A 72,089-nucleotide genomic window follows, 5' to 3' on the forward strand; every position below is an offset into this window, starting at 1 on the left:
GGTACAATATTTTTCTTTTCTTCCATTTATTGTATTATATTAAAGTTATGTATCTAATAATTTTATTTTTTTCAAAAAAGGTGGAATGAATAGGGTCCTAAAATTAAAAAATCAGCTCATTACATCTTTAGAGGACCTCTTTGGAAAAAAACATTCTTGACAGTGCCCTACTTCTTAAAAGAGCATCCAAACATATAAAGATTGTGAGGGACCAATAAAGAAGGGCTCTAAAGGATAACCCAAAGTACGAGCATCCTCCTATGATTCCACTGATGGAGTGGAATGAAATAATAGAATGTGAAAAAGATAAAAGTCTACAGGGTAAAGGAATTGAACTAGAAGAGGGAAAAAGAAGGTATGTCATGATAGTATTAAGTAGAATGTAATTATGCACTAATTAGTGATCTTTGTAAATGTATAATCTAACATGTTTAAAACTTCTCATAGACTACAAGACACATCAAAATCTATAGAAGCAAGAGGAAAAAAGGTTGTCCAACACAAACTTGGCTCTAGTGGCTATATGAAACTTCACTCTTGATTTATAACTAGAAGCAATGAAATTTTGTATCAATTTTTTAATATATAAGGTTGCAAACTATTTTATTTAATCAAATCATACATGCAAAATTAATGATATTAAGAAAAAATATAGGGCACAAAATTCAATGTAGAGACCACAAATGAAGACAAAAAATTTCCTTCAAGGAAGGATATAAAGTTATGGCTACATGCCTATGCCAAGAATTCAAAAGCCATACCAAATTATCTAATGTGCTAGATGAGACATGGGTAAATTGGTCAAATGAAAAGTTAAAAAAATTGAATACTTGATAAATTTCATGTTTGGTGTTAAGTTCCAAGATAAATTGACTATTTTTATTTTATATATCAAACAATGATAACAATGTGCATGATATATCACTACATCCTTCAAATCCTATCACAGAACCTACACGTGATGAAGGCCATGATGTGCATCACAGTGGTGGAGGTATTAATTTTCTATTGGAAATAAATTATGTAATTGTTAATAGAATTAAAAATATTGAATTACAATTGGTGGTGTAAGTATTTTTTGAATATTTTAGAGCATGTTGAACATCATGGTTGAGGTGGTCACCAATCAAAATGTTATTGTACATGATGTGGCATTGTCAAGTAAAGAAAAATGCATGTTATGTTCTAATGGTTCATGAAATACTTGTTAGCATGAATGCTAATGATACTATATTGGGGGAGTATTCTAAGCATTGGAGAACATTGACATGTTACATTCATGACTGTGTTTGTTATTGATGTCAACATAGCAGTGTTTCTATAAAGACTAGACAAACAACAGTCAGAGATCTTATTGGTACAGATAATAGTTCAATTGTCTGGTGATGCACAGTTGAGAAAATTAATGACATGGTTAAGTGCACAAAGTCTAATTCAAAGATGTACAGAAGTTGTACCTAATTTGTTGAAGGCAATTCAGAAACAGAGCATTGAAGAACAACATTTTGATGTTTGATTTCTATCTTACATTTGAGATGCAATGAAGAGTTTCTCAGTCAACCAGTGATAGAAGATAGTTAGGTGGTGATGTTAGTGAGTGTGCAAGCCCTGAAGTTGCACAGGTGAAATTTTGTAATAGACTATTAGGTGACAGTGCTATTATAATTGTAATTAATTAATTATCTTATTTTAATTAATTGGAAAAACCTCAAGGTCGACCCAAAGAATTATTATGAAGATATGGTAAAAAGGAAACATGTTTTCCTTCTTTGTAGTGTGTATCAAGTATCTATTGAATTACAAAGTGTGAAAAGGAGCAGAGTGTTGATTGAATACATGTAAGCAATCCAAGGGATTATTGGATGTGAGATTAGTGATCTAGTTACAATATTAGGAGCAGAATTCCACTTGAAAATATAGAGATAGAGGAAAGAAATACATGTCACATCTATTATTCTATGAGGAATAATATAGAGATCATTTGAATAGTGGATTCATTGGTCTAAACCTTGAAGTTGTTTGGGCAGTGGGTCCAGTGTTGAGATAATGGGTGTTGCACACATTGCATAATATTTTTATATTATATTATTATGTAATGTTGCACCTAAATGAATATGCAACATGGAGAGATTCCCATCAAATATACTTGATGAGTTGTATTGTAACATTGTGATAATATTTGATATAATTATTTAATATTGGGAAAAAGAAATAAATGCCCAATATTAAATGTGGGGTCAATGGATTAGGTAGCACATGGTTTTAGCATATGGTTTATGTAATAACACTTGGTGGTTTTGTGGGACTTTCTACTATATAAGTAACCACAAGAGTAGTTGTAGATACAAGACAAAAGGCAAGAGTCAAGTGAGAAAAGGCTTGACAAGTCAACCAAGAGAGCATTTGTGAAGGTAGGAAGCATGGCATGGGATCTATGGATTCATGCTTGTTCACATGAGATTACTTGGTCATGGATATGGTTTTGAAGGCTTCCATGGTTGTATTGCAATGGTGTTTTGCTAAATAGTACATGGTGATGGATGCTTTTGGAGGTTGAGTTTTTCCATCAATGAGGGTTTCCTAGGGTATATTTGTGTCATATTTTTGTGGGTATGTTGTCTATTTTCTTGCATGTGGATTTTAATTAGATATTTGTTTCAAATCTATTATGAGTTATGTGGAAATGGTTATATTCTTTGTTGCAAGTTTCCTTACAAGTGGTATCAGAGCTATGGTTTTTTTGTTGTAACCCTAGATTGAATCCATGAGAATGCATGAGAGGATAACAGAAAGGGAAAGATATATGAGTTGTTTATTGCAAATCTAAGGGTTTTGGGTTTTTTTTTATAATGGAATGTTTGAAAATTTTGGGCATGTGAAATTTTTGGTCAAAAGGGTTTTTTGGATGTTTCATTAAATGAGGATTTTAGGAGGGAGCTTGCAGAAATGACCTCCTGGATAAAAACAAACCTCACCATTGGATCCGGATCAATGTTTCCATAAATTTTGATATATAATACGCCCCAGTTTGGCCATGTTGAGAGGAAATGAAAGATTTTTTTAATTTTAGCCTTTGATAGCCATCAAATTTAATCCCATCAGAAATTTTGTCACAAAAATAAAATAAAATATCACAATGAAAATGGCAAAACAACTGTCTTAATAAAAAAGTCATAACTTTCTCTCAGGATATCAGAGTTTGGACTTCTTATAGGCATTGGAAAGTTGATTCAAAGAACTACAACTTGATGTAGGTTTAATTTTGTGATTTTGAAATTTTGTCAGGTCTTAAGAGCCTAAAAAACAAATATTATTTATTTTGAGCACAGATTAGGGCATAACTTGGACATACAGAGTCAGATTTTGGACTTCAAATATTAATGGAAAGCTCTTGGAGAGCTCTATATATTGGTTCAAATTTGGTGCAATTTTGGCATGATTTATTTTGTGATATATTGATCTTAACAGTTCATGATATCTATTGATTGTGGTAATATTATGAGTTTATGACATTGTATATTTTGGAAATTTGGATTTGATGTCATTGTATACTCAGTTTATATTTTATATTAGTCTCATGATGATGTGGTTATCAATGTTTGATTTGGATATGTATGATGAATTGTTGGGTCTACAAGTTGTGTAGTATTGTAAGCAGTTTATACTTACAAGTTGCATTTATGGCTTGGTTATGGGGTTGTCTTTGTCCATTGATCTTTCATTATTGATGCATATTCAAATTGGTGGCTTGGATTTGGATTTTTTATGCCCTAAGTCACGTGATTTTCTTATTTGACTTCATATAGAAGGGATGAGATGTTGTTACCAAGTACAGTCATGGTGGAGGATTGTGGTTGATTTGAGGGATATTTTCATCAAAAATTGAAGTATCTCCAAAACTCCAATAATCAATGCCAGTTTAAAGTTCTCAGAATTCTAGATCCAATGCAATTCAAACAGATGAAAAAGGAGTTTGTACGCAAAAGTTATAGCCAGTCAAAGTTTGGTCAAACCAAGTATAGAGGTCATCAAAAGGTGAAAAATAATCATCTCGAAAGTGGTCAAGATGGGTTTCAAATTGAAGATCTTGTCGAGATCTTTCCAGCGACATTCATTTCATCAAAAATAGAGCTCGTATGCAAAAGATATGCCCGATTGAAGTTCAAGATGATGAGGTGGAAAAATAAATAAATTAATAAATTAAAAATAATAAAAATAAAATAAATAAAAAATTATTAGTAGCGGTGCCGGGTTTTGAACCTGTGACCACCGGCCTATAAAATTCGGCCGGTGGCCATTACACCGTCGACGACTTTGGAAAGTTAGTTATCAAATATTCTATTTATGGTTTGAACGGTGCTCATTTGAGTTAAAGCCAAAGGTCGGTGCAGGGGTTGGAACTACTGACCTCCTTTGTGACAAAAGGCTTCATTGCCATCACGCCACGTGAGTAGCTTTGCATGTAACATGCATGGATTTTATTTAAGTTTAGACTAATGTCGATTCCTCTTGCCCAATTAAGGGGATTTGTTGAAAACTAACCCTCCAAAAGAGGATAATGACAAATTTCTAAAATGACTAAGGCCTTATTTCGAAGGTGGACTATTGTGAAGACCTATTATTAGATTTTTTTGGTTTTTTCCCTATTTTAGGCAAATATTTTGTATAAAAAGAGGGGTTAGGGGCCTTTTGAAGGCATGAAAATTAAGGGAGAAACTATGCAAATGGTGAGAGAGAGTTTGTCTATGTGGAGACTTAGTGATTTTTCCTGCACATAGAGGAATTTTTTTGTGTGTGCTTGAAGGGAATTGTCACAAATCATTTGTATTGATTTATTGGAGTTAATCGGATCAGTCCCCCTATTGGAGCTGGACCCAGAGATGTAGTCCTTCTCGGATGAACTCCGAAATCAAATGTGTTGTGTCTCTATCTCTCTGTATATCATCTCATTTTGTGTTTTCTTATTTACAATTACGTTAATTTTGCTTTATTAAAGCCTTAAAATTAACTTTATGTAATTGGTTAGCATTTTCTGTAATATTCCTAGATCCTAGAAATCAGATCAAATTTGGTATCAGAGCTTTGTTGGACTAGTATTGCAGATTTGAATGTTAACAAGATCCAGGTTGAATCAAGGCAAAGGTGATCTTGAAGAATATAATCCTGAGATCAAAAAATGAAGAGCTAATCCACCATTTCAGATGGAAGATAAAGGTGGTGGACAAGGTTTAGAAGATCAAAATGTCCAGAAGACTCTCTAGAGTTTGCAAACAATGGTAGAAGTTTTGTTGCAAGAAAGAGAAGAGAAGATGTGAAGGCGTGCAGCTTGTGATGACAAAGGGAAAAAGAAAGGCGTTGATCATGATCTTGATCATGAGCCTCCATCTCCTCCTTCTTCTCCCTCTTCTCCATCTCTTCCCTCTTCTCCCTCTTCTACACATTCTGAGTCTTCTAATATTTTTAAAGGCGGACATAAGCCTCGAATTAAGTTGGATGTAAAGTTTGACTTGCCAAAATATTGTGGGGAGTTAAATGTTGAGAAATTAGATGACTAGATTTGTAGAGTCCAAAACCTTGTAGATGATGTTGATAGAATTCAGTTAGCCACTCTTTGGTTAGGCGGTGTATTTCTAACTTGGTGGGAGAGTAGGACCCAGCATGAAACTTCAAAACATGGTAAGTTAAATATGTCTTGGTCAGAATTTGCTAGTGCTTTAAAGAAGCAATTCTACCCCCTAGGCCATATGCAGCAATTAATGATGAGTTGGCAACATTTTAGGCAAGGGAAAGGTCAAACTGTCCAAGAGTACACCCATGAGTTTTGTAAAAGGGTTATTTCATTAAATGTCCCATTATATACCTAGGACACTTTACTCAAGTATATAGGTGGTCTTCATTCTTACCTAAGGCACTCTATTCTTGTCTTGAATCCTTGTAATTTGGATGAAGTATGTGTCTAGGCAACACATTTAGAGTCAAGAGGTAAGGGTACCTTCATTGATAAGTCTAACAAAAAGTCATCTAAGTCTGAGGAAAATTCCAAAGGCAAAGGGAAGGGTAAAAAGACAGCTACGATAAAGAAAGAGAGTGAGAAACCCACATGCTCACTTGCAAGAAAGAAGGGCATGATGATTCTAAGTGCTGGAAGTTGCATCCTGAAAAGAGGCCAAAGCGATTTGGTGGAAATAAAGGAAAACAAAAGACTGCTACTATAGCTCAACAAGATCTTGGATCTAACTCCGGAGATGAAACAAAGATTGTTGCTACCAGGATCCAAGGTAAAGGAAAAGGTATTTCTCTTTTATCAACTACCAGTTCTTCTAGCATAAGTGCAAGTACAAGTGAAGATTCTTCTCCTAAGAATGATAAGGAAAGGAATGAATTGTTTCACATTCAAGTTGTCATCAAGCAAAATAAGGTTGATACATTATTTGATACGGGTTCTCAAGCTAATTTGATATCTGAGGAAATTGTTAAGAAGCTTAATCTGACTACAACACCTCATCCAAAGCCATATCCTCTTGGATGGGTGTGCAATGATGTGCAATTACAAGTAACCAAGTAATGTAAGTTAAGATTTTCTATCACTGCAAACTTTGTAGATGAGGTAGAAGCTAATGTAGTCCCTCTAGATATTTGTGGTCTTGTACTTGGGAGTCCCTATATGATCGACAAGCTATCTTCTATAGGGGGGAAAATAAGTATCATCTGTTTAAAGATTAAATTGAATACATTGTACGGGCACATAAGGTTAAGACTAATCTAGCACTGGTTAATGCTGGTCAAATGAAAAGGTTAGTCAACTCTAGTAATAATTTTGTGTTGATGATTATAAAATCCAAAGAAGATGAAACATCTAAGGCATTTAAGGGATGTGATCCAAAACATAAAGATGAAATGGTCAAATTTGTTTTTGCCTATGATGACTTGTTTCAGGAACCAAAGGAATTGCCTCCCAAAAGAGAGATACAACATGAAATTCAGTTGCAGCTAGAAGCGCCACTTCCTAATATCAACATGTACTACTTATCAGTCTTGTAGAATGAAGAAATCAAGAAGCAAGTTCAAGAGCTGGTTGAGAAAGGATTTATTCATCCTAGTACTTCTCCTTGTGGTTCTCCTATTGTGTTGGTTCCAAAGAAAGATGGGACTTGGAGAATGTGCATCGACTATAGGGCTTTGAACAAGATAACGATAAACAACAAGTACCCTCTTCCCAGAATTGATGATTTACTTGATCTGTTGAAACATGCAATTTATTTCACTAAGCTAGACTTACGTAGCGGATATCATCAAATAAGAATAGCAGAAAATTATATTTGGAAAACTGCTTTTAAGACAAAATAGGGACTTTATGAGTGGTTGGTTATGCCATTTGGGCTTTGTAATGCACGGGCACATAAGGTTAAGACTAATCTAGCACTGGTTAATGCTAGTCAAATGAAAAGGTTAGTCAACTCTAGTAAGAATTTTGTGTTGATGATTATAAAATCCAAAGAAGATGAAACATCTGAGGCATTTAAGAGATGTGATACAAAACATAAAGATGAAATGGTCAAAGTTGTTTCTACCTATGATGACTTGTTTCAGGAACCAAAGGGATTGCCTCCCAAAAGAGAGATACAGCATGAAATTTAGTTACAGCCAGAAGCGCCACTTCCTAATATCGACATGTACTGCTTATCAGTCTTGCAGAATGAAGAAATCAAGAAGCAAGTTCAAGATCTGGTTGAGAAAGGATTTATCCTAGTACTTCTCCTTGTGGTTCTCCTATTGTGTTGGTTCCAAAGAAAGATGGGACTTGGAGAATGTGCATCAACTATAGGGCTTTGAATAAGATAACGATAAACAACAAGTACCCTCTTCCCAGAATTGATGATTTACTTGATCATTTGAAACATGCAATTTATTTCACTAAGCTAGACTTACGTAGTGGATATCATCAGATAAGAATAGCAGAAAATGATATTTGGAAAACTGCTTTTAAGACAAAATAGGGACTTTATGAGTGGTTGGTTATGCCATTTGGGCTTTGTAATGCACCAGCTACATTCATGAGAGTCATGAATGATGACTTTCATCCTTTTATTGATGATTTTGTCATTGTCCATCTAGATGATATTCTTGTATTTAGTAATTCTTGGGAGGATCATGTAATTCATGTAAAGAAAGTACTTGATGTATTGAGAAAAGAAAAACTCTATGTAAAGATGTCAAAATGCAAATTTGCAAGGACATCCTTAGTGTACTTAGGCTATGTCATAGGAAATGGTCAATTGAAAGTAGACCTAGTGAAGGTCGAATGTATTGTAAAATGGCCTAAGCCAAGTACAATTACAGAAGTCAGGAGCTTTTTAGGTGCAATTCAGTACTGGAGAAAGTTCATTGCAAACTTCTCTTATATTGCATCACCATTGCATGCATTGACCAATACCAAGGCAACTTTTCAGTGGGGAGGTCCACAACAGAAGGCTTTTGACACTTTGAAGGAAAGGTTGAGCACTGCACTAGTTTTGGCTTTACCAGATTTACATCAACCATTTGAGATTGAGACAGATGCAAGCAGGTTTGCCATGGGAGTTGTACTCATGCAATGAGGTAAACCAGTCTACTACCACTCTGAAACTTTTTTAGGAGCAGTAAGTAATTATCCTACTTATGATAAGGAACTTTATGCTTTAGTTCAGAGTGTTAAAAAATGGAAGCACTACTTAATCAGAAAGGAAACTATAATCCACACTGATCACCAGCCGCTACAATATTTGCACTCACAATCTAAGTTGCAACAGAGTAGGCATTTTAGGTGGATGGGTTTTCTACAATAGTTTCATTTGATAATTATGTATAAAAAGGGTTCCCATAAAAAAGTAGCAGATATGCTCTCTAGGCCTCCTGTTAAGAATGCTTTGATAATCCTTCAGAATAGTTCTATGGTTCATGAAAGTTTTCAGGAACAATATGCTAATGATGAGTACTTTAAGGATATCTATGCAGCTTTAATCCAAGGTAAACATGTGGAAGAGAAAGATTACTATGTTCAGGATAATTTGTTGTACCACTTGAGCAAACTATGCATTCCTAAAGATGAACAAGCACATGTAATCCGTGAAGCACACACCTCCTTGATTGCAGGGCATTTCGGGGTAAGCAAGACATTAGCTCAATCGCAAAAATATTGTTACTGGCCTCGTATGTAGGAAACTGTCACTAGGTATATTAAAGGATGTGTAATGTGTGCAACCAGCAAACCAAGTACTAGGAAATTGGGTTTGTATACACCATTACCTATACCATCCTGTCCATGGGAAAGTGTGTCTATGGACTTTGTGGGGGTTTTACCTATGTCTAGGAAGGGTCATGATTATTTGTATGTAGTAGTTGATCGGTTCAGTAAAATGTGTATTTTAATGCCTTGTAAAAAGCAGGTCACTGTTGAGCTGACTGCTCATTTATACTTTCAAAATGTATGGGTTCATTTTGGGTTACCCACTTCTATTGTATCAGATTGAAATTCTTGATTCTTAGGGGAATTTTGGTCATCTTTGTGGGGGGACTCATGGATACCAAGTTGAAGAAGAGTATAGCCTTCCATCCACAGATCAACGGACAGACAACGGTAGTGAATAGGACAGTTGTTCATTTGCTTAGAGGTTACTGCAGCAAGCATCCTAAGTTGTGGGATGAAAGTCTTCATTATGTGCAACACGCGTACAACCATTCAGCACACTCTTCTACAAAGAGGTATCCTTTTGAGACTTGCTTTGGTTACTTGCCTAAGACATCAATGGATTTTTATTTTGGGAAGGATGATGTTGTAGGTGGACGCCATGATGCAGAAAGGGCTTTGAAGTTCATCCAAAAGGTCCAAGCAATCCACCAGGCAGTAGAAGCATAGTTGGAGCAGAGGTAAGAAAAATATAAGGCTCGACATGATAAGCATCGCATCAATCATCAGTTCCAAGTTGGTGATAGAGTTTGGTTACATATCAGTAAGGAAAGAATGCAAGGTGAAGGAAGGAAACTCAAGCCTATCACGTATGGTCCTTTTGAAATCTTGGAAAAGATTGGTACTAATGCCTTTCACCTTAATATTCCTCCATACATGCAAATTTACTCAGTTGTCAATGTTGAGAATCTGAAGTTGTATGAGCCTCCAATGATCTTGGATGAAGACATCAGTGTTCAAGTTCCATCAGTTGATGATCTTTCACCAGAGTATATGACAAAATTTCCAGAAGATGCCATCCTTGACAAGAATGTAAGAACTTCACGAAGAGGACCAGTTGAATACCTCTGAGTGGGATTGAAGGGGATGCATCCAAGCAAGGCAAGATGGATGGAGATTGGTAAAGTGAGGGAGAAATACCCTCACCTACTTTCCAAGTAATCCAAACTTTCGGTGGTCCAAAAGCTTCTTAGTGGGGAGGCTTGATCTGGGGGATATTTTCATCAAAAATTGAAGTATCTCCAAAACTCCAATAATCAATGCTAGTTTAAAGTTCTCAAAATTTTGGATCCAACGCAATTCAAACGAATGAAAAAGGAGTTTGTACGCAAAAGTTATAGCCAGTCAAAGTTTGGTCAAACCAAGTACAAAGGTCATCAAAAGGTGAAAAAATAATCATCTCAAAAGTGGTCAACAATGGGTTTCAAATTGAAGATCTTGTCGAGAGCTTTCCAGCAGCATTCGTTTCATCAAAAATGGAGCTCGTATGCAAAAGATATGCCCGATTGAAGTTCGAGATGATGAGGTGGAAAAATAAATTAATTAATTAATTAAAAATAATAAAATTAAAATTAAAAAAATTATTATTACCGGTGCCGGGTTTTGAACTCGTGACCATTGGCCCCTAAAATCCGGCCGATGGCTGTTACACCGCCAGCAGCTTTGGAAAGTTAGTTATCAAATATTCTATTTATGGTTTGAATAGTGTTCATTTGAGTTAAAGCCAAAGGTCGGTGTGGGGGTTGGAACCGTCGACCTCCTTTGTGACAAAAGGCTCTATTGCCATCATGACATGTGAGTAGCTTTGCATGTAATATGCGTGGATTTTATTTAAGTTTAGACTAATGCCAATTCCTCTTGCCCAATTAAGCGGATTTGTTGAAAATTAACCCTCCAAAAGAGGATAATGACAAATTTCTAAAATGACTAAGGCCTGATTTCGAAGGTGGACTATTGTGAAGGCCTATTATTAGATTTTTTTGATTTTTGCCCTATTTTAGGCAAATATTTTGTATAAAAAGAGGGGTTAGGGGCCTTTTGAAGGAATGAAAATTAAGGGAGAAATTATGCAAATGGTGAGAGAGAGTTTTTCTATGTGGAGACTTAGTGATTTTTCCTGCACATAGAGGAATTTTGTTGCATGTGCTTGAAGGGAATTTTCACAAATCATTTGTATTGATTTATTGGAGTTAATCGGATCGATCCCCCTATTGGAGCTGGACCCGGAGACGTAGTCCTTCCCAAATGAACTCCGAAATCAAATGTGTTGTGTCTCTATCTCTCTTTCTATCATCTCATTTTGTTTTTTCTTATTTACAATTATGTTAATTTTGCTTTATTAAAGCCTTAAAATTAACTTTATGTAATTGGTTAGCATTCTCTATAATAGTCCTAAATCCTAGAAATCAGATCAGTGGTTGGCTATTTTATGCCGTCAAGTTGGACACATTAAGAGTTAGTTGTTGGGTAAAAGCACAAACCTATGTCACCCTTTTGTAAAGAAAAAGGCTAACAAAGGTATAACTATTCACCTTCAATGATATAAAACTGGTATTATTATTTAGAATTTGTAAATGAAGTAAACTATTGAAATGTGTAGAAATTGATCAAGTTTAGGATTATAATTTTTAACAATTATTTGGAACAAGAATATATATATTTTCAAATTTTTTATAGATAATTTTTTAGTTGCCAAAAAATGCTAAAAATTAGGGCTCTAGTTCCCACCACAAAACTATATAGAAATAAACTTATTTTGCTTTGATCTTAGACTATGTTATAGATAAAATATATATCTAGAACATTCAGAAATAAAATTTCGTTTTAGACTTGTGTTTTCTCTTTTATAATGATTCAAATTTCAACTCACCTAAAATCAATAGTTTTCATCTCCCACCACAATTTTCAAAACAAATCTATTTTTCCTAGAGTAAAAATTATACTTTCTAGAAGATGACTCTCTCCTCTAAAATGTAGTATAATTTTCAAAAAAAATTGATATGATTTAGTATTTTTTTCTTTCTCAAAATTGAGATCTTTTCAAGTGTTAAATACATGCTTCTAGAATTTTTTAATTACAATATAGTATATCTAATTGAAACACTATAAACTCTATATGAGAATATTATTTACTTTGAGCTCTATAAAATGGTGTTTATAAGTTATTAAAAAATATATCATAAAAAATAGTAAGATTTATTAAAACGTCAATTTTTTGAAATAATTATATTTCTTTAGTAATTGGATACAAACTAGTATAAAACATGCATTTAATAGAGATTACCAATTGGAAAAGTGTGAGACCATATATAACTTAGCTAGAATGAATTTATCTAGATCATATGTTTGAATAAAAATATATTTTTGTATCGAATTACTCAAATTTAGTCATTATGATAAGTCAGTCTGAAAGTTGACACAGCTTTGTATTTTTACCCTTCTTAGTTCATGGATGTGATCTTGGTGTCAAAGATTTTGGCATGACATGATTGGATATATAGGTACATGATTGATGTTCACTGGTTTGGATTCCTAACTTGGTTATGGTGATGTATCTTCTTGATTGAGGATCATGGGTATTTGTTTTTGTTTGAGGAGCTCATGATGTGCACTCTAAGTTCTTTGATGGTTTGATGCCTTGGTTGGTTCTCATGGTTAGAGGATAGTTTTTTATCATGATGTCATGGATAGATTTAATGCACAATTTAGTGGGAGGTTGTGATAGTGATGAGGTGTTACTGCAAGATTAGTTCTTGGTTTGGTTTGTATCTTCTTGGTTTGGAGATCTTGGTTTCACTTGGTACTAACACTTTGGTTGTGTGTGTATACCTAGAGGATATTCATGTAGAAGATGGATTTTATGATGCCATGGGTGATTTGGTACCACAGTTGAGTGGGATTTTTTTGGTATTGATATATTTATTGAGTGTTTATAGATGTTGGAGGTTCATCTTAGATCTTGTTACTGCAGAAGTGCCTTTGACATTTGTATGGGGCACTTGGTAATCTTCATGGTGTGTGGATATTTTTCTTCATGGTATATGGAGATGGTTTTTCTTCATGGTGTGTGGAGATGGTTGTATCTTGAGGACTCATTGAGTTCTTGGTAATGGTGTGGTTTATGCTTTTATTTAGAATGTTATCCTTGGTGTGAGTATGGTTTTGATGTTATGTCATGGTATGCTCTTGATATGTGTTTAGAGTTTTGACATGTTATATTATGTTCATATGGAGCATGTTATCTCTTTGGTTGAGATGGTTAGATCATGTTGTCATGTTTATGTTCCTGAGGCCATGGCTAGAACTTTGACATTGATCTTGGTTTAGTTTCTTAGTATTGAGTAATCTTTATTGGTCATTGTAATTTGTAATTGAGCCAACTTAATAATCTGATCGATACAAATATAAGGTCAAGTTGAGATTCTAAAGTATGGGCAAGTATGTAAGTGTATTGATTGATTGAGAAGGCAAGTGTGAGCGAACTTGAAGGATGGTCAAATGTCCTTGTGGAGTAGCAAAGCAATATTCAATCAGGAAGGATCTAGCGTGAAGCGGAATAGAGATATGTAATCAGCAATTTAGTTGCATCTCATTCAGGTTATTTCATTGTTACTTTCTTACCATTGTAGTAGTGATTTCAAAATCTCTTAATAGAGTTGGTTTAATAGCCACATATAAATCCTCTAACAAGGTGATAGTTCCATTGAATTATTCTAAAGACCTCTTGCAAGGCCACTCCTAACAGGGTGATTAAATCCTCTAACAAGGTCACACATAATAGTGTGTTTTGTAACCTTTAACCAGGTTGGCTCCTAACAGGGCTCACTTCAGAAGAGTGAAAATCAGTAACTAGTTACATTGGTGGTTTTTCTCATATTTGGTTTCCACATTAAATCCTATTGTCTCATGTGTTCATGTTATTTCTTTTATACTTTCAAGTTAATCATTATGAATGTTTAAGATTGGTAATAAATAAATCACACTACTTTTACCAAGTTACAATATTTTCTATGTGTTTACTAAATTACAGTAGAAATTAGTTTTATTGTTAACATCAAAGGGATCTGAAATATTTGTGTGGTAAATGATTCATGCCCCCCCCCCCCCCTCCTCTTAGTCACTCCATCTATATTTCCAACAATTGGTATTAGAGCTTTTGGTGCTTGCAGAAAAGGTTTCAAGGACCTAAGCTAAATATCAGGATGTCTTACAAGAGAGAAATTCCAAGGCTTAACAGAGATAAATTTTCATAGCAGGGACTCATGAGACTTCATCTAGCTTCCATTGGTGATTCAGGATTGAAATACCTTGATGAAGAATACACAATTGTCACTAGTACATTATCTGTTGGTGACATTGCTAAGAAAAAGAATCATAACACCATGATAATAGATATTGCATCTGCTCTAAGCTATGAAGAATTTGATGATATCAAGGACTGCAAAACTGCCTTTGCTATATGGAACAAGCTAAAGGACATCTATGGTGGTGATGACAATGTCAAGAGAGCCAAAGCATAAAGCCTTAGAGGACAATTTGATCAAATGAGAATGCGAGAAGATGAAAACATTGCCAAATATGTTGAAAGGATCAAAGCAAGTGTTAGTGCAATCATAGCTTCTAGAGGAGAGATCAAGGAAGAAATTGTTGTAAGTAAATTTCTCAAAACATTGCTCCCTATTTATAAAATTAGAGTATCTACTATTCAAGAAAGAAGGTGTGAGACAAATTATAAGATAACTTTGGATACCTTAGTAGGAAGATTGATAGCCTTTGAGCTAGATAAATTTGACAATTATGTTCTAGCTTCCAAGAATATTGAATTTACATTTGAGGTTAAGCTTTCACTTAATGAAAAAGGCAAGAAAATAAAGGACACTTAGTCAAAAAATGAAGAAGAATTAGAGGAAATTTTTTACAGTGATCTTGAAGTTGTTGAAGCTTTACTTGCAAGAAAATATTCTAGAGGCAGAGGAAAATACCAAGGTGAAGTTCCCCTAATCTATTTTTCATGTGAAGAAATTGGTCATATTGTTGCCAGGTGCCCAAACAAAGAAAGCAAGGATGAGAAGAAAGGTCACAAGTGCAATGGCAAGAATGATTTCAAATCATTCAAGGACAAAAGTAAGAAGACGTGTTTTATGGCTCAAGATTATGATAATAGTGAAGATGAAATAGTTCATATTACTGTGAAAGATGAATCTGATGATGATGAAGGAGATAAGATGGCACTTATCTCTCATGTGAGCAAAAATGATACATGGATCATAGATAGTAGATGTTCATATCATATGACTGGTGACAAAAAAAAGTTTGAACACTTTGAGGACTATGATGGTGGTAGTGTAAGGTTTGGAAACAATGAACCTTGTTTTATAAAAGGGAGAGCTAGAATCGCATTAACCAAAGAACTTGTATGTGATAATGCCTATTTAGTTAAAGGACTAAAACATAATCTACTAAGTGTGGCATAGCTAATCAACATTGGATTCAAGGTGGAATTCATGCATGGTAAGGCAAGACTACTGGATGACAAAGGAAAATTGATTTGATCAGGCAAACAAACAAAAGGTAACCTGTTTTATCTTGATCTTGGTGAGTGCTCATGTTTTATTGCTCAAGTTGAAGAAAGTTGGTTATGGCACAGAAGGTTATGTCATGTAAATTTTGATAACATGATGAAAATAAGCAAATTTAGGAAAGTAAGAGGCATTCCTAGTTTGAAGAAACCTGATGTTGGTCTATGCAAGAATTATCAAATTGGCAAAATGAGAAAGACTAGTTTTAAAAGAAAAAACTATTAGTCTGAAGATATCTTGGAAATTGTGCATACTAATTTGTGTGGACCTATTGGAATAGAAAGCTATAGTGAGAAAAAATTATTTATTCTTTTTATTCATGACTACTCTAGAATGATGATTGTTATGTATCTAAGAGAGAAGTCAGAAGTATTTGAGAAATTCAAATGGTATTTGGTAAGAGTAGAGAAGAAAATAGGGAAAAGATCGAAATGCTTAAGATAAGATAGAAGTGGTGAATTCATTTCTAATGAATTCAATAACTTTTGCATTGAAAGAGGAATCAAAAGATAGGGAATGGAATAGCTAAAAGGAGGAATGGATCTATCATGGATTATGCAAAGACTCTAATGATTGAAAACAACATTGCTATCAAATGTTGGAAGGAAGCTACCAGCACTGCAGTTCATACCTTAAACTAAGTACAGTTGAAGAAGGACTCATATAAAACACCCTATGAATTATGATATGGCTATAAACCCAATGTAAGTTAACTGAAAGTATTTGAAAGTATATGTTATATCTTGAAAGAATCTAGAAAAGGAAAATTTGATGTGAAAGGTGATGAAGGTATATTTTTAGGATATTCTTGCAAGAGTAAGGCATACAAATGTTTGAATTTTCCTACTCATAAAATCATAGAAAGTGCACATGTGAGAATTGATGAGTTTACAGAAAGAACTGAAGAAGAAAGCAAAAAAGAACTAGAGGATTACGAGAGATTTGTTTACATTGAACCTGATACATTGCTAGATACATCTGTCAATAAGGAGACTTCTACTCTTGAGTCTTCCTTGGTCACCAAGTTGCAAGAAGTTCAAACTGAGTCACAAGGACCCAAGTCACATTTTGAAGCTACCGAGCCAATGCCTATCGAGTCTGAGCAACCAGAACCTGAAGTTGAAGTTCAAGAGGATGACAACGCAATTCATTCAAAAGGTAAGGAACTTGTATTGGCCAAGTATGTCAAGAGGCATCATGCACCAAATCAAATTATTGGAGATAAATCAAAAGGTACTATGACAAGAAGTAAGCTAAAAGATACATATTTACTTGCTAATTTTGAACCTAGAAATGTCAAAGATGCATTGGAAAATGAATGTTGGATTGAGGCTATCAATTAAGAGATAGAGCAAATAAAAAAGAAGAAAACCTAGACTCTTGTACCTAGGCCTAAAGATAAAAATGTGATTGGAACAAAATGGGTATTTAGGAATAAGTTGAATGAAGATGGTAAGGTATCAAGAAATAAAGTTAGGTTGGTGTGTAAAGGATATTCTCAAGAAGAAGAGATTGATTATGGTGAGAATTTTGCTCCTATTGCAAGATTGGAAGGTGTCAAGACCTTACTTGCATGTGCAGCACATAAAGGATTTAAAGTATATTAGATAGATGTCAAATCTGCATTTCTCAATGGTATTCTTGATGAAGAAGTCTACATTAAACAACCAAAAGGTTTTGTTGATCTAGACAAAAGGGACATGGTTTACAAATTACACAAAGCATTGTTTGGTCTAAAGCAAGCCCCTAGAGCATGATATGAAAGGTTGCACAACTACCTTGTATAGATTGGTTTCCAAAGAACTAATGATAATAGTAACTTGTACATTAAGGAAGGATCAGATAACAAGATTGTTTTAGTAGAAATATTTGTGGATGATACTTTATTTATAGGGAATGATGATCAATGCAAAGAATTTTTAGAACAAATGAACAAAGAATTTGAAATGTTTATGTTTGGTGAGATTAAGTTCTTTGTTGTATTACAAATATAGTAGAGCAAGAATGGTATCTGTATATGAGCAATGTTAGTATGCTAATAGAAACCAAATTTAAATAAAGCTTCTACAAACTAAACAAAATTCATAAACTTCAAGATAGACTAAGATGAGCTCTCAATTGAGAATATGAGCCATTAATGGACTCTCTCAATAAGAAGCTCTCTTGTTGAGTAGCTTTATCTAAATGGATAGGATGTATGCTCAATATGCTTCCAAAGGCTTCAATGGATGATTGTGGATTTTTGGTGTGGATAGATCGCTTTAGAATGGATTTGGCTCTCAAAATAGCATTATAAATTTACTTCATGGATTGTGTTATTTTACAAAGGGGAAGGATCCAATTTATAGGCAAGAGGCTTGAGGGTTTGAGGGCTAAGATGCAAGGATGGGAAAAAGCTTATGGAGGGCTCAGATTGCATGAGAGGAGAGCACATGGATTGTGCTTCCTTATAGCCAATCAAGGAGTGACACATGTCACATGGTGAGAGGATGGAGGAAAGGGGAAGGATGAGTCAACAAAGGAGGCTCAAGGGATAAAATCTTCATAAAGACCCTCATAATGACTTGTAAGAGCAATAAAAGGGCTTGTAAGAGTCATTTATGACCTAGTGGACTTCATAAAGTTTTATGGTTGAGATATTTTGAGGGTGATGAGAGCAATTTCGACTTGGACTTGATTAGGAAGGTTTTAAGCTTGTTTAGGCTTGTGCAAATGATTAGAGGATGGATTAGGATGGTTTAGAATTAGCTTAGGGATAGGCAAGTGGATGGCATTTAATGAGGGTGGGTGAAGGAGGAGATATTTGTTAACTTTGGCTTGGGTTAGTAAGTTTTAACCCATGTTTAGGGAATGTGACAAGGTTAGGAGGGGATTAGGATTAGGTTTAAAGACATCTTCTAGAAGAGTCTAGATTTTGGATGAGGATAAAGACTTTCTAGAATAGTCTAGAATTTCCCAGGATGAGGATGAAGACTTTCTAGAAGAGTCTAGAACTTCTTAGGATGAGGATAAATTAGATTTTTAGGAAATAAATAAAGTTTTATTTATTTCAAGGGTTTGGGTTGAGGAGATATTTATTAAAACTTTTTTAATAAACATGAGGATTAATATTTAATTTTAATTAAATATTTTGAGTTGGGGTTAGGGGTAGGAAATGATGAGATTAGCCTTTAATCGAAATTAAAGAAGGATTAGAAGATTTTGGAATAGGTTATTGGTCATAAGGAAATTGGCCAAGTTTTGGGCAAAAAATAATTTTTTTATTTATTTTAGGATTTTTTGGTCAATTTATTAATTAAATAATTAATAAATAAGGAAATAATGTTTAAATAAGATTTAAACATTTTTGGGAGGGATTCCTTAATTAAATTTTTTTAATTAAGATAAAGGGATTTAATGGCATAAAAATTAATTAATAAATGATGATGTCATCAGGACTTTTTCAGAAAATAAAAATACTTTATTTTCTAAAAGTTTTTAGGTGTCTACAGTATCTACATCACTCAGTCTAAGTATATCAAGGAGATACTCAAGAAGTTTGGTATGGAAGATTCAAAACTAGTTGGAACCCCCATGTGTACTGGATTAAAGCTTACCAAAGATGATAACTCAAAAGAGGTAGATCAAACCTTATATAGATCAATGATTAGAAAATTATAGTATGTAGTTCATACAAGGCCTGATATTACTCTTGCAGTTGGTATAGTGGCAAGATTCTTGGCAAAACCCAGAGAAAATCATATGATGACAATCAAAAGAATCTTGAGATACTTGAAAGGTACTGAAGATTATGGGTTATGGTATAAACTTGGAGGAAATTTGGACTTAAATGTATTTACTGATGTTGATTGGGTAGGAAATATTGATGACAAAAAGAGGACAATTGATGGAGCATTCTTTCTTGGAAAAAGGTTGGTATCTTGGACAAGTAAAAAGCAAAATTGCACATCTCAATCCACAGTAGAAGCAAAATATGTTGCAGTAGCAGTGAATTATTCTAATATTGGTTGATTTAAATAGCTGTTGGAAGGCATGAAGGTTGAAATCAAAGAAACAGTTCTCATGTTTTGTGATAATACAAGTGCAATCAACATATCAAAGAATCCTGTGATGCATTCCAAGACTAAGCATATTGCTATAAAATATCACTTTGTTAGACAATTGGTGTAGGAAAAGGAAATTAAATTGGAATATGTCCATACAAAAGAACAGATTGTAGACATATTTATCAAGCCATTACCTAAGGATGCATTCTTGTATCTAAGAGGTAAGCTAGGGGTCATTCCCTGATCTGAAGCTCACTAAATAAAGTTTTAGTGATGCATCAATAGGAACCAAGTTGAAGATCTATCAGTTGATGCATCATAGTCAATGGAAAATTGCATATGAATTAGTACTCAAGGTACATTGATACTCATTTGGTATGTGTTGTCTTTGGCATGTGTTGTCAAAGAGGGAGAGTTTACTGTCATATCTTTCTAAAAAAAAATTGGAGAAGAAGCTATGTAATTCCTTTACAGAGGGAGATTGTTGTTTAGTGTGGAGCCTAATCAATCCCCAAGTGGGAGATTGTTAGATTGTGGTGACTGATCAGGAAAGTATTGTACATACTTCATAAATAGTGAGGTTCGGGGCATTGCCCCGAAAAAAATTTTTGGGTCGTGGCTGACATGGTAGCCGACATATTATGGCCAACATATGGCCGACATGTTATAAACCTAAAGCGGTTTAATACTTGTATAAAAGGGCTTAGGGTTGGGTATTTTTCATTATGTTGTGATGCAAAATTGGTTCTTGCAGTGGTATTGAGCTGTAAGGGATTATGGATTGTAATCAGGTTGTAATCACTGGATTGTAATAAGATCAGACTTGTTGTTTGGTGGATGTAGCCCAGGGATTGGGTGAACCACGTTAAATCTTGGTGCCTTGTGTTCATTTCTATGTGTTCTATTATTTTCTGTTATTGGTTATATTTGCATGTAGTTTTTATTTATGTATGTGCTTTATCCTAACAAGTGGTATCAGAGCGAGGTTGTCTTTCAGTTATCCTTTGCAAGAAAGTCTCACAGTTAAGTGGGAGTCTAACGGTTGAGTGGGAGTGATGGCAGATGAGGGTAAGCTGAGGGTTGACAAGTTTAATGGGCAGAACTTCCAATTATGGAAGATGAAAATGGAAGACTATCTATATCAGAAGGATTTATGGAAGTTTTTGGAAGGCAAAGCCAAGAATCAGGGAACTATGTCAGAGGCTAACTAGGATCTCTTGGACAGAAAGGCACTTGGAAGCATTCGATTATGCTTGGCACCATCGGTGGCATTTAATATTACAAAAGAAAAGATGACAAAAGATTTGATGAAAATCCTAGCAACACTGTATGAAAAGCTCTCCGCTTCAAGCAAGGTATTTCTCATGAAGCGTTTATTTAATATGAAAATGGCAGAAGGTGGATCTGTTGTAGATCATTTAAATGAGTTTAATACTATTACTAGTCAATTATCTTCTGTGGGTATCAATTTTGATGAAGAAATTAGGGCTCTCTTGATTTTGTGTTCTTTACCTGAAAGTTGGAATGGCTTGGTAATGGCTGTGAGTAATTCTATTCCTGGATCTAGCACCCTAAAATATGATGATGTGATCGGTGTTATTTTAAGTGAGGAAACTTGTAGGAAATCCTCAGGTGGATCTACATTAGGAAGTGCTTTAAATGCACAAAGCAGGGGCAGAACGATTGAAAGAGGAAGTAACTCTAGAAATCGTGGGAAATCAAGAGGAAAGTCAAAGGGGAAGAGGTCTCAATCGAGAGGACCAAATGATTGCTGGTACTGTGGGAAACCAGGGCACAAAAAGAAAGATTGTTGGAATCGAAAGAAAAATGAAGGAGATAAATCAGATGGAGACAAGGAGGCAAATGTGCTAAGTAACAAATCCGAAGAGGATGTTTTGCTTCTATCTTTAGAGAGTGTTGATGATTCATGGGTTTTAGATTCTGGTGCTTCATTTCATGCTACACCTCATAGAGGTTATTTCATTGATTATGTCCAAGGGGATTTTGGGCTTGTTTATTTGGGGGATAATGAACCCTGTCAAATTGTTGGAAAGGGAAAAATTAAGATTAAGTTGCAGAATGGGAATCATTGGCTACTAAATGAGGTAAGACATGTTCCAAAACTAAGTAAGAATTTAATTTCAGCAGGGCAACTCGGTGATGAGGGTTGTGTAGTTACTTTTAATGATAAAAATTGGAAGGTTTCAAAAGGTTCCCTTATAGTAGAAAAAGGTGTGAAAGTAGGCACCTTATATCTTTGTATAGGTCATATTGTTCCTTCTACTTTGATTGTTTCAGAGAAAAATGAATGTTTAGGAACAATTGTTGCAGTTGAGTAGGGAGAACAAATAGCTGCTGTAGATTCTGATATAGCACTGTGGCACAATAGACTTGGGCACATGAGTAAGAAAGGTATGAAAGTACTTCATTCAAAGAAATTTTTACCAGATGTAAAATGTGTGAATATGGATTTCTGTGAAAGTTGTGTGTATGGAAAACAAAAGAGAGTGAGTTTTGTAAAGACAGGGAAGGAAAACAAAAAGGAGAAATTAGAGCTTGTGCATACAGATGTATGGGGACCGGCTCATATATCTTCCCTTGGTGGCTCTCATTATTATGTTACATTTATTGATGATGCAACTAGAAAAGTATGGGTTTATTTCCTTAGACAGAAATCTGATGTATTTCAAACTTTTAAGAAATGAAAATTCTTGGTTGAAAATGAGACTGGTAAGAAATTAAAATGTCTCAGATCTGATAATGGTGGTGAGTATTGCAGTCATGAATTTGAAGATTATTGCTCCACTAATGGTATTCGTAGACAGAAAACTGTTCCAAGGACTCCACAGGAAAATGGAGTGGCTAAACGCATGAACAGGACTATAATGGAGCGCACAAGGAGCATGAGGTTGCATGTTGGGTTGCCCTTACACATGTGGGTGGAGGCTATCAATACTGTAGTTTATTTGATTAATAGAGGTCCCTCTCCTCCTTTGAGTTCTGGTATTCCAGAGGAAGCATGGACTAGTAAGAAGGTGAGTTATTCTTTTCTCAAGACCTTCGGTTGTGAAGCTTTTGCTCATATAGACTCTAAAAATAGAACCAAGTTAGAAGCTAAATCAAAGAAATGTGTCTTTGTTGGATATGGCATTAATGAATTTGGTTATAGGCTTTGGAATTTTGAAAATCTTAAAATTGTTAGAAGTCGGGATGTCATATTCAATGAGAAAGTGTTGTACAAAGATCTGTTGCAGCAACATGAGAAGAAAGAAGATGATTATGTAGTGTTGGATGATACTCCAAAAGCTGATGTTCCAGCCATTCCTCATGATATGCAACAACTACAACAACAAATACCACACACACCAGTAAATGTTAGATGGTCAACAAGGCAAATTAGACCTCCACAAAGGTTTTCTCCCTCTTTGTATTCTATTTTACTTACTGATGCTGGTGAACCTGAAAGTTATGATGAAGCTGTGCAGGTGGATACTAAGATTCAGTGGGAGTCTACAATGAAAGATGAAATGGACTCTTTGCTGAAAAATAAGACATGGGATTTGTGCAAGTTTCCTGCGGGTAAAAAAGCTTTACAGAATAAGTGGGTTTACAGGTTGAAAGAAGAGGAAGGAGGTAAGAAAAGATTTAAGGCCAGGTTAGTTGTAAAAGGATTTGCACAAAAAAAGGGAATTGATTTTGATGAGATATTTTATCTTGTTGTTAAAATGACTTCTATTCGTACTATTTTAAGTCTTGTGGCTACTGAAGATTCACATTTAGAGCAGATGGATGTTAAAACAACCTTTCTTTATGGTGATTTGGATGAAGAAATATATATGGCTCAGCCACAGGGTTTTGAGGTCAAAGGTAAGGAGAACTTAGTGTGCAAATTGAAGAAAAGTTTATATGGCTTGAAGCAAGCACCTCAGCAATGGTATCTAAAATTTGATAGTTTTATGCATGAGCATGGATATAACAAGTGTCATTCAAATTATTGTGTTTATTTTAAGAGGTTGGATGATGATAGCTACATTATTTTATGTCTATATGTTGATGATATGCTTATAGCTGGGTCTAACATGGATCATATTAAGGGGCTAAAATGCCAATTAGCACATGCATTTTCTATGAAGGATTTGGGGGCAGCAAAACAAATCCTTGGTATGAAGATTTGCAGAGATAGGAAGAACAGAACCTTGACGCTATCTCAGGTTGATTATGTTGAGAAGGTGTTGCAACGTTTCTGTATGGAGAATGCTAAATCTGTCTACACACCTTTACCTAGTCATTTGAAATTGACTAAGGAGATGTGTCCCAAGAAACAGGTAGAGGAGGATAAGATGTCCAAGGTACCCTATGCTTCAGCTGTAGGAATTTTGATGTATGCTATGGTATGCACTAGGCCAGATATTGCACATGCAGTGGGAGTAATTAGCAGGTATATGAGTCATCCAGGATTTGAGCATTGGAATGCTGTCAAGTGGATTCTCAAATATTTGAGAGGGACATCCAATAAGTGTTTACACTTTGGGGGCTCTACTACTGATTTATAGGGCTATGTTGACTCGGATTTGGCAGGGGATATTGATACCAGGCAGAGTACTACAGGTTATGTCTTTACTGTTGGTGGGGCAGCCGTGAGCTAGGTTTCTAGGTTACAGAAGATTAATGCTTTATCCACTATAGAGGCAGAGTATGTTGTTGCTACAAAGGAAGCCAAGGAGATGATATGGCTTCAGTTCTTCTTGGAATAATTGGGACATCCTCAGAAGGATAATTATTTGTTTACAAATAGTCAAAGTGCCATTCATCTTGCTAAGAATTCAACTCTGCATTCTAAGATCAAACACATACAGTTGCGGTACCATTTCATTCGGTCAGCTTTGGAGGATGGATAGTTAAAGCTAAAGAAGATACATACCAATGAAAATCTAGAAAATATGTTGACAAAGGTTGTAACAAGGGAGAAGTTGAACTCCTCTTTAGCTTCGGTTGGTCTTTTAGACTGAACATGAATAAAAGAACAGCAGAGTCCAGGGTGGTTTGATCCAGTGGGAGCCCCATGTGGTAGTTGTATTGCTACAGGATCAGTCTCCAAGTGGGAGATTGTTTTTTAGTGTGGAGTCTGATCAGTCCCCAAGTGGGAGATTGTTAGACTGTGGTGACTGATCAGGAAAGTACTGTACATACTTCATAAATAGTGGGATTTGAGGCATCGCCCCGAAAAATTTTTTTGGACCGTGGCCAACATGGTAGCCAACATATTATGGCCAACATATGGCCGACATGTTATAACCCTAAAGCAATTTAATACTTGTATAAAAGGGCTTAGGGTTGGGTATTTTTCATTATGGTGTGATGTGAAATTGGTTCTTGCGGCGGTATTGAGCTGTAAGGGATTATAGATTGTAATCAGGTTGTAATCACTGGATTGTAATAAGATCAGACTTGTTGTTTGGTGGACGTAGCCCAGGGATTGGGTGAACCACGTTAAATCTTGGTGCCTTGTGTTCATTTCTGTGTGTTCTATTATTTTCTGTTATTGGTTATATTTGCATGTAGTTTTTATTTTTGTCTGTGCTTTATCCTAACAGAGATTACTACATTAGAGAAGTTTGTGGTATAAAATCTAAGAGAGAGAAACTTTTTGTTAGAGAAAGTCTTGTTTTTAAATTTCATTGTGCTATGATATGTTATGTTTCCATTAATACCAAAGAGGGAGATTGTTGGATACAATTGTCTAATTGTGTGTTGTCTTTGATGTTACACAAATGTCATATCAGTTGTCAGTCTATGCTTACTAAGCTCACTTGGTCAGCAAAGCAATTTTCCTTATCTACCAAGCATTCCTAGAGATTACTCTACGAAGGCAATGTCTACCGAGCTCACTTAAGTGTTGAAGAAAATTATGGCAGAAAGTAGTGTTAACCAAGTTCTCATGGTTAACAAAGGAAAGTTGGTCAGAGTCAGTGGTCACCAAGTTCACTCAGTTACCAAAGGATTTTGCAAGTTCACAGTGTTAACCAAGCTTCTCTTGGTTAACATAGGAAATCATTTCAGGATCAATGTTTACCGAGAAAGGTCTGCCAATGAAGGATTTTGTTGATTTAGGGATATGAAATCTAATTATTTCAAGTATTGATTTCAGTTGACTATAGTAATGTTTACTGGTCATTGTAATTTGTAATTGAGCCGACTTGGTAATCTAATCAATACAAATATAAGGTCAAGTTGAGATTCTAAAGTATGGGCAAGTATGTAAATGTATTGATTGATTAAGAAGACAAGTGTGACTAAAGCAGAACAAAGATCTATAATCAACAATTCAATTGCATCTCATTCAGGTCATTTTATTGTTACTTTCTTACCATTGTAGTAGTGATTCCAAAATCTCTTAACAGAGTTGGTTTAATAGCTAGTTGTAAATCCTCTAACAAGGTGACAGTTTCATTGAATTTTTCTAAAGACCTCTTGCAAGGCCACTCCTAATAGGGTGACTAAATCCTCTAACAAGATCACACCTAAGAATGTGTTTTCTAACCTTTAACCAGGTTGGCTCCCAACAAGGCTCACTTTAGAAGAGTGAAAATTAGTAACTAGTTACATTGGTGGTTTTTCCCATATTGAATTTCTACGTTAAATCCTAGTGTCTCATGTGTTTCCAACAAGTTATTCTTGAAGGTTATCAATTTATGTGTTGTGGATGTCCTTGATACTACATGGATTCACTTCTTTGAGATGTTGTGAGTGGATTAGTTATAGATTTGACATTATCTTTTGTAGTGGGAGCTTCTTGGTATATATGTGGTAGGTATTGCTCTTGAGGCTTGTAATTGTAGGTTTCATATTGGATATGTTGATGATATGAGATTCACTTGGTATACCTTTGGAGGTATGGATAGTTGGATGGGTCAGCACTTGTTGTGGGTGTTATTTTTAGCTATCGATATTTGGAAACTATGAATACATGTGATTACCTTTGGATCAAGTTTTTGTGCTTGATATTTCAGTTGCTACAAGATTTTATGATCTTGTAATGTTATAGGTTGGGTGGCTTTCTCTTTGAGTTTGGATGGCTTCTATGTATGATTGGTGGCAGTGGCATAATAGGAGGTGGCTTCATTCATATTTGAGAAGATGGATACTTTGATTTTTTTGTGGGTACTAGGATGGAGCACTTGGTTTACTTTGATCTATGATGGTGGATGTACTAGGAGGGATTGTTCCCTTGTTCATTTATGTGACTACGGATTGACCCTACGCAATGTATACAATAAGTGGGAGATTATTGAGATAATGGGTGTTGCACACATTGTGTAATATTTTTATATTATTTTATTTTATTTTATTATGTAATGTTGCACCTAGATGGACATGCAACATGGAGAGATTCCCATGGGATATACTTGATGAGTTGTATTATAACATTGAGATAATATTTGATGTAATTATTTAATATTGGAGAAAATAATTAAATGCTCAATATTAAATATGGGGTCAATGGATTCGGTAGCACATGGTTTATGTAATACCGCTTGGTGGTTTCGTGGGACTTGCTACTATATAAGCATCCACAAGAGTAGTTGTAGATACAAGACAAAAGGAAAGAGTCGAGTGGAAAAAGGCTTAACAGGTTAGCCAATGGAGCATTTGTGAAGGTTGGAAGCATGGCACAAGATGTGTGGATTCATGCTTGTTCACAAGCATTGCTTCATTATGACTATGGTTTTGAACAAGGTATTTTTTAGTGGCTAATATTCGCAAATTGGCTAATTTTAGAATTTTTTGGCTAGTAATTTGGCTAATAATTTAAGATTTGATACAACTTAAATCGTCATTATTTTATAAAATTTAGCTCTAGAATATTTAAAATCGCTCAATAATTTATTTTGTTGAAAAAATTAAACTCAAATATTTGCCACAATATTCGTTAGATGATTAGATTTGAGTCACCTAAATATAATATATTATTGGAGAAATTAAATTGAAGTGACAAATAATTATTAGTTTCTTTAGGGATATATCACCAATATTTAGGTTTCACTATTGATTTAAAGTATATGTAATAATCCTCATAATATTCCATGAGGTAAAAAAAATGTTCAATTTAGATTTGTAATATTCTATGGTGATTAATGAGCTTCCTATTATTATTGAGATTCGTCAATGGGTAAAAGCACAAACCTGTGTCACCCTTTTGTAAAGGAAAAGGCTAACAAAAGTATAATTGTTCATCTTCAATGACATAAAACTGGTAGTATTATTTAGAATTTGAAAATGAAGTAAACTAATGAAATGTGTAGAAATGGTTGAAGTTTAAGATTATAATGTTTAATAATTATTTGGAATAAGAAATAATATATTTTCCTAATTTTTATAGACAATTTTTTAGTTGTTGAAAAATGATAAAAATTAGGGGTTTAGTTCCCACCACAAAACTATATGGAAATAAACTCATTTTCATTTGAACTCGGGCTATGTTATAGATAACACATATAGCTAGAACAATCAAAAATAAAAATTGATTTTAGACCTATATTTTCTCTTTTACAGTTATTCAAATTTCAACTCACGCCACATTTTTCAAAACAAAACTATTTTAACAAGAAGAAAAATTATACATTCTAAAAGAGGACTCTCTCCTCTATAGTGTCATATAATTTTAAAATTTTTTGGATATGATTTAATATTTTTTGTCTCTCAAAATTGACGTCTATTCGAGTGTTAAAATATGTCGTTGTAGATTTTTTAAATTACAATATACTATATCTAATTAAAACACTCTAAAGTCTATATGAAAATATTCTTAACTTTGATATCTATAGAATGGTGTTTGTATTTTACTAAAAATAATAATAATAAATAGTAAGAGTTATTGAAATGCCAATTTTTTGAAATAATTTTATTTCTTTAGTAATTGGATACAAACTAGTATAAAACATGCATTTAATAGACATTTCCAATTGGAAAAGTGTGAGACCATATATAACTTAGCTAGAATTAATTTATCTAGATCATATGTTTGAGAAAAAATGATTTTTGGATAGAAATTCTCATGTTCAGTCATTCTGATAAGTCAGCCTAAAAGGTGACACAACTCTGTACTTTTACTACAATATTTTATACAAAAAAATTATGATTCAAAAATAATCGCCATTATTAATCATATTTAAAATAAAAAATTGAGAGATTCACCAATAGAAATAATTTTGTTTTTTCAAAATAGTGAAAGATTAGCCAATATTTTATATCTCTTTTTGGAGGTGGCTTTCTTAAAGTTTACCCTGGTTTTGAAGGCTTTCATGGTTGTATTGCAATGGTGTTTTGTTGAATAATACATGGTGATGGATGCCTCAATAAGGGTTTCCTAGGGTATATCTGGATGTTTTCTATTCTCTAGCATGTGGATTTTAATTACATATTTGTTTTAGATCTATTATGAATTATGTGGAAACATTTATATTTTTTTTGCAAGTTTACTTACATCCAGTTGTCTTTCACAACTCCTAACATGGTTGGCACAACACCTAACATGGTGGAATCTCCTAATAAGGATTCATAGTCTTCTAACAAGGACTCATATGTAATGAATGTTGTAATAGAATTCTAACAAGGTTTGTCCTCTAACAAGGAACATTTATATCAATACATCATCTTGTGGGTACCATCCCTATCAGGGTTTTTTCTCTAATCAAGGGTTTTCCTAGTTAACATATCTGGTGTTATTGTGTATGAGTTTATTGCTATGGTTTATGTTTATGTTGATCACATAGTTAAGAATTATTAAAGTTGATAATTGTGATAATAGTTGTATAATTGATTCACCCCACACCCTCTCAATTATATTAGTGGACTATATATTATAACAATTTGTATTAGAGCTTTAGGTCCTTGAAGAGAAAGCTTAACAGCTTCGGGAGACCAATGGCAAATCTATTCAGAAAGAATAGTCCTAGATTTGATGGAGCCAACTATGATAGTTGGAAGGAGAAGATGAAGACTCATCTATTATGTATAGGTTCGAGATATTGGCTTTTGACAATAAAAAAGAAGATGATTATGGATGAAGAAAAGCTTGAGGAATGCAGTGAAGCAAAAAAAGACTTGTTCATGTATAACATGAGAGCCAAAGAAGAACTTTTATCAGCTCTTCATGAGAATGAGTACAATTAGATAAAGACACTTCAAACATCTTATGAAATTTGGAAAGCATTAGAAGATAATTTTGAAGGTGATAAACATTAAAAAAGAAGGAGATTACAAAATTGGATATGTGCATGTCAAGATACTAATATGATGGAAGATTTATCTGTAAGAAGTTATATTGGTAGAATGTCAAAAATTGTTGTAGGCATTTGGTCACTTGGTGGAACTAAGAAAGATGATGAAATTATGTGGAAGATCTTGAAAAGTTCGACACCACCATTCAAACAAGTAGCTCAAATGATTCAGCTAATTATACCTTGCACCAAAGATTTCACAAAAGAGACATTGCTTGGAAGGTTAGATTTTGTAGAAGCAGAATTGAGATAGTTTGCAGAAATAGCCAGAGTTGAGATAGCTTTTAGTGCTCTAAACATTCGACCTAATCTATTAAGAAGCACAAACACTAGAGGAGATTTTTCTAGTGGTAGCAAATCTAATGAGGACAGAAAGATTGAGGAAGGTGTAGCCCTTCTTGTGAGAAGAGAAAAAGATGGTAAGAAAATATTTAAATGTTGGACATGTAATGAATTTGGTCACTATACATCTAAACATTTTAAAAGATAGAGAAATTATAAAGGGAAGTTCAAGCCTAGAAGAGATAGAGATTGTTTGTATACTAATGAAGATGAAGAATTAATGAGAAAGGTCAAAGTGAAAGTGATGATGAATTAGGATTTGTGTTAATCAAGGAAGATTATCTTGATAGAGAAATTAGAGAAGAAAGAGCTCTATTTACCCAAGTTGAAAATAAATCTAATTAGATAATTGATATTGGATGTTCACATCAAATGATTGGTAATATGAAGTAGTTTGTTAAGATCAAAAATCATGATGGAGGTATTGTTAGAATTGATAACAATGCAGCTTATCATATAACATGGATTAGATCCATTACTCCTTATGGTAAAACTAACACTGATTATATTTATTTTGTTGATGGTTTGAAGCATAACTTTTTGAGTGTTGGACAATTGGTAGACAATGGATATCAGTTGCAATTCACATAGAAGACTTGCATTATTAAGAAAAAGATGGTAAGCTGATTGGAACTAGAACTAGATCTAGACGTAATGTATTTTAGTTGAATCCTACTAAAATGACATGTTTGGTAGCAAAAGTTGATAATAGTTGGTTATGGCATAGAACATTTTTTCATATAAACTTTGATAATATTGTAAAAGTTAATAGTATGTTTGCAGTATGTGATCTGCCTAAGACAATTAAGCCTACTAATGTTGTCTGCAAAGAATATATTTTGGCTAAGCAGAAGAAAGTATTTTTTCCTAGAAATAATTTCTCTACTATAGTGAAATTGGAGATTGTTCACACAGATCTGAGTGGTCCTTCAAGAACTAGAGGATTCTATTGTAAAGGGTATTTTATGATTTTTGTTGATGATTTCACTAGAATGATGTGATAGCATTAATAAAAAAAAAGTTTGAAGCTATTGAGAAGTTTAAGATATTTAATAATAGAGTTGAGAATGAATCTAGTGTTAAGATAAAGTATTTGGGATCAGATAGAGGAGAAGAGTTTACCTCTAGAGATTTTAACATGTTTTGTGAAGAGAATGGAATCAAAAGATAACTATCTTCACCTAGAACACCTAAGCAGAATGGGACTGTTGAAAGGAGAAATAAATCAATAGCAGGAGTAGCAAGAGTGATGTTCTTTGAGAATGATGTTTCTAAGAAATTTTGGAGAGAAGCAGTTAATACTATTGATCAAAATTTGATAAAAGTAAGAGAATATGTTTCAATCATTATTTTGTCACTGATGTCAAACCTGCTACTAGCTACAGATACAATTTCTTAGTTTATCTAAGTACTATCATTTATCATTTGATCAAATGAGGTACCAAGAGCACCTAGAGGAAAGGTTGAGTTTTGATATGAAAACGAAATTTAAAGATCAATGGAGATAGTAATAACATAGTGGATTAATTATCTACTTAAGATTACAAAGGATGGATACATTGATTAATTTTAGAAGAACAAGTGAAATGAGTTGAGTCTACTAATTTTAGCAAACTATAGAGTAGGTGTCAAGCAATGTTAGTTTAAGCCAAGCAGAAAACTAGTTGGAGCAGAGTAAAGTTGATTTTTAGTGTATGTTGAGTGAATGGTAGATAGTGTCGACCTAAATGAAACTTAGCGGATACTAAGTGAAGTTTAGTTGGTATCGAGCATCAACAAACTTTAGTTTGTGCCGAGTAATTTGATAGAGGATATTGAGTAATGCAGTACATGTCGAGCATCAAAAGCAAGTTAATGCCAAGTGACAACATTATGAGTTTGATTGTGAATTCGATCAATCTGAGATGACAAGTTTGATTTCATGAATTATGTGAATTGTGTGGAAGATAAGCTTGATGAGTTGGTGGCACAAAATTCAAGACAAACCATTTTGATTCAAATTGAAGGAGGATTGTGAAGGAAGTTTCTAGAGGAAGTTAAAAATAGAAAGATGATAAGCAGGAGATAATTTCCACAGCAAGTCAAATTGTGATATTGCTATCAAGATTTAACTATGTGATTTTGAGTCAAACTCATTGACCCATGTTTCATGAATAGTGATTCAAAATGAATCCATCTCTCATGATAATAAATGGAACACTTAGCACTCATTGGATCTAGATGATGCTCATAGGGGTGAAGCACCGAGACTTCTCGGGAGATCACCCATCCTAGTACTACTCTAGCCTGAGCACGCTTAACTATGGAGTTTCCTCCATGGTTAAACCCAAAGCTTGCAACCCCATTTGCAAAAATTTAACCAATTTTTGTTCCTTATGAAGCATTCATTAGAAAGCCCCTTAAGCTCATCAATTGATAAGTAGGAGATAATTTCCACAGCAAGTCAAATTGTGATATTACTTTCAAGATTTAACTGTGTGATTTTGAGTCAAAATCATTGAAACATGTTTCATGAATAGTGATTCAATATGAATCCATCTCTCATGAGAATAAATGGAACACTTAGCACTCATTGGATCTAGATGATACTCACAGGGATGAAGCACCGGGACTTCCTGGGAGGTCACCCATCCCAGTAGTACTCCAGCCTGAGCGTGCTTAACTACAAAGTTTCCTCCATGGTTAAACCCAAAGCTTGCAACCCCATTTGCAAAACCTTCACCAAGTTTTGTGCCTTATGGACTATTCATTAGAAAGCCCCTTGAGCTCATCAATTGATAAGTAGGAGATAATTTCCACAGCAAGTCAAATTGTGATATTGCTAGATCCAATGAGTGCTAAGTATTCCATTTATTCTCATGAGAGATGGATTCATGTTGAATCATTATTCATGAAACATGGGTCAATGAGTTTGACTCAAAATCACACAATTAAATCTTAATAGCAATATCACAATTTGACTTGCTGTGGAAGTTATCTCCTACTTATCAATTGATGAGCTTAAGGGACTTTCTAATGAATGGTTCATAAGGCACAACACTTGTTGAAGGTTTTGCAAATTGGGTTGCAAGATTTGGGTTTAACCATGGAGGAAACTTTGTAGTTAAGCGCACTCAAGTTAGAGTAGTACTAGGATGGGTGACCTCCCAGAAAGTCTTGGTGCGTCACCCCTGTGAGCATCATCTAGATCCAATGAGTGCTAAGTGTTCCATTTATTCTCATGAGAGATGGATTCATGTTGAATCACTATTCATGAAACATGTGTCAATGAGTTTGACTCAAAATCACATAGTTAAATCCTGATAGCAATATCACAATTTGACTTGCTATGGAAATTATCTCCCACTTATCAATTGATGAGCTTAAGGGGCTTTCTAATGAATGGTTCATAAGGCACAACACTTGGTGAAGGTTTTGCAAATTGGGTTGCAAGCTTTGGGTTTAACCATGGAGGAAACTTCATAGTTAAGTGCACTTAGGCTAAAGTAGTACTAGGATGGGTGACCTCCCAGAAAGTCTTGGTGCTTCACCCCTGTGAGCATCATCTAGATCCAATGAGTGCTAAGTGTTCCATTTATTCTCATGAGAGATGGATTCATGTTTAGTCACTATTCATGAAACATGGGTCAATGAGTTTGACTCAAAATCACACAGTTAAATCTTGATAGCAATATCACAATTTGACTTGCTATGGAAATTATCTCCCACTTATCAATCGATGAGCTTAAGGGGCTTTCTAATGAATGGTTCATAAGGCACAACACTTGGTGAAGTTTTTGCAAATGGGGTTGCAAGATTTGGATTTGACCATGTAGGAAACTCTATAGTTAAGTGTGCTCAGGCTGGAGTAGTACTGGGATGAGTGACCTCCCGCGAAGTCCCGATGCTTCACCCTTGTGAGCATCATCTAGATCCAATGAGTGCTAAGTGTTCCATTTATTCTCATGAGAGATGGATTCATGTTGAATCACTATTCATGAAACATGGATCAATGAGTTTGACTCAAAATCACACAGTTAAATCCTGATAGCAATATCACAATTTGACTTGTTGTGGAAATTATCCCCTACTTATCAATTGATGAGCTTAATGGGCTTTCTAATGAATGGTTCATAAGGCACAAAACTTGGTGAAGGTTTTGCAAATGGGATTGGAATCTTTGGATTTAACCATGGAGGAAACTCTGTAGTTAAGAGCACTCAAGCTAAAGTAGTACTGGGATAGGTGACCTCTCAGGAAGTCCCAATGCTTCACCCCTATGAGCATCATCTAGATCTAATGAGTGCTAAGTGTTCCATTTATTCTCATGAGAGATGGATTCATGTTGAATAAATATTCATGAAGCATGGTTCAATGAGTTTGACTCAAAATCACACAGTTAAATCCTGATAGCAATATCACAATTTGACTTGTTGTTGAATCACTATTCATGAAACATGGGTCAATGAGTTTGACTCAAAATCACACAGTTAAATCCTGATAGCAATATTACAATTTGACTTGCTATAGATATTATCTCCTACTTATCAATTGATGAGCTTAAGGGGATTTCTAATAAATGGTTCATAAGGCACAACACATGGTGAAGGTTTTGCAAATGGGGTTGCAAGCTTTGGGTTTAGCCATGGAGGAAACTCTGTAGTTAAGCATGCTCAGGCTAGAGGAGTACTGGGATGGGTGACCTCGTGGGAAGTCCTGGGTTTTCACCCCTATGAGCATCATCTATATCCAATGAGTGCTAAGTGTTCCATTTATTTTCATGAGAGATGGATTCATGTTGAATCACTATTCATGAAACATGGGTCAATGAGTTTGACTCAAAATCACACAATTAAATCCTGATAGCAATATCACAATTTGACTTGCTATAGATATTATCTCCCACTTATCAATTGATGACCTTAAGGGGCTTTCTAATGAATGGCTCATAAGGCACAACACTTGGTGAAGGTTTTGCAAATGGGGTTGCAAGCTTTGGGTTTAACCATGGAGGAAACTCTGTAGTTAAGCACGCTCAGGCTTGAGTAGTATTGGGATGGGTGACCTCCCAAAATTCCCAGTGCTTCACTCCTGTGAGCATCATCTAGATCCAATGAGTGCTAAGTGTTCCATTTATTCTCATGAGAGATGGATTCATATTGAATCACTATTCATGAAACATGGGTCAATAAGTTTGACTCAAAATCACATAGTTAAATCTTGATAGCAATATCACAATTTGACTTGCTATGGAAATTATCTCCTACTTATCAATTGATGAGCTTAAGGAGATTTCTAATGACTGGTTCATAAGGCACAACACTTGGTGAAGGTTTTGCAAATGGGGTTACAAGCTTTGGGTTTAACCATGGAGAAAACTTCGTCGTTAAGTGTGCTCAGGCTAGAGTAGTTCTAGGATGGGTGACCTCCCACGAAGTCCTGGTGCTTCAACCCTATGAGAATCATCTAGATCCAATGAGTGCTAAGTGTTCCATTTATTCTCATGAGAGATGGATTCATTTTGAATCACTATTCATGAAACATGGGTCAATGAGTTTGACTCAAAATCACAGTTAAATCCTGATAGCAATATCACAATTTGACTTACTGTGGAAATCATCTCCTACTTATCAATTGATGAGCTTAAGGAGATTTCTAATGAATGGTTCATAAGACACAACACTTGGTGAAGTTTTTCCAAATGGGATTGCAAGCTTTGGGTTTAACAATGGAGGAAACTCTATAATTAAGTGCGCTCAGGCTAGAGAAGTCCTAGGATGGGTGACCTCCTGGGAAGTCCCGATGCTTCACCCTTATGAGCATCATCTAGATCTAATGAGTGATAAGTGTTCCATTTATTCTCATGAGAGATTTATTTATGTTGAATCACTATTCATGAAACATGGTTCAATGAGTTTCACTCAAAATCACACATTTAAATCCTGATAGCAATATCACAATTTGACTTGTTGTGGATATTATCTCCCACTTATCAATTGATGAGCTTAAGGGGCTTTCTAATGAATGGTTCATAAGGCACAACACTTGGTGAAGGTTTTGCAAATGGTTTTGCAAGCTTTAGGTTTAACCATGGAGGAAACTTTGTAGTTAAGCGCGCTCAGGCTCGAGTAGTACTGGGATGGGTGACCTCCTAGGAAGTCCCAGTGCTTCACCCCTATGAGCATCATCTAGATCCAATGAGTTCTAAGTGTTCCATTTATTCTCATGAGAGATGGATTCATGTTGAATCACTATTCATGAAACATGGGTCAATAAGTTTGACTCAAAATCACAAAGTTAAATCCTGATAGCAATATCACAATTTGACTTGCTGCAAAAATTATCTCCTACTTATCAATTGATGAGCTTAAGGGGCTTTCTAATGAATGGTTCATAAGGCACAACACTTGGTGAATTTTTTTCAAATGGAGTTTCAAGCTTTGGGTTCAACCATGGAGCAAACTCTGTAGTTAAGCGCACTTAGGCTAGAGTAGTGCTGGGATGGGTGACCTCCTAGGAAGTCCCAGTGCTTCACCCCTATGAGCATCATCTAGATCCAATGAGTGCTAAGTGTTCCATTTATTCTCATGAGAGATGGATTCATGTTGAATCACTATTCATGAAACATGGGTCAATGAGTTTCACTCAAAATCACATAGTTAAATCCTGATAGCAATATCACAATTTGACTTGCTATGGAAATTATCTCCTACTTATCAATTGATGAGCTTAAGGGACTTTCTAATGAATGGTTCATAAGTAACAACACTTGGTGAAGTTTTTACAAATGGGGTTGCAAGCTTTGGGTTTAACTATGGAGGAAACTTTGTAATTAAGCACGCTCAGGCTAGAGTAGTACTGGGATGGGTGACCTTCCGAGAAGTCCTAGTGCTTCACCCCTGTGAGCATCATCTAGATCCAATGAGTGCTAAGTGTTCCATTTATTCTCATGAGATATGGGTTCATGTTGAATCACTATTCATGAAACATGGGTCAATGAGTTTGACTCAAAATCACACAGTTAAATCTCGATAGCAATATCACAATTTGGCTTGCTATGGAAATTATCTCCCACTTATCAATTGATGAGCTTAAGGGGATTTCTAATGAATGGTTCATAAGGCACAACACTTTGTGAAGGTTTTTCAAATGGGGTTTCAAGCTTTGGGTTTAACCATGGAGGAAACTTTGTAGTTAAGCGTGCTCAGGCTAGAGTAGTACTGGGATGGGTGACCTCCCAAGAAGTCTCGATGCTTCACCCCTGTGAGCATCATCTAGATCCAATGAGTGCTAAGTGTTCCATTTATTCTCATGAAAGATGGATTCGTGTTGAATCACTATTCATGAAACATGGGTTAATGAGTTTGACTCAAAATCACACAATTAAATCCTGATAGCAATAACACAATTTGACTTGCTGTGGAAATTATCTCCTACTTATCAATTGATGAGCTTAATGGGCTTTCTAATGAATGGTTCATAAGGCACAACACTTGGTGAAGGTTTTGAAAATGGGGTTGCAAGATTTGAGTTTAACCATGGAGGAAACTTCTTAGTTAAGTGCACTCAGGCTGGAGTAGTACTGGGATGGGTGACCTCCCGAGAAGTCTCGGTGCTTCACCCTTGTGAGCATCATCTAGATCCAATGAGTGCTAAGTTTTCCATTTATTCTCATGAGAGATGGATTCATGTTGAATCACTATTCATGAAACATTGGTCAATGAGTTCGACTCAAAATCACATAGCTAAATCTTGATAGCATTATCACAATATAAAGATGGTTAGATTCAATGAATCCTGTCTAATCCTAGAATGGACAATTATGGTTGAGTGACAAAATATCTAAATTCTCTTTATAAGGGAATGCATGGCTAGATGAAACTATTGGAATATGGGAGAACCAAAGTAAGACAAGAAGTCTAGGGTGTTGTTTCATATGATGGCCTAAGGAATGAGACTACAATTAGCATGCAAAGAAGAAACACTTAAGAGGATGAATGCTTGAAGGGTGAACAAGCTATCAGAGTTGAAGTGAATGAAGCCAAGAAGAATGGAGGACTAAATAGAGATCTATAATCTACAAGGTGAGTTGTATTTTGTTATCAAATCAAGCCTAACGGTTACTCTCTAATAATTGTATCAATTTAGGTAAAATATTTGGATTAAGGTTGACCTAATAGTCATTTGTAAATCCTTTAACCAGGTGGAATTCTAATCGAATGGCCTAATGTCCTCTAACAAGGCTCACTTCTAATAGGGTTATTGAAATCCTTTAAATAGGTCACCTTTAACAATGTGTATTGTAACCTTTAATAGGGTTGGCCTTTCACAAGGCATCACTTCAAAAGAGTGAGAATTAGTAGCATGTTATTGGTGGTTTTTCCCAAATTGGGTTTCCACATAAAATCCTAGTGGCATATGTGTGAATGATTCTATTGTCTTTCATGTTTACATTTTTGCAAAATGGTTTTGACCTAGGATAGTAATCTGCAAGTTTATGATTTGAAATGATCTAATGGATGCATGCAAGGTTTATAAGAAGAAGTTATATGCATGAGTATTGTTAAGCATTGTTAGATTTCATTGGGAGTTTTTGGACCTTGGATAACTGATTCACCCCCCCTCCCCTCCCCATCTCATTTATTCTAAATTATTCCAAAAAATATTGTAGCATATACTTTTAACAGAGTATAGATTAGAAAAGGTATGACCAAGACACCTTATGAACTATGGTTTGGTCATTCACCATTAGTTAAGTATTTCAGAATATTCGGAAGTAAATGTTACATAAAGAGGAATGATGATATTGGTTATTCTAAATTATTCCAACAATTGGTATTAGAGAAAAGGTTTCTTGTGAGAGATAGTTTCAAGGTACTATAAGTCAAAGATCAAGATGCCTAAGAGAGAGGTATCCAAGCTTAACTAAGAAAAATTCCTACATGGAAAATTTTGATTAAGCTACACTTAGGAGGACTTGGAGATCATGCACATAATACCATTGTTGTTGAACATGTTGACCCTCCTAGAGCTCTCACTACTGAAGATATGAAAAAGAAGAAAAACACAATCAGGGAATGTTAGAAATTGCATCTACCCTAAATTACTCAAAGTATGATGACATCAAAGGTTGTGACTCTAAAAAGAAGATGTGGGATGCTTGTAACACCATCTATGGAGGAGACAAAAATGTTTTGAGAGCCAAAGCTGAAAGTCTCAGAGGTAAGTTTGAGGATATGAGAACGAAGGAAGGTGAAAATATTTCTCAGTATTTTTCTAGAATAAAAGAAGTTTTCAATGCCATAAGAGGATCTACTAGTATTATTAATGATGGTATTGTAGTAAGTAAAGTATTTGGCACATTGCTACCCATTTATGCTATTAGAGTTTCTACTATACAAGAGTTGAGATGTGTGTCTAGCAATAATCTAACTATTGAAGGTCTAGTAGGTAGGCTTACTACTTTTGAACTCTCTAACTTTGATAATTTCAAAGCTAAGAATATTGTATCAGCTTTTCAAGCTAAGGTATCACTGAAAGAATTTGGTGAAAAGAAGAAGAAAAAGGTGAAACTTATTTCCAATGATAGTGACATAAAGGAGGAAGATCTTGATCAGCTTGAAGCACAGTTGGCTAGGAAATCTTACAGAGGCAAAGGGAAATACAAAGGTAAGATGCCCATAATATGTTTTAACTGTAGTGAAGTTGGTCACATTGTTGCTAGATGCCTAGAGAAGAAGAACAACAAAGGTGGAGATAGGTACAGAAGCAAAAGAGATGAGAACAACAAAGATTATAAAGACAAAGGAAAGAAGTCTTACTACATTGCTAAAGAAGAATCAAATGAAGAATCTAATGATCATGAGGATGAAGTTGTCTATATTGCAATGAAAGATGAATCTAATGAAGATGAGGCAACTACACTTATATCTTATGTGAATAAGAGTGACAAATGGATCGTTGACAGTGGATGTTCCAATCACATGATAGGAGATAAAAGTAAGTTCAATTCCCTTGTACATTATAATGGAAATAGTGTTAGACTTGGGAACGATGCACCCTATCTTATCAAAGGAAGAGGATCAATCAAGTTGATAAATAAGATCATTTATGATAATGCTTATTATGTAGAAGGTTTGAATTACAATTTTCTGAGTGTTTCAAAATTGAATAGTATTGGTTATAAGGTTGAATTTGGAAATAGAAAAGCCAAGATTTATGATGCTAATGGAGAACTAATTGGGGATGGTGATCAGACTATAGGTAATATTTCGATCTTGATATGAATGATGCTACTTGTCTAGTGGTATAGTTTGATGATGTATGGTTGTGGCATAAAAGATGGTGTCATGTTAACTTTGATAATTTGGTTAGTATCAATAAGATGAAGAAAGTAAAAGGTTTACCAAAACTAAAGAAACCTAAAAATGTTATATGTAAACAATGTTAGTTAGGAAAGATGACTTAAGTCAAGTTTTAAGAGTACAACTTATACTTCAAAAGGTATACTTGAGTTAGTTCTTACTAATTTATGTGGACCGATCAATGTGCAAAATTATAAGGGTGACAAGTACATTATCTTATTTGTTGATGACTATTATAAGATGATGGCTATTATGTTTTTTAAGCAAAAATTTAATGCATTTCAAATGCTTAAGTGGTACTTGGCTAGAGTGGGAAAAAAATGGAAAAAGCTTGAAATGTTTGAGATTTGATAGAGGTCGATAATTTACATCAAATGAGTTTAAGAAGTTTGAGGAATCAAAAGACAGACTTCTAGACCAAGAACCCCTCCACAAAATGGAATTGTTGAAAGGAGAAACAGATCTATGATGAATTGTGCTAGAACATTAGTGATGGAGAAAAATGTTACTTTGAAATATTGGAGAGAGATTGTAAGTACAACTATCTATACCCTGAACCATGTGCAAGCCAAGAAAGGTACTCATTCAACACCTTTTGAATTATGGTATGGATACTCACCCAATGTAAAATATTTTAAGATATTTGGTAGCAAATGTTATATTCTTAAGGACAATAGGAATGGAAAATTTGATGCTAAAAGTGAAGAAGGTATATTCCTAGGTTATTCCACAAGGAGTAAAGCTTATAAGTGTTTAAATTCTAACACTAACAAAGTTGTGGAAAGTGCAAATGTAAAATTTGATGAATACACAGAAGTACATGAAGTAGAACCTACAAAAGAATCTAAAGATTACAAATATTTTGTATACTTCTATGATGACATGATTGAGGATGTTGTTGTGAACCAAGTTGCAAATCAAGAACAAGAAGTCTTAGTGACTACCAAGTCATAAACAATGAATGTCAAGCTGCATTCAGGAGCCGAGTTGCAAAAAGAATCTAAGGTACATTTTGACAATGAGATCAATACACATGAAAGAGGTGTTCAATTACCTGATAGAGAAGCACGCAGTGATTTTGAAGTTGAAAAACCCATTGAAGGAAATAGAGCAGAACCAAGATTGTCAAAATATGTCAAAAGACATTGCCCTGTCACACAGATTATTAGAGATAAAGAAGCTAGACCAATGACAAGAAATAAGTTGAGAAATGATACATGTCTACTGAGCATGCATGAACCTAATATAGTTAGGGATGCATTAGAGAATGATGACTAGAGTAAATCCATAGAAGAAGAAATTGAGCAAATAGAGAAGAACAAAACTTGGTCACTTGTACCTAGACTAGAAAACAAGAATGTTATTGGTACCAAGTGAGTGTTCAGAAACACGTTAGATGAAAATAGTGAAGTAATATGAAACAAGGCAAGGCTAGTTTGCAAAGGGTATGCTCAAGAAGAAGGGATAGACAATGGAGAAACATTTTCCCTATTGCAAGGTTGGAATGAGTAAGAACTTTGCTTGCTTATTCTACATACAAAGGTTTAAAGGTTTACCAAATGGATGTGAAGCCTACTTTTCTAAATGGTATATTAGAGGAAGAAGTTTATATTGAATAGCCTGAAGGATTTGTTAATACTAACAACCAGAACATGGTATGTAGATTGCACGAAGCTTTATATGGATTAAAGCAAGCACCTAGAGCATGGTATGAAAGACTCCATACTTGTCTAGTAAAAATTGGTTTTGAAAGAACTGACGATAACAACAATTTATACTTGAAGACTTAAGATGGTGAAGGTATTTTACTAGCTAAAGTTTTTATTGATGATATCATATTTGGAGTACAAAATGCACTTTGTAAGGCATTTGTTGATTAAATGAAACAAGAATTTGAAATTTTTATGTTCGGAGAAATTAAATTGTTTGTTGGCTTGCAAGTTTATCAAATGCAATATGGTATTTACATTACTCAGTCTAAGTATGTGAAGGAAATATTGAAAACATTTGGATTAAGATTCAAAGCCTATCAGTACACCTATGGTGACTACACATAAGCTATCCAAGAATGATGATTCAACTAAGGTGAACCAAACTTTGTATAGGCCTATGATTGGAAAATTACAATATGTAGTTCATAGTAGACCTGACATTACATTGGTTGTTGGGATTGTTGCAAGATTTTCTACAAATCCTAAGGAGAATAATTTGATGGTTGTTAAAAGAATAATGAAATATCTAAAAGGAACAAAGGATTTTGGTCTATACTACAAGAAAATGAGAAACTTGAATTGAGAGCCTATACAGATGTTGATTGGGCTAGAAATATTGATGATAGAAAAAGCACAAGTGGTGGAGCATTTTTCTTAAGAAAGAAGCTAGTTACTTGGACTAGTAAAAAGAAAAATTGTACATCTCAATCTATTGTTGAAGTTGAGTATGTTGTTTCTATAGTAAACTGTACAAACATTGTATGGATCAAACAACTACTCAAAGGAATGAAGGAGGAGATCACAAAACCTATTGTATTGTACTATGATAACACGAGTGCAATAAATATATCCAAGAACCTTGTGATGCGCACAAAGACAAAACACATAGCTATCAAGTATCATTACTTGAGAGAGATGGTTCAAGACAAAGAAGTAAAGAGGAATATATGAATACAAAAGAATATATTGCTGATATACTCACAAAAGCTTTACCTAAGAATACTCATGAGTATCTAAGAGGTAAACTAGGGGTGATACCCCTATACAAAGCTATCTAAAGAGACCAGAGATGTGCCCTATATCAAATACAATAGAAGACACATGATACAAATTGATGTAGTGGATTGTACTTCAGGAATTTCCTAAAGTAATCAAGAGCTGAAAAATATAATCAGTCACAAGTAAGGTGACAGAGAGAGAACCTAAAATTATTCTACATCTGCATAGATGAGATGACAAGTCTTTGGCATTGTTGTCAAAGAGGGAGAAAGTGTACTACCAACAAAGAAAGGGTAATGGAGTGAGAATATAGTAATACCAAGAAGGGGAGATGAAGGCAAAGAATAGAAAAGATAGATTAACCTGAATATCAGATAGAGGGAGTAATTAAGAGAAAGTCAGAGGGAGAAGCCCTGCAAGAGAACAAAGTTTTGTAACCTTTATAGAAGATTGAAGTTGTTGAAAGAGGGAGAGATTTCAATATAAGGAGCTAATTTATTTTTTGTATTGTTGTTGGTAATGGTTTGCCATCAATTCAAGAGAGGGAGATTATTGATCAAAGAATGATACAAGTAAGAGAATGCATTTCAATCATTATTTTGTCATTGATGTAAAACCTTCTACTAGTTGCAGAGACAATTACTTATTTGATCTAAGTACTATCATTTATTTGATTGATGAAGAGGATTTGATCAAATGAGGTAACAAGAGCACCTAGAGGAAAGGTTGAGTTATGATATGAAAAAGAAGTATAAAGATCAGTTAAGACAATGATAACATAATGGATTGATTATCTACTTAAGGTTGCAAAGGATGGATACACTGATTAAGTTCAAGAGAAAAAGTGAAATGAGTTGAGTCTACTAAGTTTAACAAACTACACAGTAGGTGTTGAGAAATGTTAGTTTAAGCCAAGAAGAAAACTAGTTAGAGTTGAGTAAAGTTGGTTTTCAGTGTATGCCAAGTGAATGATAGACAATGTCAAGCTACGTGAAACTTAGTGGCTATCAAGTGAAGTTTAAATGGTGCCAAGCATCAGCAAACTTTGGTTCATGTCGAGTGATTTGATAAAGGATGTCAAGTAACGCAGTATGTGTCGAGCATCAGAAGCAAATTAATATCAAGTAACAACATTATGAGTTTGATCATGAATTCAATCAATCTAAGATGACAAGTTTGATTTCTTGAATTATGTGAACCATGTGGAAGATAAGATTGATGAGCTGATGGCAAAAAATTCAAGACAAACTATTTTGAGTTGAATTCAAGGACAATTGTGAAGGAAGTTTCTAGAGGAAGTTAAAAATAGAAAGATGGTTAGATTCAATGAATCCTACCTAATCCTAGAATGACGATTGTGGTTGAGTAGAAAAACATCTAAATTCTCTTTATAAGGGAATGCAAGGCCATATGAAATTGTTGGCATATGCGAGAACCTAAGGAAGACAAGAAGTCTAGGGTGTTGTTTCATATGGTAGCCTAAGGAAAGAGACTGCAATTGGCATGTAAAGTAGACAAACTTAAGATGATGAATGCTTGAATGGTGAACAAGCTATTAGAGCTAAAGTGAATGAAGCCAAGCATAATGGAGGACTAAACAAAGATCTACAATCTACAAAGTGAGTTGTATTTTGTTATCAGATCAATTCTTACTATTACTCTCTAATAATTATATCAATTTAGGTAAAATCCTTTAGATTAAGGTTGACCTAATAATCATTTGTAAATCCTTTAACCGAGTGGCATTCTAATGGAATGGCCTAAATTTCTCTAACAAGGCTCACTCCTAATAGGGTGATTGAAATCCTTTAACTAGGTCACATTTAATAGTGTGTATTGTAACCTTTAACAAGGTTGGCCTTTCACAGGGCATCACTTCAAAAGAGTGAGAATTAGTAGCATGTTACTGACGGTTTATCCCAAATTGGGTTTCCATGTAAAATCCTAGTGTTATATATGTGAATAATTATGTTGTGTTTCATGTTTACATTTCTGCAAAGTGGTTTTGACCTAGGATAGTAATATACAAGTTTATGATATGAAATGATTTAATGGATGCATGCAAGGCTTATAAGAAGAAGTTATATACATGAGCATTGTTAAGCATTGTTAAGTTTCATTGGGAGTTTTTGGACCTTGGATAACTGATTCACCCCCCTCCCCTCCCCATCTCATTTATTCTAAATTATTCCAAAAAATATTGTAGTATATACTTTTAACAAAGTACAGATCAGAAAAGGTATGACCAAGACACCTTATGAACTATGGTTTGGTCATTCACCATTAGTTAAGTATTTCAGAATATTCAGAAGTAAATGTTACATAAAGAGGAATGATAATATTGGTAAGTTTGATCCTAGAAGTGATGAAGGTATGTTTCTTGTATATTCATTGAAAAGAAAGACATGTAGATGTTTCAACTATAGAACCAAGACAATAGTTAAATGCACAAATGTAAGAATTGATGAAAAGTTTGGAACTAAAGAAAAGATGATAGATTATAATTCAGATGAAGAAGAAGATGATTCTAGAATTGTTAGATAGAATTCCAAAGTTCTATTTGGGACTAAAAATGATTTGCAAAATGATGTGCAAATCATTGAGGAAAGAGGAGAACAAAGTTCAAGACCAAGAAAAGAGATAAGAGTTAAGGTAGAAACTCCTACATTGAACAAAAATATGACAAAGAATCACCCACCAAAGCAGATAATTGGAAGCATAGACAAAGGTGTGATGACAAGGAACAAAGTGCATGAGGATTTATGTCTAATTTCTCAAGTTGATCCTAAGAGCGCAAATGAAACATGTAATGATGATCATTGAATTCAAGAAATGAAAGAAGAATTGGATCAAATTGTGAAGAATGATACATGGGAGTTAGTTCCTAGACCTAAAGACAATAATGTGATAAGAACCAAATGGGTATTTAGAAAAAAGATGAATGAACAAGGAGAAGTTGTGAGAAACAAGGCCAAACTTGTTTGCAAAGGGTATTCACAGCAAGAAGGAATATATTATGAGGAGACATATGCACTTGTAGCAATAATGGAGGCAATAAGCATGTTCTTAGAATATGCAACAAATAAGAAGTTCAGAGTATATTAGATGGATGTCAAATCAGCCTTCCTAAATGGAGAATTAGAAGAAGTATATATTGAATGGCCTAAAGGATTTCCTCTAAAAAAATAAAAGGATATGGTATGCAGATTGAAGAGAGCTCTATGTGGTGTGCAACAAGCACCTAGAACCTTGTATGCAAGGTTGGACAAGCATTTGGCAAAGCTTGAATTTGCTAAAGGTATGACATATAGTAATTTGTATTTGAAAGAATTAAAGAATGATTTGCTGATAATAGTAATATTTGTTAATGGCATCATATTTGGAGGTAATGATGAAGCTAGTGATAAGTTTTCTGATGAGATGAAGAATGAGTTTGAAATGGGCATGATAGGAGAAATAAAGTTTTCCTAGGATTGTAGATTGTGCAGAATAGTGATGGTATTTTAATTTCACAAGTTGAGTATCTAGAAGAGTTGTTAAAGAGGTTTGGATTAGAAATTTATAGACGTATTGGTACACCTATGATAATTGGTCACAAGTTATCTAGCAAAGATGAGATACCTACAGTTAAGTGGAAGAAGTGCATATCCATGATTTGAGGTTTGCAATATTTGACTCACACTAGACCACATATAGCAAATGTAGTTGGGATTGTAGCAAGATTTCAAGCTAATCCCAAGGAGTATCATTATGTAGCAATAAAGAGAATATTAAGATATTTGAAGGGAACATCTAATTATGGAATTTGGTATGATAGATCAAGTGATTTCACTCTATGTGCATATACTAATGCAGATTTGGTAGGCAATATGGATGATAAAAAGAGCACTAGTGGTGGAGAATTCTTTCTTCGAGGAATATTAGTTTCTTGGCTAAGAAAGAAAAAATATTTTATTTCTTAGAGTATAGCTTAGGTAGAGTATGTTGCAATAGCAAATAACTATAATCAAAATATATGGATGAAGCAAATGTTGAAGGATATCAAGATAGAGCTTGAAGAACCTATTATCATTTACTGTAATAACACAAGTACAATGAGTATGTCTAAGAATCCTATATTTCATTCTAAAACTAAGGATATATCTATTATTTATCATGTGTTGAGAGAAAAGGAAGTTGGAAAGGAGATCAAATTGGAGTATGTGAGTATCAAAGATCAGATTGCAAATATCTTTACAGAGCCTTTTCCTAAAAATACATTTGAGTACCTAAGAGGTATGCTAGGGGTTATGCCTCTACCTACTTTGGAGTAGATGATGTTGAAAGTGCATCAGTCTAGTGGTATATAGCACTATTGTTAGACTAGATTATATGTTGATGCTTCTTGTATGGGGGACTATCTGAGATGTGCTAATTCATTAAGGACTCTTGGTATTTGGTATTGTAAAATGTCTTTGGACACTTGAGATGATTGAAGAGTTTGAAGAAGTATATTTAATAATGTATTTGTTTGAGGTCTTTGACATTGATGTCAATGGGGGAGAAGTTGCCTAAAAAACATCTCCTAAGCAATGGGGGAGAAGAACTCATAAGTACGAATGAGGGCAAGATATCTCTTAAGGGAGATTTAGAAAGATTCATGTAAGTGAGAAGAAGAAATATCTCTATGGGAGAGATATGAAACTAGAAGGTATTGTGAGTTGTTTAATGTGAAAAACTATTGTCAATCCTAAAGAAGATGAGGAGCAATAGCAAGAGCAAAGCAGTGTTTGGTATTCTTGGAACTTAGATTTTTTTCACCTATGTTGCCATCAATGCCAAAGGGGGATATTGTTAGCATGAATTTTAATGATACCACATTGGGGGAGTATCCTAAGCATTAGAGAACATTGGCATGTTGCATTCATGATTGTGTTTTTCATTGATGTCAACATAGAAGTGTTTCTGTAAACATTGGATGAACAAAAGTCATAGATCTTATTGGTACGAACAACAATTTGATTGTTTGGTGATGTGTAGTTGAGAAAATATTCTAGACTATGTCCTGATTGATGGAATTACAAGTAGGAAAGGTGAATTACTGAGAGGGGGGGTGAATCAACATTTAAAACATGAACCCATAAAACTTTTCACCTCTCATCCATCTCATGCATTCAATAGATAAACTTGAAATGACATGCAAATCATAAACATCTAAAACATGTAAACACATAAGCAATCCCACCTTTGACACTTGATATGATTAGCCAGAAACCCTCCAAATGAGAAGATAAAATTGGGGTGGGGATGGCACACATAATTCTTTACTACTGTAGCAATAAAGTGTCACCAATTAAGGTTACAATGAGTTGACCATAAGACACGATCTTCCCTATGAAAGGCCTACCCTATTAAAGGCTTACAAGGACTGTTAAGTCCCACCTTGTTAGAGGATTTCAAAACTCTATTAGAAGTGTGCCTAGCTAAAGGACTTTAGAACATCCACTTGGAATGTCACCCTGTTAAAGGATTTACAACAGTCTGTTAGGACTACTCCACCTAGGAGATTTAACCAAAATCACTTGTTAGGATGTTTTAGCATAGATCTTGTGATTAGCTCTAGTAGCCTGATTAAAGATCAAATCTGAATTGTGTCCTTCTTGATCCTCTCTAATCTAATATGTCAATGATGTATCCTCTATCCTTTGTTCTTCTCAAACTAATTTTGCAATTTTATCTCTTACACCTTCTAAGTCTTCATGCAAACTTCATTGTTCTCTTCTTTCAATTCCTTACACACATAGCCCTAATGAAGTTTAGGGTTTCATCCTCCTTAAGAAGACTATAAGACTTAGGATTAGGTATAAATCTATGGTTAAGATTCATCCCTTTTTTTGCTTAATCCTTCCCTTTTTTATGATTGGCTACATGTAATTACATAGGAAATCCAAATATAGATTCATCCTTATCTTCAAAAGATCATATTCTATCTTTAGGTCGGCTAAAAAATAGTTTACATAGTTGTTTCTGCAATCTTAAACAACTATGTCAAATCTGTGTTACTTGGCACTTAAGGTTATTGATGCTTGGCACATACTAAATTTTCTCTGACTTTGCACTTGAACTACTTGGCATCTACTATTTTCTTGGCACTTGAATCACTCGGCATATATTGTCTGCTCGGCACTTAAGTAACTCGGCACATGAGTGACTCGGCACTCAATGCAACTCAGCATAATCTATATTTATACTATACTCAGCATATATTACAAGTTCAACATGAACTTAATAAATGACTTAAATGTATTGACACTCAATTGTCAAAACTAATCTAAGATTAACAATCTCCCCCTTTGACATGAGTGTCAAAAAACACTTAACTATACATAACAAATCTATTCTTCTCGAGTATAATATATTCACAACTTGGCATATACAAAACATCAAAATTTTTAAAATTCTGTAACAAACTATATACCTCAAAATTTATAACTCCCCATGAGTTAATGTGCTTGTATTAACCAAAATATATATATGTTCTCCATTCTAAGTAATTCTATCTCTTGCCAATACTCTTTTTCTTCAAATATGTTGATACTCTTTATCTGATATGCTCTATTTCTACTCTTCTCTGTTTGCTCCCCCTTTTTGTATGTCTCCCCTTTTTCTCTCTTTTGGTTTTCTGTCACTTTCTTCTATCTCCCTTACATGTATTTTTCTTAAATCTCCCCTTTTGTATATTATCTCCCTCTTTTTATATTATCTCCTCCTTTTTGACACTAATGTCAAAGGGTCTATGCAGAGATGGTGTATTGTCCAAAAAGTTCTTGTGGACATCCATTATGATTTTTGTTAGATTAGGTGAAAAAACTAATCTCCCAAGAACACCTGCATGCATAACCCTATCACATGGATGAAGCAAAGAACAGAAGCAAGAAAAAATCATGGAGGCCAAAAAGCCAGATCCATCTTATGGACATGGAAAGAGAAATATCTCATATAATCCAATAAGTGAATCAATAAAATACAAAGAGGTGAATCCTTATAAAGGAATCACGAAACTTGAAAAGGGAAACTAAATCTTAAAAAAGCTAGGTTGCACAATATAATTAATAAAATATTAATTATATGCACCTACAAGATAGCTTAAGAAAACTAGAGTAATAGGAAACTTAATTAATTAAATCAAATTGATTTAATTAATAAGTGCAAACAAATAATTACTCTAACACCCCCCCTTAAGCGAAGCTTGGGAGGAAGCTAACCTAGCACAGCTATGAAAGAAGAATTGGGTCTCGGCAACAAGGCCTAATCAGGTACCCAATCACAAAAAAATCTCTATAAAGAGGAGAAATAGAGAAAACCACATGGGAAAACCCTACTCCAAAAAGAGATAGCAAATAATGTTCCAGAAGAAGGAACAAAGAGATCAGAAGAGAATCATTGAAGCATGAAGAACCGCAAAACTCTGTCAAAATGTTGATCTGTAGAACCTCCATGGAAATAGAAGGCACGAACCATCAACCAAAGGAACCTCCATGGAAATAGAAGGCACAAACCATCAACCAAAGAAGCATAGAACAACAATACAACCTCCCCTTAAGGCAGGTGAGGTGACAGGCAGCTGAAAAGATGGGCCTAAAATCTCCTACAACACAGGAGCCAAACACATCGAGAGTGAGGTACAAACACCAATAAAGGCACGTGTCATCGACACTGCATGAGAAAACAGAGAAAGAGGGCCTATAAGCAGCAAACAACTATCCCCCCCCATGGAACTTTATAAAAATAGTGCGAGTACAACGAATCACAATGATGAAAAGGATCCCGAAACGCAAGAGTGACACTTTATCTCAGTGCATTGCATAAAGATGCTTACAATGAATATCAACAATGATCAAAAAAAGGTACTTGAGAACATATTCTCATTGTACACAAAACTATCATGGATTAATAGATAGCTTAAGAAAACTAGAGTAATAGGCAACTTAATTAATTAAATCAAAGTGATTTAATTAATAAGTGCAAACAAATAATTACTCTAATAAGATAGCTTAAGCAAACTAGAGTAATAGGAAACTTAATTAATTAAATCAAAGTGATTTAATTAATAAGTGCAAACAAATAATTACTCTAACACCCCCCCTTAAGCGAAGCTTGGGAGGAAGCTAACCTAGCACAGCTATGAAAGAAGAATAGGCAACAAGATAGCTTAAGCAAACTAGAGTAATAGGCAACTTAATTAATTAAATCAAAGTGACTTAATTAATAAGTGCAAACAAATAATTACTCTAACAATTTTCAGAGCAGCATCCCAATTGTCACATGCAACATCTAGTGACTTTATTTGGATGGCGATCTTTGTTGCAAGGTGAACTAGTCCATATGAAGTGGAATGATCAGGATCTTTCTTCAAAAAAGTTTCTGCAAATGCTAGTTCTTTATGGAGTATCTCCATATGAGGGGTTAGGGAGGCTTGAATGTTAAGCAACTTAGCTCTTATATTAGCTAGTTGACTTTGTGATTAAAGCAATGAGTGAAAATGCTTCTCACTTTGAGTAGATTTTTGAGGTAGTTGCATACCTAAAACTTTGTGTGAAGAGTGTTGTATCACATAGTTTTGTGTACAATGAGAATATGTTCTCAAGTACCTTTTTCACTTTCTCAGTTGTTGTAGTCAATTAAACTTGTGCTAGTGCTATATCACCAGATATCTTCTCATTGACTTTTCCTTAAAATTTTCTTTCAGACCATTCCATAAGTTTAGCATTTGTATCTTGGTCTTCACTACTCACCTATTCCATAATATCTGATAGTTGTTCTAGTAGTGGTTTTGACTCTTCAAGTGTAGGCAAACTGAAAGCATCTAGAAAAATATCTTTTATTTCCTACAATGCTTGCCTTTGTTTATACTCCTTTCTAAGTATTTCTTGATTTTTCTTCTTTTCTAAGGCTTGTTGCATTAAGCCTATTTATTCCAAGGTAATGGTTGCATAGTCATATTTAGGTATCACTATTTCTTCATCTGGAGTTACATCTCCATAGTGAATTACCTTTGCAACCTTGGATGAACTGGAGCCTGGTACTGAAATCTATAGTGGTGCAGCTCTAGTGCTTGGCTCTTGAAGGACTTTTGTAGGAGAGCTAGATGTTGGTAATGTGACCAATGCTTGTATGGATTCTTGCTTCTTCTCCTTTGGTGTGTCCTTTCTTTCTTTAGGTTTTCCTTGATTAATTATAATGGTTTGATTTGCACCTTGATCTTGTGCTTTAGGTTCAGATGCATCTATCTGTCTTGAAATATCTTTCTCTTCTGTTTCAATCTGCTTCTTCTCAATAGTGTCAACTTTTACAAGTGTGTCAACCCTAGTAGATGTATCTACCGGTGCTTGCATCAAAGGTTGCACATGGGTAACTGAAGGGATGGTAGAAGGTGGTTCTTGTGTATTCACCTTGTCCCTTGTGATATCAGTTACTGCCTTTTGGAGCTCATCTACATTGACCAATATTGGGTATTCTCATAACTTTGCATGGAGTGTAGACTAATCCAATATCCTCTTCAAGTCATCTGCAATTAAAAGATTGATGTTTTGAGGTGAAGCATCAAAAACACCCTTAACAACAATTGTCTCTATTGACTTGACTGTGTCATGTGAGGGGCTGATACTCAACACTTGTGTGACCTACACACTCTGTTCCTTTTGTTGATCATCAACTATTGTAATGTCATCATCTTGTCTTTTAGGTTCTCCACCAATAGTATTGTCTATCCTCTCATCTTCCTGCATATCATCGTCATCTTTGTCATCATCCTTCCTATCTTGCTCATCCTCACTCTTATCATCCTATTTCTCTTTAGAGGGGTCAACCTCTCCTTGCTTCATAGTGGTTAACCCATAGATTAATTTCCATATTTGGGTTGATTTCTAAACCACATCATCAATATTTCTTTGTAAAATGCTAAAGGTCTATATTTAGGTGTAAACCTAGCTTCATATCTCTTCACTATCTTAGCAATCTATGCTTTTGTTAGCTCTGGCATCACTCAAGCTAATGTTGATTCTCTAATTTGTTTCTCAAGATTTAAATAGTAATGCCACTTTTCCTCAACAATATCATATAGACTTTTGGGTATATTGTTAGAAAACTAAAGTAGAGTGTTCTTAAATTTGGACATCATAGTATGCAATGCCTCTTCCACTAGATTCTTTTCATCTCTACTCAATTTATCAAAATCTAAATTTTTCAAAGCAAATAAATCTACATTATTCTTGACATTATCACACAAGTTTTCAAGATCAGAAAGTGGTGTATGGCTTACCACTTTGTATTGACTAATCTCATTTGATTCTTTCTTTTCTTCATTTGAATTAGGCTAAGCAATATATTTCCTTCTCCATTTCTTCTGCTCTTTGCCTCCTTGTTTTTCCTACTTAGTTTTCTCCTTAGCCTTTTGTGTGGTTGCTCTTGTGCTGGCCCTAGTGGTAGGAGTTGTAGGCTTTGCTGGGCTAGGGTTGACAATTTTCTTTGCCTTTGGTTTAGTCACAGGTTGAGCCTTGGCCTTCCTCTTCTTTGGTGTTGATTGGGTTGGTGCCTCTTTGATTTCCTCTTCCTCCTCAGCACCTTCTTCTTCTTGATCCTCACCCATGCCTTGGGTTAAAGCTAGAGGTTCTTGCACTTGTACCTCTTCTTCCTCTTCATTTTCTTCATCATCTTCTTCTTCTTCATCACCAAATTGAGCCTTGAGTTTCCTTACTAGTTCTTCCTTCTTTTTTAATGTGGAAGTTGTCTTTAGCTCCATTTCAACCTTAGAATTCATTACATCATAATTGCCAAATATTTTAGTACCTTTATCAATCTCCTCTGATAGGAGTGTAGTAATGGTAGCTGAGGCTTCATCAACATTGATTTCATAGCCTAGAGGTCTTAGCCATCTAACCCTAGGTACTACAGCCTGAATGTATGTGTAATCAATGTCAACAACAAAACATATATCATTATAGTGTTTTTCTACTATGGAAATAGGTATCATCAATCTTTGCTTCATAGACTTCTTAAAGTCTTCAAAATAGCTTGTCATAATTGACTCAAAGTTCTCTCCCATTTTCTCAATATACTCATTGATTTGGATAGCCACAAACCTATTTGTCTTCCACCCAATTTTGCCAAAAGATGGGAACTAATTCTGTACATAGAAAAATATGCACACAAGGATTGATCCAAACTTAAATTGTGCACTTTTTGTCTTTCTAATGGCACCTAGATTTTCATTTATCTATTACAATTGAAGTTCTACAAGATCATAGGTATGATCTTTCTTTACAATTGTGTATCCAACATCCACTACTATGTAGGGCATACTATTTACCTGCGTGATTGGTAGAACTTGTGGGAAATAACTCTAACAACAAAATCAAGCAAAGGATCTATAATGGTATCTATGGTCATGCCACACTTGTTCCATTTAGCACCTATGTTTTTCTCTATTGCCTCTTTGGAGACACTACGTATGGTCTTTGTCCAATCTAGGGTTGGAAAACCTATTACCCTATGGATAATTCTTTTTGAAATCTTTATAGGTCCACCTTCTAACCATAGACATCCATCATGAATTCTACTTAGAACTATTTGATCTATTCAATTTTAAAAACCGTGGGAAAATCTAGGGCACAGGTCAAACCCTTTATCTCTACAATTTTGAATTCTTCCTTTAGGAATCCATTTTCACACAATTTATCATATGCATGTCTTATTTCCATGTCACCTATAGCTCCTACTTTGCAGTTGTAGTATTTTCTCACTTCTTGAACCATTATTACTTTAGGCGAGATCATGGATAATGCTCCTGTTGGGTCTTGTTTATAGGCAACTTCTGGAATAGCTTTGAAATCTAGTTCCTTAACTTCATTGCTAACTAATTGAACATCAAACACCTCTTTCTCTTTCATAGTTTTTGAACTAGAAGCCATTCTAACAAACTAGGGTTTAACAAATTTAAAGTTGTGAAACTCGACTTATGAAGAATACCTTTAAGATTCGATGAACTGTTGCTTAATCATTGTTGGAATCCTTGCAAGTGCTTCAAAATAGTTTTTGAATCACTTCTTCACTCTGCTTGTTCTCTCTTAGAATTCATAATGACAAAAAAAAGGAGAAAATCAACCTTATACCCTTCAGAACATCACATTTATTGCTTGGTCATGTATAGCTATAAAACTTGGCATCAACACAATTACTGTTCCACTCAGCTTCTATAGACATTTCTACTCACTTGGCCGCTACTATTGACTCGGCTCCAACTAACTTAGTAGCTTGGAATTAACTAGTTTTTCACTGGGCATACATAGAAGACTCTTCATACTCGGAAACAACATGAAACTTGAAGATTTTAACCTTGAATTTTCCATGAATTCTTGCATCTTAATTCATGCTAAGGAATCATTTTGGTGCTAATTTCTTTTAGAACTGATGTATAATGCAACACTTTAAGTATCAGTCCCACATACCTCTTATTTGCTTAGTTTGATGAAGTGTGACCACTTGACCCATTGGATGAAGTGATCCCTTCTCCATTTGATGTACTGTCAGCATCTTTCTTCTTCCATGTCTTGTTCATTTCATTCCTGATGTGTTCAACATTTTCCTTGCCTTTACCTTTATCAAATTCACAACTTGGTGCCTTGGACCAAGTTGGACAATGCTTGCTAATGTGACCAATCTTGCGACAGCTAAAACATGTGGTTTGACTCAACCATCTCTTATAGTTACCACTGAAGTGAGTCCTAATATAGTTCTTAGGTATATGACCATATTCATAATAATAGTGATAGCTATAACTTGTATTGTAATCCTAGTTGTAGGAGTTTTCATAGTTTCTTACCTTTGTAGGCTTGCTTGATGACCATGTGGACTTGGATCTACATTCAAAGGCTCTATGTCCATACTTCTGACAATTGTAGCAGTGTCCTTCAAATTTTGATCCATGCATAGTTTTGGTTTTGCATTCATGTGCCTGATGACCTTGTTTGTTGCACTTGTGACAATTAGTCATGTTCTTAGGTTTAGCATTCTAATTTGCATTCTTGCTCCTACAAAAATTAGTTGTATGTCCTTTCTTACCATAATGATGACAAGTAGTTTTAGAGTTCTTACTTTTATTATTCCTTTCCTCGATAGCTTTGGATGATTCTCCTTCTTCAGTGCTTGTGTAGCCCAATCTTGATGTATCTCTATTGGATCTAGGGGATTTTACTAGTTGCTCAAAGTACTTGATGGCTTCATTTGGCTTGTTGAAACTTTCAACAAATTCTTTTTCTCTTTTTAGGTCATTATGCAGCTATTCATTATGTAGCTTCAAAGTGGTTATTTCAATCTCCTTGTTATTCAACTCATGATGAGCATTCATCGTTTGGCTTAAGGTATCCAATTGCATGTTTGAGATCCGAGATAGCTCTATTGATTTTTCTTCCAATCTGTTTGCCAAAATTCTTTGTCTTCTTCAATCATGGCCTTGTCTTCTATAGCTTTCTTCTTTTATTCAGTCACCTCACACAATAGTATAACTTGTGATTCTTGCTCCAACTTAAGATTTTTGATCTCTTTAGCTTGTGCTCTATTCTTTTCCATTAGATCTATAATAGCTACATTGAAGTCACTAGAATTGCCTTTTGCAAATAGCTTTGTGGTGTCAATCTCTTTGTATTGTGTGTCATTTTTTGCTATAGCAATCTCTTTCCTTCTCTTCAAGGAACTCTTCAAAGCATCTCTGGCTTCATTCAATTGATGTAGTATGAGATGTATCTTAATCTCCTAGTTCTCAATGGTCTTTCCCAACTTGTAGACTTCCATTTCAAGATCTTTCCTTTAAGTTGCAAAGCTTCTTCTGAGAACTTATCTTTGATATCAATTGATGAAAATACAAGTAGGAAAGGTGAGCTACTGAGGGGGGGTGAATCAGTAGTTAAAACATGAACCCATAAAACTTTTCATCTCTCATCCATCTCATGCATTCGATAGATAAACTTGAAATGACATGCAAAGCATAAACATCTAAAACATGTAAACATATAAGTAATGACACTTTTGACACCTGATATGATTACCCAAAAACCCTCCAAATGAGAAGGTAAAACTAGGGTGGGGATGACACACATAATTCTTCACTATTGCAGCAATAAAGTGTCACTAATTAAGGCTACAATGAGTTGACTATGAGACATGATATGCACTATTAAAGACTTACAAGGACTGTTAAGTCCCACCTTGTTAAAGGATTTCAACACTCTATTAGAAGTGTACCTAGCTAAAGGACTCTAGAACATCCACTTGGAATGTCAGCTTATTAAAGGATTTACAATGGTCTGTTAGGACTACTCCACCTAGGAGATTTAACCAAAATCACCTGTTAGGATGTTTCAGCATAGATCTTGTGATTAGCTCTAGTAGCCTGATTAAAGATCAAATCTACACTGTGTCCTTCTTGATCCTCTCTGATCTGATATGTCAATGTTGTATCCTGTACCTAGCTAAAGGACTCTAGAACATCCACTTGGAATGTCAGCTTATTAAAGGATTTACAATGGTCTGTTAGGACTACTCCACCTAGGAGATTTAACCAAAATCACCTGTTAGGATGTTTCAGCATAGATCTTGTGATTAGCTCTAGTAGCCTAATTAAAGATCAAATCTACACTGTGTCCTTCTTGATCCTCTCTGATCTGATATGTCAATGTTGTATCCTCTATCCTTTATTCTTCTTAAACTGATTCTGCAATTTGCTCTCTTACACCTTCTAAGTCTCCATGCAAACTTTGTAGTTCTCTTCTTTCAATTCCTTACACACACACACTCTTAACAAAGTTTAGGGTTTCATCCTCCTTAAGAAGACTAGAAGACTTAGGTTTAGGTATGAATATATAGCTAAGATTCATCCTTTTTGTCACTTAATCCTTCCCTTTTTTTTGATTGGTTGCATGTAATTACATAGGAAATTTGCATATAGATTTGTCCTTATCTTCAAAAGATTGTATTCTATCTTTAGGTCAGCTGAAAAATGGTTTGTGCAATCTCAAACAACTATGTCAAAACTATGCTACTCGACACTTAAGGCTACCGATGCTCAACACATATTGAAATTTTGTCTCTGACTCGACACCTAAATTTCTTGGCATCTATTGTTTGCTTGGAACTTAAATCACTCAGCATGTATTGTTTGCTTGGCACATGAGTGACTCAGCACTTAGTAAAACTTGGCATAGTCTATATATACATACTATACTCGACATATATTTCAAGTTCAACATGAACTTAATAAATGACTTATGTGTGTTGACATTGAATTATCAAAACCAATCTAAGATCAACACTGATAATGTGGTTGAGTGTACAAAGTCTAAGTCAAAGATGTATGAAAATTGTACCTAATTTACTAAAGGTAGTTAAAAAATAGAGCATTAAGGAACATCATTTTAATATTTGATTGCTATCTTATATCTCAAATGTAATGAAGAGTTGTGTAGTCAACGAGTGACAAAAGATAGTCAAGTGGTAATGTCAGCGAGTGCATAAGCCCTGAAGTCACATGTGTGAAGTTTTGTACTAGACTATTAGTTGACAATGATATGATAATTTTAATTAATTAATTATCTTATTTTAATTAATTGGGAAAGCCTTAAGGCTGACTCAAGGAATTATTATGAAGATATGGTATAAAGGAAAGATGTTTTTCTTTTTTGTAGTGTATATCATCTATTGAATTATGAAGTGTGAAAAGGAGAAGAGTGTTGATTGAATGTGTGTAAGTGATCCAAGGGATTATTGGATGCTAGATTGGTGATCTAGTTATAAGATCAGGAGAAAAGTTCTAGTTGACAGGATAGAGATAGGGGAAGGAAATACATTTCACATCTATTATTCTGCAAGGAATAATAGAGAGATCATTTGGACAGTGAGTTTATTGGTCTTAACCTTGAAGTTATTTTGGAAATGGGTCCAACTATCTTCCACAACTCCTAACAGGGTTGGCGCAACTCCTAACAGAGTTGGAATCTCATAACAGGGATTAAAAAAATCTCTTGATAGGGACTCATATGTACTAAATGTTGTAAGACTCCTAACAGGATCCATCCCCTAACAAGTAACATTTATATTAGTATATCATCTTGTGGGTACCATCACCACTGGGGTTTTCCCTCTGATCAAGGGTTTCCCTAGTTAACATATCTAGTGTTATTGTGTATGAGTTTATTGACATAATTTATGTTCATGTTGATCATACGTTAAGAATTATGAAGGTTGATAATTGTGATAAAAGTTGTATAACTTATTCACACTCCCTCGCCCCCCCCCCACCTCTTAGTTATATCACTGGACTATATATTCTAACAATACTTGTAATAGTCAAAAAAAGTATGCGAATTTAACCCATTTACTTGTTATTGCAACACCTTCCTGTTAGTGGAGCAACCTTGTGCTCCTTAAAGTAGGAGTGAGCATCATAATTTGATATTACAACCATAAGAGGAGGATAATGAGGAAGATATTGATGCTCCTATTAGCCTTTTCCTTAAGAAATCTAAGAAAAATATTAAAAAGAAATGATTTTTTTAAAAATGCTTATTGATATTTACCTTGTTTGATAAACTTTGTTGGATAATGAAAGAATGTTGTTTTAAGTAATTATCTATGAATGTTGCGTATTAATATTGAATTTTATGTCATGTTAATGAATATTGTTGTGTTAATTAATTCTTGATTAGTGTTTAGTATTAATAAATTTTATATCATATTAATGAATGTCATGTGATTATATTGATTGAATGTTATAGTTCTTAAATGGATGAACAAATGAATGATGTAATTAGATGTTAATGGGGAATTTATATTGATGTTAGGGGGAGGGGGTGAGGCCAAATGAGCTTCCACCTTCACATGGTTGGCCTTGATAAGTAGAGATTATTAAAGTATTCTCAAAACCAAGTGAAGCTCAAACTAACATACCTTCATTTATTTAATCAATTTCATTTGTTCTAGGTCTTTGCTCATAAGTCCATTTTGAATGTGTCATTATCAGGCAACTATCCAATAACAAACTAGAAGGGCCAATAATCAACTTGTCGTGCATGATTCGGCTTCATTTTGTGTAAGTATTCTCTTCTTGAACGTGTCAAATATGAGCACTTCTTCATGCACTATTTGCGATATTATTAGTCTATTTCATATTCTAGAACTCCCTTTGCTTTTAGAAAACTAACATTAAAATCATATTCTACTTTCAAATTATCTTTGATCAACTTCTTCCCTAATTCACCTTGTTTAGCTGTATCTAATTTAGACATATACTATCATCATTTACTTTGGCATGAACTATTTGAGATCTTATTAGTCTATTTCATTTTTCGAAACTCCCTTTGCTTCTAAAAAAACTAACATTAAAATCATATTCTATTTTGTATAGAAATGAATTAGTATATGGAAACATTAACAAGGCTTGTATATAGGGGTACTCTATGTTTAATCTTGAACAATTAATTTGTCCTTAGTGGTGATGCTTGAGTTATTTTATCTAAATTTTACTATAAATACATTTAAGTACAAATATAAAATTGTATTTAAAGGGAGATTGAAATACTCTATTCACACTTATGCTACACTAAACTAGTTTTATTAGAAAATCATATGCATGATGCAAACACCAATGAATTTGATAGAGTTTTAGATTTGGGTAGATTAGTTTAGTAGCTATTTTGATGGTATGTTTAGATAAAATGTGGATATAAAATATTCTTTGTGAAATTCATCTTGTACTCATTTTACAATCATATCATTCCTTGACAAGACATCTGATTGCAAGATTCTATCAAAAAATTTAGATTCTTTGTCTACGAAGATTTCCAACAATATTTTGTCATAGAAATATCCCTCCATTCCACTTGGATGAATTTCCATGCACTATTCCAAAGCTCTCATTTTGACATGAGTAGGGAGGACATAGGTAGAATGTTTGGCTTTATAAATTTCAATTTTTTTTGTTTAAATTTTTATTCTTTTACATTTATTTCATACAAAGATTATGGCCATTCAATTCCATGGGACAATGTCTCTTTGAAGCATTATACCAACACCGTGCACCTTATTATTTCTTTTACATTTTGGATACATATCTACAAAAAAATATGCAAAGGTGATACTTGACAAAAAGTTCTACCTTCATCATGATTTATGGACATATTACTCTTGATTATCATATAATGAGACATAAACACTTGTCATTGTCTCTATCACTCCTTTGTGTTCACCTTTGCTATATAATCAAGTGGTCTTCTATGTAATATTCATCCATGTAATTTAAGTTCCCATCATCCAATAATGACTTGCCAGAGTTTGGCCATTTCATTAAAATTATTAACATAGTTTAAGTATTTAAATAGTTGCTCAGTTGCTTTATAGAAGCATTTGATTTCTAAGAAATTATTCAGAAAATTTGAAAATAAACCTCCTTCCTTTTAGAGGATCGCAACCCATAATCACTCCTATAAATTCATTTAGTTTTATGTCCCAAGTGAAGCCCAATTATACAAGAATGAAAAAACATGAGAATGTCAAAGGGAGCCACATACAATTGCCCCCAATACCCATCTAAGGACATTTGAATTAAAGAGAAGAATGAGGAGAATATGTGAATTGGCAAGAACCATCAAGAAAAGGGGTTTAATAGAGGGATGTAGGCACATCTACATTAACCATAGTGGCTATAACAAAAAATGTAGTACTACTACTAATGTTTCATTTTAAGTGCTAGAACATCCATCTCTAGTTCTTGCCAACTTGTAGGCATGAGCATGTTCAATTTTAAACCATGGTGTATGCAAGATCAAACCCTTGAAGTCAACTACACTCCCTCAAAATTTCAATCCATACTTTTCTCTAAAGAAATAAACTTGGCTCCATTTTTTGTGAGCCTCGCCTCATGGTTATTCCTCTTGTAATCTAGAAATATCTAGTAATGCCTAAAGCTTGCATTCACAACTATCTATCAAATTAATCTTCACAATGAGATGAGTCCATAATCTAGAAACATATAGTAGCAACCAATGAATGTAATACGACTCTTCTAATTAATATCCATTGCAAGCTTGGGTTTTTAATCCACTATAGATCATATAATCCTCTCCTAACTCTAAAAGCCCTTCCATAGAGCTCCCCAATGCTCAATCAATGTTTGATTGTTACTACTATCTGAGATCTTTTTCTTAATATTCATCCAACATACTATGTATTGTACTTGACCTATTCAACATCCTCAATTAATGGAATGAAATATGGATTTAGCTTTAAGCTAAGCTTCTTTGAATTGACAAATATACAAAAAAGTTTGACAATTAGTAGCATTCTAATCTGTTAATCAAATCAATCTTCACTATGGAATTGATCCACAATCTAGAAACATTTAGTCGTAACCAATGAAAGTAATACAGTTGTTCCACTATGAACTTTGCTTTTTAAGCCCCTGTAAATCATATAATCTTTTCTCAACTCTAGAATCCCTTCTACAGAGCTCCCAAATACTCAATCAATGTTTGATTATCACTAGTGCTCGAGACCCTTGTCTAGATTTCATTCAAAAAATGGTCCAACATACTTTGCATTGTCCACGGCCTTTTTGACATGCTCAATGGATGGAATGAAAAAAGGATTTAGGTCTTACTAAGCATCTTTGGCTCTATATACATATAAAAGAATATGGAAATTATTTCATTAGATTGTTAGTGAAATGCCTCTCAACAAGGTTGGTTAGCTTGCAACCAATATTGCAAGAACATTAATGTTTCTAAAACGACCAATAATTTCTAGAGAATTAGATGATGACCAAGGTGGTTGGAAACAAATAAAAATTATGTGACTACCATATAACCTATTCAATTAATTGCCAATCACAAATTTTAATTAACATAACTGCCAAACTAGGTCTGGTGTGACTAATGAACAATTATTTTCTCCTTGAACATGCCTTCACATTATAGATTCTATCTCGAATACTTGGCCTGCATGAAAAGATCATCATATCTTATATGTCATCAGAATTAGACTGAATTAAGTGTATGTACAATATCTTAGTTAAATTGAATTAAGCATACATACACATGTATTGTTCCCTACCTATATGTCAAATTGAATGAGATGCTCTTGCATATAACAACATCTTTATAAGCTTAAGTAGTTGAGGTTTCCATGCATGCTTAGTTAGAATTTTTTTTGCATCCACTAAAATTATAATCTTTCCACACATATTTATATATCATTAATGAAGTGAAAATAGAACCAAGTTATAGTCGTATTTCTCTCATATCCTATATCAGCATTCCATTATCCCCTCCCCTCATTTTAAAAACTTTTATTTTGTTGTCATAATTTTGTAGGGGTAAATCAATACTCCTTGATATGAAGGCTATAAAAAATAGAGATGGAAAACCAAATGATTAGCCCCATATAATCAAAGTTAGTTGAGGAAACTTGTGAACTAAATTTAGTAGTTGACTTTAGACTATGCAAATTCCCACTGAATATATAACTTTGTATTCGATCTATTTCATCTTGCTTCTAAAGATGTTGGATGACAAAGGCTAGTCAGAAGATATTGATTCTGGTAGCAAAAAATGTGAGCACTCAAATCTACTACCTTCACACAACCCAAGATTAACAAGAGATAATATATATTCTATGATGGGTGCAATAACTAGGAATATAGAAGATCATTAAATGTACAATTTTTTCTCTTGAAAATGTCAAATACCACTGCAATGACATTACATCCCAAAACCAAGAAACCAAGATGTGAATGCCAAAGGAAAAAACTCTAAGATCCAAGTTATAGATAATTTGTAAATAGAAATAATAAATTAGAGAGTTTATCCCAAATATCCTAAAGACAGATCCAACATAATTGTGAGACTCAAGAAATATTTCATCTATCTTTGTATGCTCAAAGTTTGAGAACTATTTAGTTGAACCCAAACGAATCTATAGTTCACATCATGTGTTTCAATGTGCTTGCTTGAAACCATCTTTATCACTTTGGTTCCTACATGAAAAATGCTTTGGTGATATCGAAGAAAATATAGGCAGAGGAAAATGTTAGTAAGAATTTGCCATAAAAAAACATATGAAAAGACAAATTTTAGGAGAGATGATAATAAATGGAATTCAGCACATGACGTCATGCAACTAGTGATATTTCTATCAAAATATAAATAGTGATCTTACAATCACTAATATAAATTTGGTACATGTTATTGACTTATAGAAGGCATGAAATTGAGGTGTTTAAAAAAGGTTGTGTATGCTAATCCAAAATCAGTCAAAAATATGTGAATGGTCTATGCATTGTAAGAGTCAATAACATAGGTAAAATCATCTAGACTCTTGAAAACATTTGAGGGTTAATGGACATCTCTAGTAAATGGAGTTACTGTAACTCTAAGTAGTGTGGTTATAAATGAGTATATTACACTTATTAATGTTGTAAGTGAGGAAAATGTAAATGAGTATATTACACTTAATAATGTTGTAAATGGGGACAGTTTCGTTATAATCTATAGCTCTTTTTATTATTCCTATTTATGTTGCTCACAAAAGGTCTTTATTAACCCTACTGCTATGCCTTATTTTGGAAAATTTCTGGTAAATATTTTGAAATCTAATGTTGAGTTTTTTAATATTGGACTTATATCAAAGATTATGTAAATTTTTTAGGCTCTTTACCACCTTGTTGTATCTAGATCTTGATTTTGATGTTGTGTTTATAGTCGAGATAAGGAACAAATTAATGTTTTTTAAGTTAAATTATAGTACTACAAAAGTTCCCCATGATGTGATTCTATGCTTCAATAATAATAGAGGCCACTTTTTTAAAAAATACAACCAAAATAAAAGAGAATTTGTGAAACATAATTTCAAGGTCGTGTCAAACCTGAATTGACTTTCTAGCTAAGCCTTTCTAGTTTGGTGAGGATTGCATTATGTTTTTTAATTGAAAATATGTTTTCTACATGTAGGATTTGGCTATGAAGGTAGCTACCCAAGATCTAGAGAAAATGTAAAGAAAAATATCAAGAGAGAATGAATATGACAAGAATAAATTTTATTCTCATTGATAATGTAATACAATAGATTGGATTGACTCAATTGAAATTATCTTGAATTACATGGATGAATATTACATAGAAGACCACTTGATTACATAGCCAAGGTGAATACAAAGGAATGAATGAGACAATGACAAGTTTTTATGTTTCATTACATGATAATCAAGAGACACATGTCCACCAAGGGTGGATCATCCTCCAATGTGTAATAAGTTTGTGCAACATATGTGGAGTGTGATAAAGTGATAAGTGAACTAAAGGTGGACTCAACACTTAAAGTGGAATGTGATAACATGATAACACTACCTAAAGTGGAAATGCTCCTACAAGATCCTTTGTGGTTTCTAAGTAAGCTTAAATAAAGTGTAATTAGTACCCAGGTGTTAAAATGCCTTAATTACACCAACAATATATGAAACCCCATTTTCTTATGAAATTGAACTGTTGTGTAGGTCCAAATTTTGCAAAAAATACATCTGACACAGACTTTATGGGATCTCAATCTCATTCCATGTACTTATTGACAAGTCTCTTAGTTTTTTAAAGCCTTGGGGTGATGGGATCCTAGGATAAAAAATGATTTCAACTTTAATATTCTTATATTCAATTTTGACTTTCTTCCTCGCATTGTTAAATCCTTGAGCTCTCCTTTGATTGAATAATTCAACTCCTATGCAATTAAATCATAGTGTTTGATGTCCTCTTGCCTATATTTATATAGCCACTTTTCTATTGCATCTTCTTCTAAGTTGGGTAGCTATTTACAAGCTTGGGTTTGGCCTAATGGGAGCTTCATTAACCTTGAGCTTTCCATGGTGAATTCTCACCATTGCAACTCTTCTTTACATATTGTAGAGTCCAAGTTGTAAGGATACATGGATTGGCTTCTCACAGATTGGGTATTTAGAATGCAAAGTAACACCTAAAGATAAATATTCAGACTAATCATCGATTAGGAAGTCTTTGGTGATTAGTCTTGATATTTATCTTCATCTGTTATTTTTTTTAACATTCTATATTCATAAAAAATTTGACCAACCCTAGTTGAAACCTAACCAAGGCTAGTTGAACTTTCAACCAATGTTCATCAAAATTTTCACCAACTCATCAACAAGGGCACCATCATGGATTTGGCATCCTAGTTGGATGGGCTAGGACTTCCAACAAAAAATTCTTGAAGTTTCAATGACCACAAATGTGAATGTTGATTTAGAAACCTTAACCAAGGTTGGTCGAACTCTTAACCACCTTTGTCAAAAGTTTGAACAAATGACATACTAGGATATCATCATGGGTTTGGCAACTTGGTCAGATGATCCACACTTTTCAACCAATAATGGTTAAATTTTGATGACCACAATGGCCAAATGTAGATGCCAATATTGAGCAAGACTTACATGGAAAGTTTGACCTCGACTAAGATTTATCAAAAATTTGATGGGAAAAATATTGATAAGATCATTTGTGGATTATTCAACCAATTTGGGTAGAAATTTTGACCAATTTTCATGGAAAAAAGAGGCCAATTCTACTAGTGATCCATAAAGGGTTAGGTTAACATGGAATAAATTGAAAGGTCATGTTTCCTTGTGCTGGTAATATTTACAAATAGATAGGGAGGATAATGATAAATGTAAATATTAGTAGATGAAAACCTATGGTTTCTAAATTGAAGGCTAAATCAAATCCTAAAGATTATATGAACTCGAATTGTTTAATAAATTGCAGAATTTGAGATAGAAAGATATGAATATGAAAGAATATACTAAAAAAACTTACAAGGTGCATATCAGTTTTGGAGATCGTGAATCTTCTAAGAAAAAGGTTGTAATGTAGGTTAGTGATTTGAAATTTAATATTTAGGATGAGTTGAGTATGTCAAAACTTGGTTTAGTTGAAGATGCTTAGCAATATGCATTGAAGGTAGAAGACAAGTTAGGATGGAAGCAAGGTAAATATTTTATAAAAGTAGAGAAGAGTAAGAAAGTAATTTCTGATAATAAATTTGTTTTCAAAGGTACTTGTTCCAGATGTGGTAAAGAGGGGCACTAGTCTTTTGAATGTCCTAGTAGAAAAACTTGGTAGTATAGGAAGATCAAAAAGAGGAAACATCCAATGTTGATTTGACTTCACCTAAAGTTGGAGAATCTATTTTGATGAGAAATATCATGTTGAATAAGCATCATGAGGAACATATGCAAGAAGGAACTATTGGAAATTTAGCTAATATAAAGTATTAGGGTTGTCATTTATGGAAGCATATAGTCTTCTTTAAGATGGTTGAAGCTAATATGAAGTTTGGAGTGAAAAATTCTCTAAGTATGATGAAGGGATACTATGAATAGGAAGTGACTTTTGTTCGATGTGCTTTACTAGAAGCACATGAAGACTTGTGCACGTGAAGGAAGTTAGTACAAAAAAATCCACCACATAACATAATCAAAGATATGTCCAAATACTGGATAACCATATATCATCATAAAACATATTGTCATCTCAAAATGGCATCATCATGCAATATGATCAACTAAAAAACATAGTAGCCTAACATTTATGATACTGAAATCAAAGCATAACATCCAACCCTTAGGTCATCTCAAATGTAAAACATAACATGAGTAACAAATATCTCTTGGATCAAAACATAACAAGGTAACACAAAACCAATGAATCCAACATGTACAATTAATTTCTAATTATTTAAGCATTTAATAATGGTAGTTTATACAACATGAAAAGGCACTTAAACACATAAGTGAATACAGTCATATACATCACTAACCACTGCTACAGGAACTTAGTCTAGTGTAGCATGGTAATAGTACACAATGCAATCTTTGCACACATCTCAAGGTAACCATAGAACAACATCATGATACCACATTGATCCTGGTAACCACTGGCACAAACCTCAATGAACCATAAATCACATTATGAATTCATAAATCACCCATAAGCATAATCAAAGCAATTGATACAATAACATAAATCTAATCACCTGGTGTAGACCACTCATGGTCCCACTCACGATCCATCACAATGAAAGATCAACAAGGTTGCATCCATCAAGATAACTTACAAAAGTCAAATGGAAGAGGCACTACACAAAATAATTTTGCAGAAATGGAAACATTAAACACCACAAAATCATTCACACATTTTGACACGTGGATTTTACATGGAAATCCAATTTGAGAAAAATTTCCAGTAGCATGCTACTAATTCTCACTCTTCTGAAGTGATGCCTTGTGAAAGTCCAACCCTATTAAGGGTTACAATACACACTGTTAAATGTGACCTAGTTAAAGGATTTCAATCACCCTAATAGGAGTGAGCCTTGTTAGAGGACTTTAGGATATTCCATTAGAATATCACTCGATTAAAAGATTTACAAATGAATGTTAGGTCAACCTTAATCCAAAGGATTTATCCTAAACTGATACAATGATTAAAAATTAACAACAGGACTTGATATGAAAATAAATCACAACTCACTTGCATATTACAAATTTCTATTTCAATCCTCCTTTCTTCTTGGATTCATACACTTCATCTTTGATAACTTGATCACCCTTCAAGCATTCATTCTCTTAAGCCTTCTTGCTTTGCATACCAATTGCAAACTCTTACATTTGACCACTATATGAAGCAACACCCTAGACTCCTTGTCTTCCTTGGGTTCTTGCACATGCCAACTATTGCTTCAATCTTTGTATCCCCTTATAAAGAGAATTTAGGTCTTTTATCAATCAACTACAATTGTCAATTTTAGGGTTAGGTCAGATTCATCAAATCCTCCCCCTTTTCCATTTTTGTTCCCTTTAGAAACTTCTATAATCCTCTTTAAATTCACCTCAAAATGGTTTATCTTGAATTTTGTGCCTCTGGCTCATCAAGCTTATCTTCCACATGCTTCACACAATCCAAGAAATCAAATTTGTTAGCTCAAATTCAACGAATATTTGGTCAAATTCATAATATTGTCACTCGACAACAACTAACCTTTGATTCTTGGCACATACTAGAGTTCACTATCACTCGACACATACTGAATTTTACTTGGCATACACTAAATCTTTAGTTTGCTTGGCACTAACTAATTTTCTGCTAGGCTTGAACTCACATTGCTCGGCTACTACTAATCACTCGGTCAAGCTTAATAGACTCAATTTGTATTCCTTGTTCTTCTAGACTTAGCTAGTGTATCCATCAACTTCAACTTTAAGTAGATAAATAATTCATCATATCATCCATGTCTTACTTGATCTTAGTGCTTCTTTTATACACCGAATAACTCAAACCTTTCCTCTAGGTACTTTTTTTTTATCACATCTCATCAAATCCTCTTCATTAATAAACAAATGATAGGATTTGGACCAAAAATAAATTGTCTCTCCAACAAGTAGCAAGTTTGACATCATTGATAATATGATGATTGTTCCAGATTCCATACATCAAACGATCTTGTTTTCAACAATCATCCTATTAGGAGTGACCTTACAAGAGAACTTTAGAACATTCCCTTAGAATTTCACCTTGTTAAAGCATTTAGAAATGACTATTAGGTCAAGCTTATTCAAAGGATTCACTAGTGCCATAATGATTAGAAAGTAACATCTAGGTTTGATTTGATAACATACAACTCACTTTGCACATTTAGATCTCCATTTAGCTCAATATTGGTTCATTGACTAAATGTCATCTCTCTCAACAGCTTATATCTATTTGGAAACTCTTCAAGCAATCTCCCACATCATAAACATCTCACTTCTTCTTTGCAAGTTCTAGTGCAACAACTCTCAAAAACATCTCATATGCCTCCTTAAATAGTTAGCTTTGATCTTTTTTTCTTAAACATAACTATATATCTCAGGGTTATAATTAGATTTAAACTAACAATAAATCTAGCCATCTTTTGTTCTTCTTCTTCCTTCTTGAAAGTTCTAGAAGTGCATCTTCAAATCTTAGCCCATGATTGCTTAATTAATCCTTTCCATGCATTAAACAATCCATCTCATCAATCCTTATTGTCAACATGTTTTGATTAATTCAAGAATTCAATTTTGTTAGCCATAAATATTATTTTTTTCACAAATTGTTAGTTTGCTAACTCTCAGTCATAACTACATCTTGTTGCTTGGTCATCATTGGATCACATGGCCATCATTAAACTGTCTTGCTCAGTTTACATGGTATAACTTGGTTGTTATTTTTACTCAACATTCTCTATCACTTGGCTAATACTAATACTTGACCAACCTTGTTTTGTTCGGCAATGCTTAAGTTACTTGATCTTCTACTTCAGATACTTGGTTTCTTCACACCTCTTTTACTTCTCAAGTGATCTTTCTTCCTTGCTTATTATAATTAATAAACAACATGTTACCTTGTCAATTACTAACTTATCAAGTTCCTATTGTAATTCCATCACACCTTCACATCTCAACTTCAACCTTTCACTAAGTTACCTCATGATCTCTTCTTTTCAAATAGTCTTTATCAATCAAATGTTATGGTCCTTTACACTATTAGTAAATATTTTACTAGTGAGGTTTGGCATCAATGATAACATAACAATTGTTCCACATTTGTAGTTCCAAAAAACTCCCTCTTTGGCATTGATGGCAACACGTTCAAAATTAATATCTTCTAAGTTACTATGCAATCAAAGAAGTAACCAACACCTCAATTGTTTTACTACTTATCTCCCTATGTGTTTGTGTTCTTTCTTTCTTAGTTTCATTCTAATTCTCACCCAATGTAATCTTAGTATGCTCCCTCTATTAGTTCAACACATACTTTGGTTTCATCACGATGACAACACGTCAACATATTAATCAATGTATAACTTCTCTCCCTCTTATGAATAGGAATGATAAATGTCATACATATCCCTCTTTACATATAGCTTTTTGTCCCTCCTTGACAATAATGCCAAAGACATTTCAATCACCATATCAAGTTCATTGTCAAACATCTATGTTTTATGAAAATATCATTTTTTAATGATCTATAGTGTTTCTTCTTCTATCATGAGTAACAAACTCTACTCGCTACTTTGTATCACTCCATCCTTTAGTTAGATCCTAAAGTGTGTTCTCCTACATCAATATGTACGATATTAAGATAATAACATTTGATGCAATGTTACATCTCTTCTTAGTTTGTTTTAGATAGGGGAATGACCCCTAACTTGCCTCTTAAGTACTCATGTGCTTCTTTAGGTAGTACCTTAGTAAATATGTTAGCTATTTTCTCCTTTATGTTCACATATGCAAGCCTTACTTCTTTATCTTACACAAATTCTCCCAAGTAATGATACTTTATCTCAATATTCTTTATCTTTGTATGCATCACATGATTCTTTGAAATGTATTTCACTCTTGTATTGTCACAAAAGATCACCACAGGTTCAATAATATACTCCTTCACACCTTTAACA

This window comes from Cupressus sempervirens, chromosome 2 (genome assembly GCF_028749045.1).
Source record: "Cupressus sempervirens isolate cs-2001-9-10 chromosome 2, ASM2874904v1, whole genome shotgun sequence".
Classification (NCBI taxonomy): Eukaryota; Viridiplantae; Streptophyta; class Pinopsida; order Cupressales; family Cupressaceae; genus Cupressus; species Cupressus sempervirens.